We start from the raw sequence: 72,089 nt of genomic DNA, 5'->3' as shown, positions 1-72,089 counted from the left end.
AACCCAGATATTTTTTCTTGGTTGAACAGAAAACCATGCCTGAACCTGGCATATCAAACATGTGACTATCAGACTCACGAACAACTTTCTTCTGCTTGTGGAGAGAGGTGCGCTTGCCATGGTCGAAGCCATCGACTTGGAACCCATCTCACTCCGCTATCTGTAAGAATACAAGCATAGCCTCGACCAGTCATTTTTAACTCTGCAGGTCCTTTCCATTCTCCAGTGACCACATCTTTATACTGTACTAAAATTCTTTCCCCAGTCTGGGACACCCCAGATCGTAGACTTGAAGCATGAATCACCATTGGAGGGTCTTCCCTGTCCCCCGTGAAACGCAAATAATTTAGCACATACACCGCCTTTGCAAGTCGTTCTGTCATGTCCAGCACGCTTTCCCCTTTTTGTTTTTGCAAAAGCGCTTTCAATGTTTGATGCGCCCGCTTCACGATAGCTTGCCCTGTAGGGGAATGAGGAATCCCTGTAATATGTCGAATGCCCCAAAGCTGACAGAAGTGGGAAAATTTTCGAGACACATACGCAGGCCCATTATCCGTTTTTAACTGTAAAGGAACTCCTAAGGCCATAATAGCAGCATGCATATGCTTGATAACATGTCGCGCTGTTTCTCCGCCTTGTGCGGTAGCCCAAATGGCATGCGAAAAAGTGTCTATTGAGACATGGACATATTTCATTCTCCCAAATTCTGGAACATGTGTCACATCCATCTGCCATAACTGTAACGATTGGAGCCCTCTGGGATTGACCCCTATACCAATGCCCATCCCTGCTTTCTGGCAGCTGGGACAAGACTGAACAGTGCCCCTAGCATCAGTTACGGGAATATGGAACTGTTTTGCCAACGCCTTTGCTGACTGATGAAAAAAGTCATGTGACAGCCTAGCTTGTTCAAATGTTTTTACCGCAGGTGCGGTCCAGGCTGGAGCTACGAGGTGATCAGCGCGGGCATTTCCTATGGCTAAGCCCCCACACTGCTGATGGCTACGAACGTGCGTAATAAAATATGGTTGCTGTCGTTGGTTTAAATATCTCAACAGCTGCAGCAATAAGGAATATAATACCGGATTTTTGACTGCTTTAACCATGCCATGTTCAAGTCGCTGTACCGTGCCCACCACATATTGAGAATCCGAGACAACATTAACAGCCTCTTGAGATCATTTTTCCAATACCCAAAGGACTGCCCAAAGTTCCAGAGTTTGTAAAGAATCTCCACACAGCCCAGGTAACAGTTGATGTTTCCATTCGTCATTTTCCTGCCAAGTGACAGCGTCCTGCGTCGGTAAAGACTGTCATCCCATTCACTGGGGTCTCCGATCGCATAGGCATTTCTTCAAACTGTTGATTAGCCAACAGTGACAATAATCTATCAGACGGATAGCTATTTGTAACGCGTTTTAAAAAATCAGAGATTGCGATCTGAAACTCCAGAGAACTGGCCAACAACCAATCTAAGTACTTTTGAGATACAGAAACATAAATTATTACAGGTTCTAACCCAGATATTTCTACAATCCTTTGTCTTCCCTTAATAATGAGTTGTGCAAATAATTCATATCTGGTGACCACTGTTTTTCTGGGTTGATAGGAGAGAAAAACCCATTCCAATACTTTCAAACTGTTTGCCGTATTTCCTAACTGCACGATCAATCCTAGTGGATATTGCCGTTCCCCTCCTGAATTAACTATCATAAGCGAGATACTCTCAGTAGGTGAACATCTGTGAGCATAGGCTGTTGCTATCTTCTCAGTAATTTTCTGCAAAGCTTGGTGTTGATCCTCGTCCAGTTGACGTCGCTCTGGAACCTCCACCGAAGACCCCAGGAGCGGCATCAATGGCCTCAGATCATCATTAGTAATTCCGCAAATATTGCGAACCCACTGTATATCCCCCATTAATTTTTGGACATCAGAAAGATTTTCTATTTTCGCATTAATCTTTATTTTTTGTGGGCGGACCACTCCCCTGGTAATAATCCAGCCCAAATATTGCCATGGTCCCTTCTTTTGAATTTTTTTCGGTGCTATTTTTAAACCCTGTTTTCCTAAATAGTGCTCTAAGTGCTGTAAAATGTGGTCTGCATTCAATTGTGTCCCTGCTATTAATATATCATCCATATAATGATACATTATTAAATCTGGATACTTTTTCCACACCGGCTCTAGAGCCCATGCCACAAATGTCTGACACATCGTAGGTGAATTTTGCATTCCTTGCGGTAACACTACCCAATGATACCTCTTTGCTGGCTCTCCTTTATTTACCGATGGTACCGTAAAGGCAAACTTCTCTGCATCCTCAGCTGCTAAGGGAATGGTAAAAAAGCAATTGAAATATACTCTTTGATTCCCTGCAAAAGAAATGATACATTTGTGACAATAATTACAATGACATAGAACAAACCCACAACACCGTTTTACAAATATGGCATATTGAAGTTCCTGCTCTTGACCGTCCGGGGAGAGCCGCTGAGACAGTCAACGAGCCATCATTCCGCATACAAAAGAGTGAAAGCATCAGCTGGCGGTACGTCGGAGTTGACTGCGTCCGTGGGACGTGTGACAAGATCTTCAGGTCTTACTGTCGGCCGTACCGACCTGGTCGGTACCTACTTCGCTCCGTCCCCTCCCTCTCTGCCAAAGTCTCTTGTCTCATGCCTCGCCAATGTTGGGCGGGGTCGGATCTTGACTTGGGGGAAGGATCATCCCAGGCAGCCCCCTCCTGTTGCAGCACGGGCGACCAGCGCTCAGGTTCCGGGTCAGGAGGCAGGGGCCAAGGAGGACTCGCCACCTCCGTTGGTTGCGTTACCGGGGGGGGGGGGGGGCGCGGGGGGGTGGGGGGGGGAGGCGGGTGGGGGTTGCTCGTTCTCACCATCCCCAGCTTGGCCTCCCTTCTCTCCCGAGGCTGTGGCAGCGGCAGCTGCTGCTGCTGCTGTCCGCTCTGATTTTATCGCCTTTATAGAGTCTCTGACTAATCGCCAGGTTGTTAACACTTTCATAGCCGTATGATCCTCTTTAGAGGCTGCCTCAAACACCAATTTCCCTGCTTTCTCCCAGGTAGGTAACTCAAAAGCTGTTGCAGAGTCTGCTGCTAGCCCCTGGCTCTTCAAAACAGTCTCCAATAGCAATCGCCACGTTGTTGCTAGCTCCGCTGCTTGCCCATCTCCTTTCGAGACTCACCCCATTGATCTTTCACATGGGCACACAGGGGAACCTTGAGTACATTGTTCCGGGCAACGTTGTCCCGTCTTGCCCTCACATACATCATCGTAGATCTGTTTCTCTGTCTTATCTATGCAGCCCGTTCACTCGGTGCATCTGGCACCTCAGGAGGTGCAGTCAGAGTTGCTGAAGGTCCTGGACCCTCTGACTCAGTTAAAAAGGGATTGGTTGAAGACGGTTTAACAGCCTCCTCCATATCAGCTGCAGCTTTTCTCTCTGCCTTTAAGGCTTTTAATGTGGTTAATATCAACTTCCACGCCGTCACTAACTCTGCGGTGGTTTTATCTCCATTCCCAATATGTTCCTATAACGTTTTTCCTATCTCCTCCCACGTCTCTGCCTTAAACGCCACAGACGCATCGGGGGGGTACCCTTTCTTTCGGCTCCAAATTAGAAGCCTTCTAAGTGTATATTCATCATATTTCAGTCCTCTCTTAGAGAGCATATGCAGCAGGAGTCTGACCATCGCCCCTTCTTCATGCGATGCGTTCTGCCTTTAGTTCTTTTAACGTCTCTAGGATCAACCTCCAGAGCGTCGTAAATTTTATACTGTCTTTGTTGCCTGTGCTGACTTGATTCCTCAGTGCTGCACCAATTCCTTCCCAAATCGGGATCTCAAAAGCCTCATTTACTGAGGGAATTAGTCCTTTTTGCTGCGCCCATACCAATAATCTTTTTAGGCCGGCTTCCTCATACTGTACACCTCTCTTAGAGAGGATTAGTTGGAGGAGCTTAACCACTGCTTCTTCCTCTTTTGTTAGCGTGGACCCCATCTCCTCCCCAGCCGCTCACCTGATCAGGGCGAGATTCCAACAGTTTCTTCAGTTGCGCTAGCGACTTCCAGGCACTGGGGCAGTGCCTGCTACGGCTGGCTTCCGCGCCCCCTTTGCTGTCTCTTCTGCTCCGGGAAGCATCGACGAGAGGGTCCCTGTTCGGGCGCCACCTGACGCAGAAGTCTCGGACACGACGCGTACGACCAATATGATCAGGTCAATGCCGTTTATTGTCTTGTCTGACTCCAATATATATCATAATTTTCGCTTAGTCACTGCGCACACACTCATGATTGGTTACAGCTTGTTATACACATTATTGCAATTGGCTATATACAAGATATCACGTGCTGTCCACGCGCCCCTCACAGAGTCAGGATTGCTGCTTGCAGGTGTCCCTGTTTTTCTTGCTTCTTCTTAGCTGTTTACCACAGCTCCTTCTCCTCAAGGCCGAGCCCTGCAGATGTCCAGCTGTTTACCAGCTTCCCAATGCCACAGCTCCCTCTTCTCAAGGCCGAGCCGTGCAGATATCCAGCTGTTTACCAGCTTCTCAATGCTGCAGCTCCTTCTCCTTAAGGTCGAGCCATGCAGAGTGATCCCAACAAATCCGTTGTCCTCTTAGGCACTGATGGTGTCTGTTTGGTGGTAAGGAATGGGCACACAGGGAATTAGAATGCCTTTCAACCATAACAAAGAAACAGGAGTCTTAAGACAACAAAAGTCTGATGTACCTGAAGCTATTTCCATAGGATGTAGCACTTCACTTTACTGGGACCATTATTTCCACTCTTCCGTTGTCCTCTCTCCTGCTCAGTTGCCATGTTGTGCTGCTGCTTACTCAGAAGTCCTACCTGACTGCACAGAATCACAGAATCATTAAGGTTGGAAAAGACCTTCAAGATCATCAAGGCCAACCATCAACCCAACACCACCATGCCCACTAAACCATGTCCTGAAGTGCCATGTCCACACATTTTTTGAATACTTCCAGAAATGGTGACTCCACCACCTCCCTGGGCAGCCTGTTCCAATGCTTGACCACCCTCTCAGTGAAGAAATTTTTCTTAATATCCAATCTAAACCTCCCCTGGCGCAACTTGAGGCCATTTCCTCTCGTTCTACCGCTGGTTACTTGGGAGAAGAGACCAACACCCGCATCGCCACAACCCCCTTTCAGGTAGGTGTGGAGAGCGATAAGGTGGTGGGGTGGACTTGACCATGGACGCTATTGCACAGGTTATCCATGAATGTGCAACGTGTGCTGTGATCAAACAAGCCAAGCGGTTAAAGCCCCTCTGGTATGAAGGACGATGGTTGAAATATAAATATGGGGAGGCCTGGCAGATTGACTATATCACACTTCCACAAACTCGCCAAGGCAAGCGCTATGTGCTTACCATGGTGGAAGCAACCACCGGATGGCTGGAAACATATTCTGTGCCCCATGCCACCGCCCGGAACACTATCCTGAGCCTTGAAAAGCAAGTCTTATGGCGACATGGCACCCCCGAAAGAATTGAGTCAGACAATGGGACTCATTTCCGAAACAACCTCATAGACACCTGGGCCAAAGAGCACGGCATTGAGTGGGTGTATCATATCCCCTATCATGCACCAGCTTCCGGAAAAATTTAACGATACAATGGACTGTTAAAGACTACACTGAGAGCAATGGGTGATGGGACATTCAAAAATTGGGATAAACATTTAGCCAAAGCCACCTGGTTAGTCAACACTAGGGGATCTACTAATAGAGCCGGCCCTGCCCAATCAAAACTTCTACGTACTGTAGAAGGGGATAAAGTCCCTGTGGTGCATGTGAGAAACATGCTGGGGAAGACAGTCTGGGTTACTCCTGCCTTAGGAAAAGGCAAACCCATTCGTGGGATTGCCTTTGCCCAGGGACCTGGGTGCACTTGGTGGGTAATGCGGAAGGATGGGGAAGTCCGATGTGTACCTCAAGGAGACTTGATTTTGGGTGAAAACAGTCAATGATTTGAATTGTATTATGTTAATTGTTCAGAATGACATTACTACTATGGCTGCTATCTACCATATCAATGGTATTATAGTAAGAATCACCCAGACTGATGAAGAATGAGCTTCACTGAAACCAAGCAACGTGCAGCAGTGATGAAACCAGAACTGGCTTCAGCAGCTTGCGCCCAACAAAACCCTCGAGATCGACATCTTCGACCTGGAGATCGTGGACATGGACCGTGCCAGATGACAATCCAACACCACATACCATCTCCCCTGCCCTGAGAGACTGCTATGATGGATGAAGCCCAGAGTCATGGACTGACTGAACTCCATAGACATTTTAAGTGATGGCCCATGGACTAAGAGAGTGATATCTGTGTGTATATATTAAAGGACAGGAAGAGTAATAATGAATAATTGGAATGTATTGAAAAGTATAGGACCTGGGCATGACATAAATGGTATGGAATAAGGGGTGGATACTGTCCTGGTTTCAGCCAGGATAGAGCTGGTTTTCTTCACAGAAGCCAGTGTGAGACTGTGTTTTGGATTTGGGATGAGAAACTGTTGATAATGTGCTGATGTTTTGGGTTGTTGCTGAGCAGTCAAGGACAGTCCAGCTTCTTGTGCTGGCCTGCCAGCGAGCAGGCTGGGGGTGCACGGGGAGCTGGGAGGGGACACAGCCGGGACAGCTGACCCAGACTGGCCAAAGAGATATTCCCTACCATACGACGTCATGCCCAGTACATAAACTGGAGTTGGCCGGGGGGGTGGAAATCGCTGCTCGGGGACGGGCTGTCGATCACGGGGTGGTGAGCAATTTCTGTATTGGGCATCACTTGTTCTTATACATTCCTTTGTTGGTATTATCATTATTGTTCCCTTCTTTCTTTCTGTCCTATTAAACCGTGTTTATCTCAACCCACGAGGTTTTTCCTAATTCTCTCCCCCGTCCCACTGTGGGAGGGAGAGTGAGCGAGCGGCTGCGTGGTGCTTAGTTGCCAGCTGGGGCTAAACCACGACACCTCAGCCGCTCCTCATAAGACTTGTGCTCCAGACCCCTCACCAGCTTCATTGCCCTTCTTTGGACACGCTCCAGCACCTCAATGTCCTTCTTGTAGTGATGGGCCCAAAACGGAACACAGGATTTAGGTGTGGCCTCACCAGTGCTGAGTACAGGGGTACAATCACTTCCCTACTCCTGCTGGCCACACTATTCCTGATACAGGCCAGGATGCTGTTGGCCTTCTTGGCCACCTGGGCACACTGCTGGCTCATATTCAGCTGGCTGTCAACCAGCACCCCCAGGTCCTTTTCAGCTGGGCAGCTCTCCAGCCACTCCTCCCCAAGCCTGTTGTGACCCAAGTGCAGGACCCTGCACTTGGCCTTCTTGAATCTCACACTACTGGCCGCAGCCCATCGATCCAGCCTGTCCCAATCCCTCTGCAGAGCCTTCCTCCCCTTGAGCAGATCAACACTCCTGCCCAACTTGGTGTCATCTGCAAACTTACTGAGGGAGCACTCAATGCCCTTGTCCAGATCATTGACTAAAGATATTAAACAGAACTGGCCCCAATGCTGAGCCCTGGGGAACACCACTTGTAACCAGCTGCCAACTGGATTTAACTCCATTCACCACAACTCTTTGGGCCCAGCCATCCAGCCAGTTTTTTTACCCAGCAGAGAGTATGCCAGTCCAAGCCATGAGCCGCCAGCTTCTCCAGGAGAATGCTGTGGGAGACGCTGTCAAAGGCTTTACTAAAGTCCAGGTAGACAACATCCACAGCCTTTCCCTCATCCCCTAGGCGGGTCACTGTGTCATAGAAGATCAGGTTGGTCAAGCAGGACTTTCCTTCCATAAACCAGTGATGACTGGGACTGATCACCTGGTTGTCCTGTACATGCTGTGTGATGGCACTCAAGATGATCTGCTCCATAATCTTCCCCAGTACTGAGGTCAGACTGACAAGCCTATATTTCCCCAGATCCTCCTTCTGGCCCTTCTTGTAGATGGGCATCACATTTGCTAACCTCCAGTCAACTGGGACCTCCCATCTTAGCCAGGACTGCTGATAAATGATTGAAAGTGGTTTGGTGAGCTCTTCCATCAGCTCCCTCAGTACCCTTGGGTGGATCCCATCCAGCCTCATAGACTTGTGTATGTCTCAGTTGTGTAGCATTTTCTGTTGGATTATGGGGGCTTCATTCTGCTCCCTGGCCCTGTCTTCTTTGAGAAGAGTCTTTAACAGTAAGACCAGCTAAGACCAAGGCAGCATTAAGTACCTCAGCCTTTGTCACTATGTTTCCCCCTGCATCCACTAAAGGATGGAGATACTCCTTAGCCCTCCTTTTGTTGCTAATGTACTTATAGAAAAAAAATTTTATTGTCTTTTACAGCAGCAGCCAGATTAACTTCTAGATTGACTTTGGCCCTTCTACTTTTCTCCTTGCATAACCTCACAACATGCTTGTAGTCCTTCCGAGTTGCCTGCCCCTTCTTCCAAAGGTCATAAACTCTCCTTCTTTTCCCTTGAGTTCCAGCCAAAGCTCTCTGTTCAACCAGACCCATCTTCTTCCCCAACAGCTCACCTTTCATCTCATGGGGAGAGCCTGCTCCTGCACCTTTTAAGATTTCCTTCTTGAAGAATGTCCAGCCTTCCTGCATGCCTTTGCCCTTCAGGACTGTCTCAACCAGTGACCTGAACAGGCCAAAGTCTGCCCTCTAGAAGTCCAAGGTAGCAGTTCTGCTGACCCCCCTCCTTACTTCTCCAATAATCAAAAACTATTATTTCATGATCACTGTGCCCAAGACAGCCTCCACCCATCACATCACCCACAAGTCCTTCTCTATTCACTAACAACAGGTCCAGCAGGGCACCTTCCCTAGTTGGCTCACTCACCAGCTTGCATCATGAAGTTGTCTTCCACACACTGCAGGGACCTCCTAGACTATTTCCTCTCTACTGTATTGTATTGTATTTCCAGCAGGCATCTGCTAAGTTGAAGTCCTCACGAGAACAAGGGCTAGCTATCTTGATACTTCTCCCAGCTGCTTATAGAATATTTTATGTGTAACATTAAGTAGTGGTAGTGTGCATTTCAGCAGCATCCAGAGTATCTTAAAATGTGTTCAGAGTTATTGCTAAATCTGAAAAGAAAGTAGCAAAGATAATGCAGATGCATGAAAAACTTCACAAGTAAAGAAAGGTCTCCAGACATTTATTTCTGGAATTGTACACCAGGTATTAAAGTACAACAAAGTAATGCTAAAAAAAAAAAAAAAAAAGATATCAGTGTTTATGTAAAATATTAAAACCAATGCAACAATAGCAACTTCTTCTTGAAGATGTTGTTAAAGAGGAAAACATGTTAAAAACATGTTCCGATTGTCACTAAATTTGTTATGCACAGGGTACGTACTTTGAATAACTGGAATCTGTTTTATTAAGAGGACTATAACCATACCTACTGTATTTTACAATTGATAGTATTTGCCTTCTTCCAATGAAAAATAGGAATAAAAAAATAGTAACCTTGTAATTATTTTTAGTTACTGTATTTAGTTCCCCCATCTGTAGACAATGTGCTTGTAGTGCTTGGCAAATAGTGTCCCTGTTGGTCAGTTTATCCATTAGTTTACATTCAAAGTTGAAATATTCACTTTGGTTAAATTAAGTAGTATCACTATGTTCTACTTAATCTGAAGTTTTCATACATTTTTGACCCTTCGTTTTAAAAATTAAAAACAGGAAACAATCACACAATTCATTGACCTAATAGTACAAAATTTAGTATCCTTCAAGTAAATTCAGCAGTTTGACCATGACAAGAAGAAAACTAAACATTTAAAAACCTAGCATGAGAAGATGACATACGAGTAACTAAAGTAAAAGTATTGCTATAATCACAGCACCAAGTTACACATCTAAGTGAATCAGCTATCCTCTTCAGATTCCCTGTACATAAAAAGGATACATTTAAAACACTGCAATTGCCCATTATGGATTTTTGGTTGGTTTGTCTGAAGAAAAAGTATGGCAGAAGACAAAGAATTTATCACAGTTTGTTATAAGAATTGTGCTTATAGGCAATATAATTTCTTCATATGGTTGCAATTCAGTTATCTTCATGCTGACTTTCAAAACGCAATTCTTTTAATAAACAGTAACAAGTTCTCCATTTAAATGTTTAAACTAAAAAAAAAATAATTAAGTCCAGCTTCTAAAAGAAAAATTCAATAAATAGCTATTTTACATGGATAAAGTCAATAGTGGTACAAATTTATGAATGTCACATCAAGCATGCACAAAAATGTTACTATACACAGAAGTAGTCAGAAAATATTGAAATAGAGATCTAAAAAGATATGAAGAATTTACATATTTACAAAATCTTGCAAATTATTGCCTCATTTTAACAAGGAATTGAAAGTCAACAATACCAGCTAGCTAGCCAACAGGCTAAATAAGATCAGCATTTAAAAGTCTATTAGACTAGCTGGAATTCATTCTTCTATCATCATTTTCTGAATTTTGGTCAAAAGTCTTTATTTAATAACTAAAGTGTCCATTCAACTTGCTGACAACCCAAACCTTAGACAAGTCTCTGTCTACATTAAGAGCCCAGCAATGCATAGATAAATTGAATATATTACTGCATCAGCTAATGAGAATGGGCATGTTCATTTAAGTGCAACTGGTATAAGCATTCAGTCATTTTTGTATAATAATTTTTATACAGACCAGCCACTCACTGTAAACCCATAAAACTTGAATGTATAACAATGAAGGATGATGGGCCAGTATTTTACTATATTACATAAAATGTGCTGATTCATAAACAAAAGAAACAAGGTACACAGTTCAGCACAAAACACAGCAACAAGAAGCTGACAACTTGGCTAAAAACGTCAGAGACCAAGGCTACCCATTATTTACTGTGTACTTACTAGAATTACATATTTCAGATGTATAAGTTAAGAACTGATTACAAAATTATCTTTATTTTTGTCCACTGTGCTAAACTAATTTGTTTTATTATGGTAAATGTGCTACTGCATAAATGCTTCAAAGCAATCTTCATTACAATGCTGTAAAGAAAACTCCATACATTGCATCCAAAACTCAGGATATCAATGCAGTTCACAGTATGCATAATACCCTCTTCCCTTTCAAATGTTAAAGTCACTACTTTCTAATTGCTCAGCATAACCTTGAAGCAACTATTACAAATATCAACAATGCAAGCTTAATCACTTCAATAATGAAAACAAGTTAGTGGCAATTACATTTCTAATACAAACAGTGCAAAGAAAAAGTATGGAGGGAAAGGGGTAGTTCTCCCACAAGAATTAGAACAAACATTTGCAAGACAAACTTCATGGATGGCTAAATTGCACTCAATGTTCAAAATAAAAATTTACTGAAGTTAAATAGTTACTTTTATGGGAAACATTTTTGGTCCTTTCCTATTTGACCAAAGTAGTGAAGTGCCATTTTTGAGCCAATGACTTGCCAAAACAAATAAATGCAATCCACACTGAAGAAAAACTTTCAAATACATACTTTGAGGTTCTACTACTTCTATATAAATTAGGTAGTCCCTTAAAACTGTAACACTTTGAACTGCAATGCTCCAAACAATTTATGATGTCTTCCAAAATGCAGACTGTTTAGCAGTAAATCCTAAGCTGTGCAGACTGTAGCTTTATACATCAGCTGCCTTAGGAAAGTTGTTAGTTACACAGGTGCATTAATCTTCAAAGTTGTGGACAAAACTCATCTGAATACAATAGCCTAAAATGCATCTGTTTAAGCCAGTAAGTTTAAAGTACACAGATACGTCTGGCAGCATAATTACTTCTGTGTAAGGTAGCCATGGCCTATAATTTTGCAACAGCATCTAAGTGTAGGTCTTCATACTTTACTTGTGTTAAGTCCCTTGTGCTAGCTTCCACCAAGATGAACTTGCTGTTTTTTAAACTGAAGTGCTCTAGTTTAGTATCACATGAGAGAAGGTTCCATTTAGAAAACATCCTTGTATGTTTGTGCAGTTTAAGTTAAACCCATCCCTGACTTCATAAGAAAGAAAAAAAAAAAGCTACAATGAGCAAGGATCAGGATTGGTACCTGTAAACATTGTTATTACACTGCATCCGTTATGGCAAAAAGTAACTTAGACTAAAAAGCCACTCCAATCAGTTCAGAACTTCTGTGCTGGTCTTGAAATGGTGGCCTCTGTCTACAGGCTTTAAAAAAAAGAAATTGAAGCAGAGCTTAAAGCTGCACCACAGAGTTCTCTTAGTCACAAACTCTGCTGAACATTTCCACATTTATGGACTGGAAAAAAAAAGAGATTACTCTTGATAAATCAAGATATAGTTCTATACATAAAGACATCACTGATGTCAAAGTTCAAACTTCCAGTGAAAGACTAAGCAAACTTGATAGCTCCCATCAAGTTTACTACTACTGCATAAAGTACCCACTGTTTGTTTAGTTTTACACAGTCATTCTGAGTGAAGGGCAGTATGTTGGTGAAGAGCATGGGTGTTGATAAAATCATTTGTCTCATTTGCAGATAGACTGCTGAAGTCAGCCACTGAAACAGCCATTTTGGCACTGGTAATATGGTGTGTGTGGTTCTCAAAGTCCACACCAAGGTTATTTACAGAGACATCATTCATGAAAGATTCTGGGACAGCAATTCCCATTTTCAATCTCTTCACAGGTCTTTCTGTCTCCTCACTGCACATGTTCATTTGGTTTAGCTCTGAATGATAAAAGCCAGTCTCAAATAAATTAAAACAATCACTTTCACCATTGCTAGGCAAATTAAGCAATTCTTCTGTTCCAACAGGCACATGATTAACTGGTGCTCGGGGTAAACTGTCCATAGGAGGAAAGGCATCATCCAGGCAGTTCACATCTGAATTGTGGCAGACTGTAGCTACACTGTTTGTCAATGCTGGAAAAAAAGATGAACACAAAATGTAAATGAAATAGTTGTTTATATAGTTACAAAGTTCTTTTCTGTTTTGTTTTTGGTTGGTTTTGTGTTGTTTTTTTTTTCCCCTTGATTTACCTGTCAACTCATTAGCAGTGATAGAGTTCAGAATGCTTAGCTGTTGATCAGGATTGGTTTCTGTTCGAGTATTAGATGTTAAGGCTGAAGAATGCACTGCTCCACCAAGGGCTTCTGCTTCATCTACCAAACGATCCATGTAGTCCCTTAAAGAATATGGCATTCATAATGGGTTATTTAACAGGAAAACAATGCCTAAAAACGATGGATTTAATTTCAGTTGCCATAGCCACTGCAACATTACACTGCAATGATGGGAAGAAAAAAATAATCTTCTACATTTACAATTTGCAACAGAAAACATATTCCAAGAACATTTTACTTACGTAACACCTGGATGATGGTTATATCTCTTCTTTCCAAATCTTGTTTGCTGAGCAAAGTAATCATAACGTTCTGACTTTTTCCACATGTAATAGAAAGCCACACACTCAGCAACTGTTCTGGTTCTTACCTAAAAGAAGGTAAGAATTGACAAGATTAATGCAAAGAATTATGTTTTGTCATCTCCCCAGTCCCCATATTCCTGCAATATTGTTAGTTTTACTGTTCTAGTATCTGGAACAAACCAATTAAATCGGGAGACTTGAAGAGAGATATACAGTTTCAAATTTCTTTACAGAGAGGGTGGTCAAACACTGGAACAGGCTTCCTAGAGAGGTGGTTGATGCCCCAAGTCTGTCAGTGTTTGAGGCATTTGGACAATGCCCTGACATGCTCTAACTTTTGGTCAGCCCTGAAGTGGTCAGGCAGTTGGACTAGATGATCGTTGTAGGTCCCTTCCAACTGAAATATTCTATTTATTCTAAATAAGTATTAGATCTGTTGTATTGTATGCATTATTGATGTTGGTTTGTTGGTGTTTTTTTTTGTGGTGGTTTTTTTGTTGGTGTTTGTTTTTTTTTTTTTAAACTAGATTGAAACTGTACCTACATCTGAAACATTTCAGTTCAGAACCTATATAATGATTTTTTTAAACTATAAGACAGTCTCTCTCTTAAGATGGAAAAAGCTGAGCAAATCAGTGACCTAAGAGAAGTGAAGCAGAAAAGAGTTTGGGTACTTAGACAAATTCCAGTTCATAGTGACAGATCAATCAACTCACATGCTTTGCTACATGTTGGAAAAAAATATTTTAAAAATTATTTCTTTGTATCTCTGGTGAATTACTGTTTATTGGTAAGGTCCATTTAAAATTTGAACCACCCAAATATTTCTCATAGGACAGGTTAAACTAAGTGTTGAGCAGGACTATCTGACTGTTGTTGAACAGCAACCACAACCCTATAAAGTTTAGCTGAAATACAACAAAAACACCAGTCTCCTAAAGAAAAAACTTGTTGTGGTTTTAACCCTGGCCAGCAACTAAGCACCACACAGCTGCTTGCTCACTCCCCCTCAGTGGGATGGGGGGAGAATTGGAAAAGCAAAAGTGAGAAAACTCATGGGTTGAGATAAAGAGAATTTAATAATTAAAAAAACCCAAACCAACTGAATTGTTAAAAAAAGGGGGGGGGGAATAAAACCCAAGGAAAAACAAGCCATGCAAAAGAAAACAATTGCTCACCACCAACCGATACCCAACTACTCCCTGAGCAACAGCAGCCCCCACCAACCTTCACCACCCAGCTTTTATTGCTGAGCACACCACCATATGGTATGGAATATCCCTTTGGTCAGCTGGGGTCAGCTGTCCCAGCAGTGTCCCCCTCCCAATTTCTCATGCACCCCCCCAGTCTACTTGCTGGCAGGGCAGTCCAAGGAGCAGAAAAGGCCTTGGTTCTGTGGAAGGACTGCTCAGCAGTAACTAAAACATCAGCATGTTATCAACACTATTTTCAGCACAAATCCAAAACATAGCCCCATACGAGTTACTATTAAGAAATTTAACTCTATCCCAGCCAAAACCAGTACCAAACCTCAAGGTGGTATCAAAACATACAGGAGATGTGCAGAAAGTTTGGAAACATCCATATTGTCAACTGTACCAAACGATACATGTATTTGATTTAAAAAAAATAAATCAAATTCCTATTCTTCAGGCACAGAGTCGTCAATCAGAAGCAATCCAGATCAAGATTAGATCTCCTTTGTTGGCCAGAAACCAGAGTACTGATGGAGGACTACACTTTCTGAAAACACAAAGAGCTAAGCCTGTTTCTGTAGAATTATACCTTACTGGTGACAAAAAAAAATTAAAGATGCATTTTCCCCTCCCACAGCCATAGTATGGAAATACTATACTTCTAGGAGAGGCAGACATTTAAACTAAATTATAATATGAATGTATAAATGGAAGTAATGTCAACATAAGTCAATTTCAGAGATAATATATTGACTCATCTTGCAACACCTAGCTTTTCCAATGATATTGGAGGCAAAATTAGCACAAAAACACCAAGCTGGTTTCAATATGTTGGTTCCTATTTCACTCTTCTGCTTGGCTTCTGAAAAATGCATTGCTTTTACAAATTTTCAGCATCGTATCATCTACCAATTCTTCCATTTAACTATAAATTACTAACCTTGTTTTTCTGTATGAGATGAAAGTCTTTTCCATAAATCAGAAGTGCATGTTCAAAGCTTCTGCATTCTTCTTCTGTCCATGCTGTCATCTCTTCTAGACAATTGCAAAAGTAGCATGATAAACTTATTTTCACTCACTAACCTTTTACAGAGAATAAAATATTTGTGTTGCTAATGTATAAATATCCAAACGCACTCTAAAAAAACCCAGTAGTTCAGTTATTTAGACCCATGTTCTTTCCTCTACTGTACAGATATCCTACCTGAAATCTAACATTCTTGTTTATAAAGACTCATAAAAGTCTTATTTCTGAAATCTTTTATCCCAGAAGGCAAAGGACATTCAAAAGATTAGTTTTATTATTTCTTAAGAAGTTTGTAATCAAAAAAATCAAGATTTGATAACATCACTGAGATATCAGTGAGATTGTTTTTCTGAATATTTCTTCTTGCATCAGATACAAAGAACAGTGGCTGGTGAAAAAAGAGTGAAGGAACAACCTCTTTTTTTCTTCTTAAGATAAAACTGAATTTTAGTTTTACAAATTAAACAAAACAAACAAAAACATCACTAAAAAAGAAGATTTTTAAAACAAAGTAGCTCAAACTATTTGAGTAGGTCAGTTTTGTCTCAAGTATTGTTGCTTCCCTATCTTGATTATGGCTTTGTGTCTATATATAATAAAGGAGGGATATTTCAGGTATCTTACATTCATAATGGTGATCTGTTCAGCTGTCATTTAAAGTCGGGGGAGGGGTGAAGAAAAAGCAACCAACACATTTCAAAACATTTCTGGAAGCAGACACTGGAACCAAGACCCTTCTGCTCCCAGATGGTGATAATCATTCCACTACAAGGCCATTTTCTTTCTTTCTCACCCCATTAATTTTACACTCCTTACTACAGAGTTCTCAAGCTTCAAAGAGATGATCTCCATGTAAAGACGTGGATTTTTAACTCTCATCTTGAGAATAGCAGTGAACTTCAATGGGTAGAGTAGATCATAGCACAATGGTTACTCTAAAAGACAGGCACTATCAGTATTATCATCCTTTACCATTTTTTAATGCGGGTATAAAGTCCCATCTGACTGGGGGGGAATACTAGTCCTTAGGACAGAATTTGGGGCTCTAACTCACAAATCTAAATCCTAGAGAGGTGTTGGGTTTAGGATACAAGCCTGCAACTGATACTTCCTTATTGTTTAGCTCTACCCAATCTCTTCTTGTATGAGAGCTTTCTGAAGCACTGCTCCGATATACCTTATTGTTCCCTTCAGCTTTACTTTAGATACGTAGCTTTCACAGCACCTAACTTGTAAACACTCAAATTCCCTTTGTATCCAGTTCTGAATAGGGAATATCTGCCAGAATACCTACTTATACCAGGGCTCATAGTCCATTTGTGCTTTATGTAACACATATGTCAAAATACAGGACAAAGAACCGTCTTTTCTAAATGATAAACTCTGATTTTTATTTAAGGGAGTAATAAAGTTAGGGACAAACAAGATGGAAGCTCATTTTCCACTGTAAACTCAAGCAAATCTCTCCACACTCTACCAAAGACCTATAGAACTAGATGGTAGAACCAGTTTAGGGTTGACATAGCACAATGTTAGTGCAGTGATGAAGAGAGTGGGGCTCACTTACATACGTTCTCCTGATTCTGGTATAAATGTCATCAGATTATAATTGAACGTGATCTCAAAAAGGTACTGTAATGTGGGTGAGAACTGCCTTATGGGAGCAAAATTATGACTTCCCCCATCCTCCTCCTCAGTCTGTGCCGTTCTTAAAATGGCAGTAGAGGAAAGAAGGGAAGAAAAGGTGTAAAAGCTGATCCTGCAACCTTTATATACAAATTGCAAACTTCTCTAGCAGAAATTTCCATCTGGCCAACAGTCAAATTATACCTAATCTGTGCTAAAGACATCATGGAAAGGGATGTGCTCATCAATCCGAATCTTACTCAAGGTTTTTCTACACAACTTTCCCACCCCCCCTCCAAACACATATTTCTTAAAAAGCGGGTACTCACTCTTACCCTGAGATGCCTTTCCATTTGAGCAGTATCTCTCAATTGCTTCTTTAACATTATGGCTACTTTTGAGAAGTTCATATAGCGCCTATAAAATAGAAGTCGTCTTTAGAAAGAGTCAAAGTTTGCAAATATCCAATCTAAAAACTTCTGAAACTAGCCTTTCAGTGAGCATATCTAATGTAAAAAAGATTTATCTTTATACAAGATGAAAATTTTCAATAACAACCAAAAGCAAAACCATCCAAAAGTTGAGGCAAGGTTTCATTAAGCAAATGTAAAGCATTATATGCATTTATTAGAAAAGCTGGATTTGTCAACAGCATGGCAATCAGAAACATCACAGATCACAACACTGCCTACATTCAAATACTCGTAATTTTAAGTACATGCTTAAAATTACAAATGAGATCCTGACCCCAATAACATCTAATTAAAAAAATACATTAACATTACTGCCTTCATAATACAAGGCAGAGAAAGAGAACACATGAATTACAAAGCAATGTGTCACAAATGGAACAGGATATAAAACATACTTGTTCATTGTCCCGTGTATGTAGTCCTTCAGGAATTCTGCCAATCATGTTTTCATTTCCTGTTCTTAAGGAGGTTTCAAAAAGGTATTCTTTAACTTTACTTTCTGAGATCACCTCAGGTTTCCAAAGTAAACGGTCTTCATTTTCATAGGCTGTTAAAACAGAAATCCATTAAAGCCAGGTGTGACATTTTTAAGGCTATAACATAAAAAGCTATTTCATAGAGACAAAGAACAGGAATACAGAAGTACTCAAATCAAGCACCATCATGTCACTTTTAAATTGCAGCTCACTTTTTCCCCAAAAGTCTCAGTTAAGAGACAGACTCTGCAGTGTGGTATGGTGAAGAGATTCAGGTTCCATGAGGATGAGATAAGGGATTGAACTCTTGAGAGAGTCTTTACAGAGGAGCAGCTTGTTGACAGCTAGGTAATTCAAGTCAAATTATGCATATGTATTCATCATCTTCATATAAACAAACTAGCAAAACCACTCAGTTTTATTCAGCTGTTTTCAACAAATAAGCTATAGTTTACAGTAAAAGACTGCAGGATATTACTTTAATATTTCAAATATTACATGTAAAAAAAAAAAAAAAGGCAGCAGATAAATGGTCATTTTCAACTAAAATTTGCCAAAACTTACTTGACAGTATGGAAATCTAGGTCTCAATGAGGTAATTTCTTTTTCCATTCACTAACAACTGAATGCTGTTAACAACTTGTACGTTCCATATTTTACAAGCAATCAGAATATATAGTCCTCCTTCATAGTATACTGAAATCATGTATGCACCTCAAGTAGCTTATTTGAAAGACAATATATTGGAAATATTCAAGAGTTGGCCTGAACCTTTATCTGTGCGCATATTTAAATTCTAGATTAAAGTATAAATCCTTTACTCTGATCAAAAGATGTGATTAACATTACACATAATGCTTAATGTACTCTCTTGGCAATACAAAATTAAGTTCAAACACAAGAAGTCAAGATGTATAAATAGTAAAAGGACTATCCAGATAAATCTGGTTCTTACTCCTCCATTTCTTACAACCGGTAAGCATCATGCTTGAATCTTAGAAAACAGGAAACTTCCCTGGGTCTCTTAAGCAACTCAAGAGATGTTCACTTGCTAATGCTTCCAGCTCCATCCATACTAAACATTCTTCTTCTCTACTGCTGTTGAAGGCATGCAAGGAATGAAGCTGGGGGTATTGTTTAGTCTCTGTGAGCAGTTAACAAGGTGCAACCTTGAGGGAAGGAACAAGATAATCCCAAAAGAAACACAGCTACTGAACCTTGAGTGAACTATCCTAATTAACATCTAATTAACATGTAATATGCATAATAGAAACCTGCCCCTGGGTGGGGAAAGCCCCCTCCTCACAAAAGCCCCTTCCTCACTGAGCATGCCTGGGAAAAAAGGAGGACGCTGTGACTTCAAGTGGAGACGAGGCTTGTGAGAACCAATGGGAACAAGGGTGACGGAGCCAACTTTTAAAAAATACTGATAACTGTTGCTCGAAGTGTATAAATATTTTCTGTGTGTTAACTGAGGCATGCTAGCTTTGTGGGCCTACCACCTAGCACCCAACTCTGCGCAGATTTGGAATAAAAGCAAATATCTCGGCTCTGTGTGGTTTTCGGCTCTCTGCACACCGGGTGGAAGAACCCATATTTGGGACAACACTGCAAAGGATCGTTCTTCAAAAAGCAGTTGGTAATGGTGAAAAGACTTGATATACTTCACTAGAATGATATTCCAATGAAATGTTACAGTTCGAACACAAGTAACTTACTGTAGAAAAACACATAATCCCCTTCATTTATTAACATATCTCCCAAACTGTTCCTTAATTTCACAGCTGTTCCACCCATGAGCAAATTTCTTTCAGTATTTGCTTTTTGAATTCCACAGTTCTGTGTGCTATACTTTTCTCATAGTGAAGGTTTCTAAAGATATCAAATAAAACTCTATTAAATGTTATTTTTTCTACTCTAGCACAATTGCAGTTTTTAACCTAAATTTACACAGAAATAACATCATACTTAAAACATCATATTTTTTAAAAGACAAGATGTATCAGGACCTACATCTTCTACTCATGCGATGGAAATTTAAAATAGTTTATTACTTTTTCGTATCCATTTTGTAATCCACACTGTTGTGCTTGCCAAAAAAAAAAAAAGCAAAGAAAAATACTGTTTTGAAGGTCTTCAATGTAAACTAAGTTACATGCTCACAGCCCAATTATGATACTATGATGAAAATATTTCCTTCTTGACCCACAGTTTGTTACCTCCTAATATTACTAGATACTTCAGAATTAACACTGTAATCCACCCTCTTATGTCTTCTTGAGAATCTCCTCTCAAAGTTGTAGAATCATACTTCTGAGATATAATTATGTGGTTGTGTTACTTCAGTTGACTAGGATTGTTTTGTTTTTTGGTTTTTGTGGGTTTTTTCTTTTTATAAGGTCTCTGAGACTAACTAAGTCATTGAATTTATCTTATAAATTTAAATAACATTTTTCCATCAACTGGTATGTATAAACATAAGATAAAAAGTAAAACAGTCAGAAGAACTTACCCTTTTCATTATCACTGTATCTGCCAAGGTAAGGTGGAATTTCAGCCTGATACTGTGAACCAACCATTATTTCCTGAAGATGTAACAAAAATCACAAAAGAAAGGTATTAGCTTAATATTTTGTGCATGAAAGTATGGCATTTTGCAGAGTTCCAGAATTAAGGTACTATTTTAGATATGTACTATAAATCTTAATACATTTTTCTTAATAGTAAAGTTTTTCTTAACTTTTTTTTTTTTAAGATATAGTTATTACCTTTCTCAAATCTTCAGATGAATTACCATTGTCTGCCTCTATGTCTTCACCATCTGATTCCTTATCTCCATCACACATAGTGTTTGCTTCAGACACAAAGAAGTTTGGTTTTAGCTAGGAAGAATTTTCAGTTCAAACAGAACTACAAGATATCCTTTACTTTTGAAAGGAGCCCCTGCTTTTATTCTGGGAGACACTCATCATGAGTCTGCTGATCTACATTTCTATCAAACTAGCATGAAGTCAGAAAGCACTGGTACTTGTATATTGCAGAACAGAAACATTTATCATCACTGCAACTGAGACAATCTACTATATTTCTAACAGTCAAAAGGAAACAAGATAATTTTTCTTCATCAGTTTTCTTCAATAAAGGCTTATACCTTATAGAAAAGGTATGAGAAAAACAGAAAACTTCCAGGGCTATGACTAAGCCCCAGGTTAATGACAAAGGAAGTAAAGTTGAAGGCAAGTCTTTATTACCTACTAAAGCCTTTCATCAGAAGTTTTAATGGGCATTCAAAACATTCCTTTAAACAAGGCTGCCTCAACATGGAGTGAAGATATAGTAGATATACACAAAATAGAATAAGCAAAAGACTGCTTAAACCTCTTCAATATTTTTTTTCCTTAGGAAAAAATACAGCAAAGCACTCCAAGTAATTCCAATACAGTACTCCACAGGATAACTCATATTTCAGAATCTGGAATGCTGTGGTACCGGGTTCTGAAGTAATTCTATTTTTTATTTTATCCCTGGCAGAATGGAATACAGTTCTGATAAGATTAAAGCTATTTTGCATTCTCAGTTTTCAGTAACAACATGCTCGTAAATAGGGTTGCAATTTTAGCTTCATCACAACTAAATAGAATCGTCAACATCAAAAACAATATCCAAGACTGTATGGACCGAGGCTCCTCTTCCATAGTCATTACTACAATAACCAGTCTACCTCTTTTTGCTGTTCAAAGTAGCAGGCAAGAAACTAACACAAATGCATGAAACAACAATATGTCTGGATAATAAAATGCAATTATTTTTTCCAACTAATCCAAATTTAATAAGATAGCCTATGTGTTAGATAGGTTTATCTTAAAATTGAATGTTATCTTAGAGAAATGGACAGGGATCAGAAAAAAAAAGATGAAACTGTCAGCAACACAGAAAACTGACATTTCCCTCCCTGAAATGGTGGATATTCAATTTTAAAATGGCCAAAAGTTCTAATAGAGAAAGAGTAACAGTCCAATAGAAAATCATGATAGCTGAAAGCAAAGATGACTGTTTTCTTAATCCTGAGTAAGATGACTGGCTAATATTTTTTTCCATAAAGCTGCCACACTTTCAGTGTCATATTCATTAACGATTCACAAGCAATGTTTAAGTGCCAGCAAAATTGGGATTTGCTTAACTAAAAAAGGACATTATATTTTTTAAGGTTTTTGTATCTCTCAATACAGATGTCTTACGTTACACAATCAGCAGCATGCAAAGGGCTACAACTGCTGATGACTGAGACAGCACATCCCTTTTATCATCCTCTTTCTCTAGAGGGATGAAATCCCCCAGAAACAGCTCAAGATACTTGCCAAATTAAAACTGTGATAAAAATCCTCCACATTGCTCCAACTCTAGTACACCAGCGAACAAATGAACTGCAATAGGCAATGAGGAATATCTTGCCCAGGTTGGATAACTGAACCACTGGTTCTCAGATCTTTCCCATAATAGCTCCATGGGTAGTGAAATTTTGGGTGGTCATGGGTTCATAGGCCCCTTCCCATATAAACCCACTTTGCCTCATGAAGTCCTATGGAAAACTGTTGAATGTGTGAAGGGAAATAATCACAAAGAAAACACGTCCCAGTTCACATCCACAGGCTGAATGGAGTCGTCACTGGCTTAAAAGCAGCAGCAAAAATTTTAGTAGAGAAACACTAATTTAAAAGAATGGTTTACATATTCATGTCATTCACGAAGAGTGTTCCTCAACACGTTAACTATTAATTATGAAAAGTTACTGTGTTTGTAGAAAAATTAATTGTACTTGTGCTTTGAGCACAGTACTAAATACAGGTCTTTTAGGTAATCAATAATACCAACCAAAGACAACATTCATGTACAACATCCTGCAAAGCACTGTTTCTCAATTCCCGGTTAAGTCAGCACTACTCTGCAATTTTGATATTTTAAACTAGGAAGCCATATATAATGCTAAGACTTTTTGAGTACTATTATAAAATTAGGTTTCCTACATCTTAATGGCCGAGGAAAGAAGTCAGTAGCCTCATGTGAAGTAACTGATGGTGTCAAGTCATCAGCAGAGGACTGTGTTTCTTCATCATCACCTGACAAGAGATCTTTAGCTATTTCCTCCTGTATCATTAAAATAAAAAATAAAAAAAACCACCTCAGACTGACTATTAAGTATAGACTGGTGAGCATTTAGATTCAGCAAATTTTAAGTCCCATTAATTAAAATTATTTTACCATAAGTAATAATTTTAACAGACTGTCCTCTCAATTAAAAAGCTAGTTCACTCCTAAATCTCAGAACAAATATAACTATTCATTTCAGATTTGAACATGGGGCTTCATTTCCCCCTTGTCTTCTATTAAAATAAATGCACAAGTAGTAACCTCTGCAAGCATCAAATCTCAGATGTTCCTCCAACTGCTTCCAATGAAAAATGCCAGTTGAAATCTTTAGAATTCTGTCATTCTTTGCATCACAGATATACTAAAGCTTTAACAGGCTGTTACCCCTTAAACTCTGGGGAAAAAACCAAAACAAACAAAACAAACCCAAAACACCCACAGCCAGGCACTTTTGTAGACTTTTTGCCAAGTTACAGATAATAGACAACCCATTATCTTCCCAAATCACACACAAAAAATGATGTTTCTGTAGGTTAAAAAAAGAAAAAAGGAAGAAAGAAAGAAAAAGCATACTTTCTCCACTAGCAGACATATTTGAACCCCTCTGTATAGAGATTAGGGAGGGAAAGAACTGTATCAGACAAGCCAACTACATTTCTGTAGCCTCAACACAATCATGACTCCTAATGAGAATCAGATGTGCAGTCATCATTATACCCTACTTTCTGTGGGGTTTATCATTTCATCATACTTACAGAAAGTAAAAGACATACTTACTACCTACAGATTTTATAATACAAACTACTAGCTGCATATGCCTTAGAGCCAAAAATCAGACTAAAGTCTCAGAATTCAAAGTTAGCCTGCAAATCACAAAAACTTAAGTTTCATGTTTTTATATTCAACAGTGCAACACATATAGTCATTGCACATAAAACAATCTCTCTCACCCCCCCCAAAGTTGAGACCTTTCCAAATTATATGCATTTGAAAGGAACATTCCAAAGCATTCAGAAGTGCATTTTCAAGTTATCCACAAAGGTTTGATACATAACATGTATGTTGGAAGCCAGAATTATTATTTCTGGACATTGCATACATTAAAATAAAATACAGATCTTTTCAGAAAAATCCCACTTCTATTAAAAAAAAAGGAAATATATTTAAAATTCTCTGGATGCATTTTAGAAGAACCGTTAACTTATTCATTTCTCATTTGTAGTAATATAGTGCCACTGAAGTTGCTATGCATGTGTAAGCGTGATAATTATAATTAGATTCAGATCCTCAATATCCTTGAAAAGGAATGAATTCAGAGCAGAATCACAGAATCATAGAATCATTTAAGTTAGAAAAGACCTTTAATATCATCGAGTCCAACCGCAAACCTAACACTGCCAATTCCACCACTAGTACAGTAACTTTTAATTGTATATTGAAATTGACAGAAATATGTATTTTGTAACATCAAAAGATAATGAAATATAATTTAAGGTCACCTGGATTTCTGCTTTTAAACAGTAATACAGGGGAAAATAGTTCTGACTTACTTTATCTAGAGTCATATCTGGAAGTTCACCTGCAAGTTCACTTGGAGAGCTATCCACACTGGAACCAACCATAACTGGAATCGCAGGTCCATAGCCATAGAATGCCAGTAAGTCTTCCAATGGCATGTTTCCTTCCTAATACAAGAAGATTTACAAACATTTCAACATACTGTCAAATACTTGTAAACAGTTCAGATCTAAAAGGATAAGACATATTTTGAAAAACAAAAGTAAACAAACAAACAAACAAACTTAACTGAAAGCAGGAATCTTGATTAAAGATCTAAAATATTTTCAGGCACAAGACTTAAATAATTCATAACCATGTCTCTTGGCGTATAATGAAGTCCCATCAAGCTACTGGAGAAAACCATTTACTGGTCGAAACTAAGGAATAATTATTAAAAATTTGCTCCTTATCTGATTCATACTGTAGATCATGATTTGCCTATATTTCTTCAAGGCAGAAGATATACTAGAAACACTAACAATCCCCTTACAAGAAAGAAAAGCAGAAAAACTTGAAGACTTTAGTTCTATATGGTTACAACTGCAAGTATGCAAAACACCACAAAAGCAAAACAATATAGCAGCTTTTTATCCCTCCTTTCCATCTTCTGCACAATATATTTTATGACTGTTGAGAAGGTGCTGGGGTTTAACCCTGGCCAACAACTAAATACCACACAGCTGCTCCCTGAGCAACAGCAGCCCCCACCAACCTTCACCACCCAGCTTTTATTGCTGAGCACAACACCATATGGTATGGAATATCCCTTTGGTCAGCTGGGGTCAGCTGTCCCAGCAGTGTCCCCCTCCCAATTTCTTGTGCACCCCCCCAGTCTACTTGCTGGCAGGGCAGTCCATATTTGGTCTATGACTTTGGGCTTTATCTGTTATGGTGGTCATTCAGAACAGGAGAGGTGGTGTGTTGCATGGAGGCTTGGAGCTGAGCCAGCTCAGTTTGGGTCACTGCTGCACTTGCACTTCTTGTGATATTCATCCTTCATTCATTCAGGTGGTTCCTGCTATAGTAATTTCCATGCAACTCAAATCATGGGTTACAACAATTTAAAGGTATATCCATTACATTCTCCACCCCTGGTTCTTTTGGACTAGGCCATAAGTTTAACATTGCAATTAATTCCTCCTCTTGCCTCTAGCTTGGCTAGCAGCGAGAGGCTCCTGCTATAATACCTTTAACATGGCAGCCACAGCAGTGGTGACATATCATGCAATACTGCCATCATACAACTCAAATCATGGACTATTTTCACCCAGGATTAAATCACCTTGAGGTACTCATTGGACTTCCCCATCCTTCTGCATTACCAACCAAGCACACCCAGGTCCTTGAGCAAAAGCAATCCCACAAATGGGTTTGCTCTTTCTTGAGGATTAATCCAGACTGTTTTTCTCAGCCAGTTCTTTATATGTACTACAGGGATCTTATCTCCTTCCACAGTGCACAGGGGTTTTGATGGGACAGGACCAGGTCAACCTAGGTTATCTCTGGCTGAGGTGTAAAGCACATTTTTAACATCTTTTCTTGCCTGGATTAGCCCAATGGCTACTGCATGAACTATTTCATGTTTAATTTGTTCAAAGGCTTGTCATTGCTCAGGGCACCATTTAAAATCGTTCTTCTTCCGGCTCACTTGATAAAGAGGGCTTACAATCAGACTGTAATTTGGAATATGCATTCTCCAGAAACCCACAACACCTAAGAAAGCTTGTTTCTTTTTTGCTAGTTGGTGGAGACATAGCTGTTATTTTGTTGCTCACATCCATTGGGATCTGAAGACATCCATCTTGCCATTTTATTCCTACGAACTGGATCTGTGCAGGTCCCTTGACCTTACTTTGTTTTATTGCAAAAACAGCTTTCAAGAGGATTTAGATTATTTTCTTCCCTTTATCAAACACTTCCTCTGCAGTGTTGCCCCATACGATGATGTCATCAATGTATTGCAGGTGCTCTGGAGCTTCCCCCTGTTCCAGTGCAGTCTGGATCAGTCCATGGCAAATGGTAGGGCTGTGTTTCCACCCCTGGGGCAGTCAATTCCAGGTATATTGGACACCCCTCCGTGTGAAAGTAAACTGTGGCCTGCATTCTGCCGCCAAAGGGATTGGGAAAAACATGTTAGCGATATCTATTGTCACATAACATTTGGCAACCTTTGACTCCAGTTCATATGGGAATTCTAGCATGTCTGGTACGGCAGCACTCAGCAGCGGTGTGACTTTGTTCAGGTCTCGCTAGTCCACTGTTTGACTCCACCCTCCATCAGACTTTTGCACAGGCCATATGGGACTATTAAAGGGTGAGTGAGCCTTACTGATCACTGTTTGACTCTCCAATAGCCAGATCAGCTTATGGATGGGAACGAGGGAGTCTCGATTGGTGTGATATTGCCGCCAGTGCACTGTCCTGGTAGCAACTGGCACCTGCTGTTCTTTAACTCACAGCAGCCCCACCATAGAAGGAACCTCTGAGAGACCAGGCAAGCTAGACAGCTGCTTAGTTTTCTCCATACTCAAGGCAGCTACACCAAAAGCCCACCGGTACCCCTTTGGGTCCTTGAAGTACCCTCTCCTGAGGTAGTCTATGCCCAGGATACATAGAGCCTCCAGGCCAGTCACAATAGGATGCTTTTGCTGCTCATTCCCAGTTAAGGCTTACCTCAGTCTCTGACACAGACAGTTCTTGGGATTCTCCCGTCACTCCAGAAATATAGATTGGTTCTGCCCCTTTGTAATCTGATGGTATTAGATTACACAGTACACCAGTGTCCACCACAGCTTTATACTCCTGTGGGGCTGATGTGCCAGGCCAAACCCACACAATCCAGTAAACCCGGTTGTCCCTTTCCTCCACCCTTTTTCCAATCCCTTTGTCAATGGCCTTCCCAGCTGCCAGGCTTCCTTCCCCTCTAGTTCCTGAACTACCAGCCCCAATATCCTAGCATTGGAGTAACCAGCTGAGAATTAGCTCACCTGGTTGACAGATGAAACCTTTTCTCATATCTTGCAGCTCACTTAGGGATAGGGATCAGGTGGTTTATGTTACATTTATGATTTCAGTCCCTTCCTCCTCCTGTTCTTGTGACTGCTCTGCTGCAGAACAGGCTGCCTCTTCTGATTCTATCTTCTGCTCCCTCTTAGGAGAAGCTTCTTCATCCCTTACTAAATGAGTTGACTTCCACTTTCATTGTTTCTTTTTTGTTATAAAGGTGACTGATATAGTTGAAGGCTGGGTCTCTGGTTTAGCCATAGTGTCTGTTGGTATGTTTTCAGATCCAGAGACCCTCTCTTTTCCTTGAGGGTGCTGAATACTATTGAGCAGTGTTTGGTAGGTATGGGCCAGGCCCCAGCACAGCACAATAAGCTGTGCCTCTTTGGAATAGCCAGGGCATTTATTATTTTTCTTCTTCTTCCTCTCTCTCTCCAAACATTCTATCACTTCATCAGGATTCCACACTTTTTTGGGAGTGAAGTTCCAGACCATCAGAGGTGAGAAGCTTTCTAGATATCTTCCCATATTCTTCCACATGCCTTGCCACCCATAACCACACTGCCACAGGGCCTGGGTCATATTCCCAAATAGCTTGTTAACTTTAGAAAAAGCCAAAACGATATTCCTAAGAAATACCAATAGAAGTATTTTGACTGACTTTGACTAGCCAAGATACTTAAGAGTTATTATAACAAGGGAAAAAACATCACAGGAGGTGGTAAAGGTGCCATTCTGTATTTCCTCCACAAAAAACCTCTCAGAGGAAGAAGTATAATTGTTAATTGTCTCCATGCGATGGTACCTGAAGTACAGTAATTGCTTCGGTACAGAGCCCAAATACGAGATTAAGCTCAAAGTCAGTGTTTTAATAATAAATCTCCCAGGCAAAACATCACTAAGCACTACAGAGCACAGCAAACTACAAAAGCCAAAACCAGTCTTTAACATGTACAGCAAAAAAAAGGAGCATGGCACAGATCAGATAAACTAATAATGAGAACAGATGAATCAATATTGTGACCAGCAACTGTTAACAGATATAAATCCCTTCTAATACACTCTGGTCAAATCTGTTATCTCAAACCCTTCATGCCCCATGTTTGGTGCCAAAAAGGACTGTTGTGGCTTAACCATGGCTGGCAACTAAACACCACACAGCGGCTTGCTCACTCCCCCTCCCTCAGTGGGATTGGGGGGGGAGAATCAGAAGGGTAAAAGTGAAAAAGAAACTTGTGGGTTGAGATAAAAACAGTTTAATAATTAAAAAGAAATAATAATAATAAATTGTAAAGAAAAGAAAGAAAAAAACCTAGAGAGGGGAAAATAAAACCAAAGACAGACAAACAATGCAAATGAAAACAATTGCTCACCACCAAACAAACGATGCCCAGCCAGTCCCCAAGCAGTGGGGCACTATGAGAAGCAGAAAAGGCCTTGATGCTATGGAAGCACTGTTCAGCAGTAACTAAAACATCAGTGTCTTATCAACACTATTTTCAGCACAAATCTAAAACGTAGCCCCATACAAGCTACTAAGAAGAAATTTAACTCTGTCCCAGCCAAAACCAGTACAGAAGGTAATAGGCAAAAGACAGCTAATGATACAGAAGCAAAAATCAAGAGAAGGGCTTGGTTTATAACTTGTTTTTTCCAACAGCTTTTGATCAAATGATTTTACTAAATATCATACTTGCATCTTAACACAATTAATAAAACAACTGTGGAGATTTTTTTTTTAGTTACCCAATTCAAGTCAAAGAATTATAAATATTGGAAAAATATTTCTATCTTTAAAAGTTATATTACCTTAAAAAATTTCTTGTTGAACTCATACACTAATTAACTTGTTTTCTTTAGTCAGCTAAGGTCTTAGTCCTGCAAAGACTTTTCACAATGGGTAAACATAAACTCACGTCCAAGTCTTTCCAGGATCGGGACATAAAGTAATAAAGCGTTTAAGATGAGCAGCTCTCAGTTCTTTTTCCTTCTATTATAGAAGCAAGAAGATAATTTTGTGGATTAGCAACTCCATTTTAACCATCTGACTTGGCAAGCTGTTTTGGTATTGTAATTGCAAGTTCATCATTGGCAAAAACTGTAATTGTAAAGGTAGCAGGCAAAAAAAAAAAAAAAAAATCAGGAGTCACACTGTCAACTCTACATTTAGAAAGTTTGGGTTTTTTACATGGACTACAAAATCACAGCTTCATATTTAATGCTAAAAATTACACTTTCCTGGAACTCTGTTGACCAAAATCTGCAGTTATGCTGAATGGTTTAAGTGGGTCACTGAATGGTAACGTAAGCAGCATCAGTTTGTGAATGTTCAGCATTCAGCAGGCATTTAAAATGGGTGATGCACTGCCACAGATGAACAAGAGATGTAATTAGGAAAAACATGCAATTAAAGAGTGTAAAAAGGAATAGGAAAAGCCAAGGAGCACGCTGATCATTTTGTATACCCACCAAATGCCAAACATGAAACTGAGACACAGAACTACAATTTATGTAATAAATTAATGTGATCCATCATGTCTAAAACAAGACTGTGTTTCCAGATTGGAAAAAACAAAATCTGACCAACAGAATGAAACACAGCTAGCTGTCACTTAATAGTATGCAAAATGTACAATTTCAACTTATTTCCAACTTAGAAGTGATAAGTGATATTAGATGACAGGACTCTCAAACCTGCTTGAGTAATTTCTCTTCCAAAGTTAAAGGATTATTAAGTAAAAAAGAATCTGAACTTAGCTTCTCAAATATATTAGTGTTAAGTTCAGCCTTTTTGTGAGGATGCACTGCTATATCCTAACCAAACATGTTTTTGATTTTTTTATTTTTTTTTTAACAAACTGCAAAGGCATTTTAGGAAACTGCATTATACAATACAAACTAAAGAACAGGTCGAGTGTTCTTTTCACTAAAAAAAGGTACAACATATATGGGCATTTAGGAGAGAGCAAGTCACTCTTACCTTTTCCAAATCTTCAATTTCAGAGCTGAAATTTTTGTTTTCTTCCATCATTTCCTCCTCTTCAAGAGTTCGCTCATCATCATAATCATGTACCAGCATTTCAGCAGAAGGGTCAAAGTCATGATCCTCAGACGATAAAGAGCCAACTATCAAAAAACCCCAATTTGAGTAAATTTTTTTCTATACCAACTACATCACAGAAGAAAAAAAAAAAAGGTTGTGTGAATTTTTACATACAGGGTCAGAACTCTCAATGGAATAACTGGAACAAATTCCTAACTACCTGACAAATTCAGCTATTTTAGTTGGCCTTCCCTTTCCATACTTGTAAGTAATAGGTACAGTATTCTCTCTTGCAGTATAGAGTACTTGGGAGAAGTATCTAAACTACTGAAACAAAGTTTCAGAAAGTACAATCCCAAATTAATATTTTACCGAATATTGTTCAAAACACCCTTGAAATCATCATTAAGGTATAAAGTCCACGTCACAAGATTCCAGATGCTGCAAGACACTGATTTATAGACTCTGATTCTATTTATATGATTTATATGGTAACTAACATAGTTTTTCACTGGTAAACAGCTAACAAGTTGTGAATCAGCTTCCTACTAACATCAAAATAAGCAGCGAGACTGGCTTCAAATTAGTTTAGCCTCACAGATGAGATCTTTTATTAAAACTAATTTAATTCTTAGCACTTGATCTAAAAAGGAAGAACAAACATAGCAGAGTTTCAAAAAATAGAGGAAAATATACCAGAAATAACAAAACATTTCTAATGGATCACATTAATTAACAAGTCATTGTGACAGCTCTGTGGTCCAACAGACACTTTTTCATTACTCAAGATACTCATAAGTCATTAAAAAAAGTACTGTTATTATTTTAAGTGCATTTTGTTAGAAAGTTTATCATTAGATTCAACAAGTTTTAAAGATTCAAATATTCTGCACCACAAAGTCAATGTTCTACAATGAATATTACTGAAATACAGGGTGGTTTTGTTCTTTAATGTTCACTTTCTTAAGGCTTTCAGGATGGAGAAAAGAAACAGATTAGGATATCTCTCTTTCACTTATGGTTTCCCCTTCTAGTTCTTACATACTAGTGCTCTGTTGCAATTCTTGGCTTACAAGCAGCAAAGAAAAAATTTATTAAGAATTATTTCCACATAAGAACTTAGTTAGAAGTTTTGAAGGAAATAGCTACAAATTTTCAATGCTTTTCTTCAAAAAAAATAAAGCAGTATCTCTCTGCACCACTTCTAGCCTTCAAGGAGACAGTTGTATATACTAACACTTCTGAGCCTTAAAGCATCTAATTAATTTTTCAGCAATTATGCTAAATGTTCATTCCTTACATGCAGGTAATTAAAGTAAACTTTGTCCATTTAGCTCACTTAAGACAATACCATGAAAGTTCATAACACCGTACCGCAAGGAAACATTCAGGCCAAAAATGCTTTTTATTCACATTCTATTCATATTATGGTCTCATAGAACTATAAGTATAGCTGATAATACTACTCCAATTACAACATTACGTGTTGAATTTTTCTACTGTTGGCCATCACATTCTGATCTTATGGCTTTTAAAGAACTGTCAACTGCCTTATATATTATTTTATTTATATATACATATGCTCAAAAATATTCATTTTATGTTTGAGTAACTCAAGTGGAAGTTCTATTCCACTCACAGACTTTAGACAGAAAAGTCCCACTTCTTTAGTAGCACTGAACACTCAATATCTCATTTAAAATATTTAAAACCATATTTAAATAATATAAACTCAATAAACTTAATAAGAATAGTTAAAAAAAGGGTTAAAAACAGCCAATGTTGAAAGGAGTTACACAGAAGCAAATGCATTCCCCAAATACTTCTTCATGGGTAGCCCTGCTGATGTTAAACATGCTTGCTTGTTTAAAGTATTCAAAAGAATTTTAACAGCAGTTAAAGCCTTAACAATTGCATATCATTATGATTTTAAACGTTTTCTGATATTATCAACAAGTCAAAAATTTACACAAGCCTGTAGTTATGAGCAACAAGAGAAGCAGTCTCTCTCCAAGCTATATGGCTTTACTGAGATGCTGACTTAAAAGTGCTACAAAACTTTTTCATTTTGGGATCCAAGCAGCCAATTACTAACTGTGACTAGAGTTAAGGGAAGACCTCCACAGCGCACATCTCCTCCTCTTAAAAATCAGGCAGGCGGTTAGTTACATGAACATGAAGCATTAGGAAAGCTACGAGGCAACAGGGAGCAACTTTGGGAAGGAGCAGGAAGGAGCGCGCGGCGTGCAGGCAGCAGGCTAGGTGCCGGGGCAAGAGGTGGGCGAGGACGAACCTGGGCTCGAACTCCCAAAGGAAGCCTGCGAGGAGAGGAGAGCGATGTGAGACGCGGACTCCCTCCAGCCCAGCAGCAGGTAAGGGGTCTCCATTTCTCCATTTCAAGCCCCCCTCCACCCCCGGAGCTGCCCCCTTCCCCCCCTTTCCGCCGCTCCGCGTCGGCCTCGCCCCCGGCCCCCGCCCTGCTCGCTCCTCCATCCCGTTCACCCTCTCCCATCCCTCCTTTCCTCGTTCCCCTTTCCTCCTCGCCTGGTAGAAGCCCCCCAGGAGCTGCGCCCGGCCCGGCGCTCTCACCCCCTCCGGCCCCGGCGGGACGTGACAGGGACAGGCAGCGGCAGAGGGAGCCGGACCAGCCGCCTCTTCTCCACTCCCAGCCCAGGGCTCGCTCTTCCTCCCTCCCGCCGGGCATTTCTCCATCGCCCGCGCTGCCGCCGGCCCGTCCCGCGTCCTCCTCCACGCCCGGCCGCGGCTTGTCGGCCGCCCGCGGGCTGCGAACCCGGCACCCGCGCTGTGCGGCCTAGTCGCGCAGGCTACCACTGCCCCAGCGCTGCCAGCCCCATCACCGGTCACCCCGCGCCACCGAGCCGCCCCAGAAGCGCCTTACGGGGATGGCGAGGCAGGCGCATTTGGTCTGCCGGCGGTGGGGCCCCACAGGGAGCCGACCGAACCCTAACACCCCATCCCACTTTCCCCGCTCACCTCCGCCATATTGGGACGATTGGGCTGAGCAACAGCGCTGCGCCGAGTGCCCGGATGGGGCCGCTAAGCCAATGGCAGCCGCCGAGCTCCAGCCGAAGCGGAGCGGAGGGGCCAGCGGGACCCGGCTGGGGCGGAGGAGGCAGTATCGGGACCCCGCCTCCAGCGACACCACGACCTCCCACCCCAGCTACCGAGAGTGCTCTGCCTGTCCCGCCCGGAGAGGGCGCTCGGCGCCCGCGGCGGTGACCAGGCCTGAGGGTCGTGGCCCCGGCCACCACCCTCTCCCCGCCCCGCCGCCTGGGGAAGACTCGGCCAGCAAAGGCTGCTTGTCCTGGGGCGAGGCGAGCGGGAGTCGCCTCTTGCTATGCTGCCTCAGGGGTCCTGAGGCTGGCTAGCGCCTAGGTAACTAGGATACCCCTTGGCTTCGGCGCCACGCCGCGCCCTTCTGGATCAGCTTGTCTGTGACTGCCGCGACTTGCAGTCCTGTTTCGGGGCCGAGATTACCGTGCGGAAACGTTACCCCATGACCGAGTGGTACCTGGTTGTGTGACCTGCTCTTCACTCCGTATTGAGTCTTCCTAGGTGCTGATGGGTGTGGAGGAGGGCTAGCAGTTATGTTATCACCTTACATCCTAAGTGTTTGAAGCAGAAAACAAAATGTCAAAGCCTTCAAACCTTGCTGTTGTTGATTGCCTGCTGTGGGTTAGACAAAGTGAAATTTACTTTGCAGTGGATATTGTACTTAAAAGTTGAGGCATTTTATGTACAATATCTATTTATCTATTTTATATCTGCTTTATGCACATAATATCTATTCCATTTTTTAAGTGGTATTTTTTGTCCTGGTACACAGTGTTATAAATGATTTAGTCCCAAACAGGATTCCAATTCAAATTTACAATTTATTAAGCGAATAGAGGCAAGCAAACAGCGCTGGGTGCGCCGGGAGTCTCTGCTCCACCAAGACGCACGTGGTTCAGTTCCTGTTCCTGGTTTATATCCTGTCCGTTAATACATATTCATGAATAGGCGTGTCTTCTTCGGCGCATGCCCTCTTCTCCTTCTAGAATCTTCTCGACTCGTCCTCAGCGTGATCCTGTTCGCTAATACATATTCATGAATAGGCGTGTCTTCTAATACATATTAATGAACAGGCGTGTCTTCTTCAGCGCACGCCCTCTTCTCCTGCTAGAGTCTTCTCGAATCTTCCTCGGCGTGCCCCCAGGATGACCCCAAACCTTATGCATGCACTTTCTTTACACAATACTATGCGGTCAGTGGTCAAACTGGTTTGAGCTGATATACCAGCAAAGTAGTTTAACTTTCTCCTGTAAAATACCCCTTTTTATGGTGCAGGAGAAATCCATGAAAGTACAGAAGATTACACTTCATCACACGAATCAGATAAACATATTTCACAATCCCCCATCTTTTTCTTTATAGTATTGATTCATGTTTTCATTTCCAATTGAGTATAACCGAGTAGATTAATCTAGTAACAATCCCCCACATATCCTCAATACAACTATCCCCATTTTAGTAAGGCGATCACCACCCATAAAATCTCCCCCAAATCCTATTCCATTCCAAGTTTGTCTCTCAGGAGGCCATTCGTTCTCCCTAATTTAGGGGTAACAGGAAAAAACTAGGTTTTATTATTGATTACAGGTATGCGCTGTACAATTAGAAAAGGTCCTCAGTTTTTCCATTTTTCTGGGGTAAACCCCAGCTGGACTTGTTCCAATATTGACTACAGTTATTTGCCATAGTCAGAGTCCAAGGAACTCACCCCAAGTAGAACTAGAAGAGGTCCGGTCAGGGCCATAGTGATCGGCGGTCACAGCCCGAAGGGGTTGCAGCCCTTGGCAGACCCTTTTTAAGCCGCAACACCAGTTCCCCTCCGGTCTTGCCCTCTTCTTTCCTTTAAGGGGGTGCTTTCTTAGTACCCAAATTAATTGAGCATTGCTTGTGAAGGCCAGAGCTTTGCTAGATCAGTGGTTTGTCCAGACCTGAGCAGTTGCCCGAGCCTGGTGATCCTCTTTATTTGCAAGGCTTTATGGCTACAGAAAACTGCCAGTTAGCCTGCAACACTAATCTTACAAATACACACCACCTTCTACACAAAGGACAAATTCTAGTTCCAGCTCCTTTTTCCTGTTCTTCTTTTGCCAACAACTCCTTCCAATTATACTCGTTTGGAGTACCCATTGTTGTTTCCTATTACCCTTTCCCATTGTTTTCCAAACTTGGGGATTACTTATATTTCTCTCCATAGCTTCCCATGGCCATCGTTCACCTTGATTTGTTCCACCACAAACGTAACAATTAGTTATATTCAATGACTTTACAAATAGATTTTTAGCAACTGTGGGAATTTCATGTTTCACTCCTGTTTCATTACAGGAGTAGCCGCAATAAAATTCCCACAGCAATTTAGTCAGATGTGACCTTCCACTCCTTCACTGGACCTTTCACTCGTGACACATGTGTCCATCCTTTTTCAGCAGTTCTCACAGCTGTTTCTGTAGTTAATAAAACAAGGAAAGGTCCTTCCCAGAGGGGAGATAAGTTTCCTTCTTTCCATGTTTTTATCAGAATTTTATCTCCTGGTTCTAACTGATGAATTGCAAATCCTAAAGGTGGTGTTTGGGCCACCATCCCAATCTCTCTTAATTCTTTTAATCTTTTTCCAATGGTAATTATATATTGTTGGATACTATGATCCTCAATTACATTGTTCCCCAGAGGCATTCCTTGAAAATAAGGCATGCCATATAACATTTCATATGGCGATAATCCAGTCTCACTGTATGGTTTCGTTCTTATGTTTAGAAGTGCCAATGGTAAACATTTCGTCCAGGGCATTTGCGTCTCAATCATTAATTTAGCCAATTGTTGTTGTATTGTTTGATTCATTCTTTCTACCTTCCCCGAGCTTTGTGGGTGCCACGGAGTGTGGTATTCCCACTGTATACCTAATAGTTTTATTATTTTAGGAGTAAAATGTGTGCCCTGGTCAGAATCAATGTACTGGATTATCCCATATCTAGGTATCAAATGTTCCAATAAAATTTTTACCACCATCTGTGCCGTAGCTCGTGCTACAGGGTACGCTTCTACCCACTGTGTTAAATGATCTACTATTACCAATAAATATTTTATCCTCCCTACCTTAGGCAATTCAGTGAAATTGACTTGTACTTTCTCAAAAGGTCTGTAAGCTGTTTTTCTCCCTCCCGTGGCTGTTTGTCGAAACACTGTCTTATTTACCTTTTGACAGGTTAAGCAACCTTGTGTAATTTGCTTTGCTATTTCAAAAATTCCAATACCACCAAATTGTTTAAGAAAATGATCACTTAACGCTTTTGTACCCCAATGTGTTTGCGCATGCAAACGTTCTAATATTCGCCTGGTGTAGGCTTTTGGCAACATTTCTCGCCCATCGGGCAGTGTCCATTTTCCTTGTTCTAATTTAGCTCCTATTTTCTCCAATTTTGTTTGTTCTTCTGGGGTAAACTTCTTCTCTCTTTCCTCTCGTCCTTCTTTGCTGGTGTCCTCCTTTGTTTGTATGACATTAATTTTGGCAACTTTAGTCCTCAAGGCTGCTTCCTGGGCCTCTTTATCTGCTAAGTTATTTCCTCTAGTTCAGTAATCTAATCCCTTTTGGTGTCCCCTCACATGTACCACTGCTATCTCCTTTGGTTCTCTTAATGCCTTCAAAATCTTTACTATTAATTCTTGATGTATTAAATTCCTCCCTTGAGTATTAATCAAACCTCTTTCTTCCCAAATTTTTCCAAAAGTGTGGACCACCCCATATGCGTATTTAGAATCTGTAAATATAGTCCCACTTCTTCCTTTTAATAATTCCAGGGCCCTACATAGGGCATACAGCTCACAAGCCTGAGCTGACCATGATGGACTCAGAGGTCCTGATTCCACAAGTTCCAAGTCCTTATTAATTACTGCATAACCCGATTTTCTCTTCCCTTCTACCACTCTGGAGGAGCCATCTATAAACAGCGCTTCTCCATTTTTCAACTCAGCATCTCTTAAATCTGGTCTCACCTTTGTCTGGGTCTCAATTACCTCTAAACAGTTATGTTGTAATACCTCTGATGGTTCTCCAAACAAAAATTGTGCTGGACTCTGAGCAGAAGTCACCCTCAGTTCTAAGTCAGGGGAGTCTATTAGTATTGCTTCATACTTCAGGATTCGGCTGTCCGTTAACCATTTTTCCGCTTTTTGTTGTAAAACAGTTCTGACATTGTGTGGGGTATACACTTTTAAAGGAGCACTAAAGGCAATCTTCCTAACTTCTTCTATTAATAATGCTGTAGCAACCAAAGCTTGGAGACAAGCAGGCCATCCTCTGCTTACTGGATCAAGTAACTTAGAACAATACCCCACGGGTTTTTTGATTCCTGCCCAGTCTTGAGTAAGAACTCCATATGCTGTCTGGCTTGATGTATTCACAAAGAGATAGAAAGGTTTTTCTAGATCTGGGAGGACTTTATCACTATAATTTTCAAGCCATGGTCTACAATATCCTAATAATCCCAGTATTTGCCTAATTTCCGTTTTAGTTTGTGGGGGTCTTAAGGATAGAATCCCAGATACCCTATCAGGATCTAACTTCTTCCTTCCCTTACTCAGCCAATGTCCTAAGTATTTTACTTCTTGTTCTGCAAACTGTAGCTTTGATCGGGACACCTTTAATCCCTTTTCCCCTAGAAAATTTAACAATTTAATGGTGGCTTTTCGGATCCCCTCTTCAGTTTCTCCTGCTACTAATAAATCGTCCACATATTGCAATAATTTTACCTCCTTAGGTATTGTGAAATCTTGTAGAATTTTTTCTAAAGTTTGTCCAAATAGATTTGGTGACTCTGTAAACCCTTGTGGTAACACAGTCCATCTTAATTGTTGTTTTCGTCCTGTTTCGGGGTCCTCCCACTCAAAGGCAAAATAATCTCTGGATCCCTCATCCAGAGGACAGACCCAAAAAGCATCTTTCAAATCTATTACACTATACCAAGTATGTTTGGGAGATATATGACTCAATAAAGTATAAGGATTTGCCACCACAGGGAATTTAGTGATTGTTCGCTGATTTACAGCTCTTAAGTCCTGCACCATCCTGTATGACCCATCCGGTTTCTTTACGGGAAGAATGGGCGTGTTATGAGGTGCCTTTTTATAGGGTATTGCTTGATTCTAATTGGGCGGTGCGGTTCTATTATTTGAACCCTTATGGGGTCCATTTTTATCTTTCCAGTTTCCCCTTCCTTATACCACACTGAGGGGTTAATAGCTTCTTCATCCTCTTGTGTTAAAGTGTATAATTTAATCTGCAATTTGTCCCCTTGACTCTGAATGCTCAAGTTTAACTTCAAAATCAAATCCCGTCCTAATAAATTGTATTCCGCTTCAGGGAGCAAAAGTAAATCATTAAGACAAATTTTCTTTTCTGTTTCTACTTCTACATCTTTCAATATATTTACTTTAAAAGGCTCTCCTTTTGCTCCTACTACTGACATGTAACTCTTCCCTTTTTCTATTCCTTTTGGAAGTTTTTGAATGGTTGACTTTTCGGCCCCTGTATCCACTAAAAATAAAACTTCCTCTTTATGGGGACCAATTAATAATTTTATCAAGGGCTCTGTTGATGTTGAAGTCCCCAGAAGATAGAGTCCCTGACACCCCTAGTCTTCTTTGAACATCTTCTCATCTTGTTCCCGCTTACGGCAGTTCTTCTGAACATGTCCCCTCTTGTTACAGTAGTAACAGACGGGAATTGTAAATCTTTCTCGATAAGGCTGTCCCCGGGGTGTCTGCTCTATTCTTTTTTCCCTTTTCTCTCCAGGAGTCGTCTTATTTTTCTGACTTTCCCTTACTGCTGCTACAAAAATTTTTGCTTTTGCTTTTTGTTTTTCTTCGTCCCTCCTAACATAGACTTTCTGGGCTTCTCTAAGTAACTCCTCTAATCCTCTTTCTTGCCAATCTTCCAATTTTTCTAATTTCCTCCTTATATCCCCTTCCAGGATTTAGCTACAAATTGTGTTTTAAGGAGTGCGGTCCCAGCCACTGTATTCGGATCAATTCCAGAATACATTTGTAGGTTTTTCCTCAACCTCTCCAACCATTCTGTTGGAGATTCGTCTTTCCCTTGTTGTTCATTAAATGCTTTCTTCCTTGGGGTTGTTGATGATCCCAGTGGGGATCCACATTTGGCCATTTCTGATCTCCCGGGGGTCCTGCCTGATTCTGTCTTTCCCAAATTCTCATTCCAGCTTGTCTAATCATTCCCCTTTCCTCAACAGTGAATAGGATCCCTAAAATGGACAGTATTTCTTCCCAGGTATAAGTATTGGGGCCTAGGAATTGGTCCAGTTTTTCAGCTACTCCGAGGGGATCATCTAATAGGGTCCCCATTTCTTTCTTGAAATTTCTTACATCTGTGGTATTTAATGGGACTGCCACAAACCCGATGCCTCCCTGATTGCCTCCGAGGGGTACTTCTCGTAAGGGATATAGAGAAGCTCCCTCAGATACAGCAGTCCTACTTCTCGTACATGCAGCCGGAGGTCGATCTAATTCCGGTGCTGTTGGTGGTGGAGATACTATGGCCACCGGAGGGGGAGCCGCTGCCGAAGATGGATTATGAGAATATGGAGGCAGTAGGTTATCCAGTGGCTCCCATTTATCATCTTTTTCCTTTTCACTTTTCCCCTCTTCTTCTTCCTCAAACTTTTCATCTGTTTTTAATGTAAGTATTGAGGCTGGAAAAGAACGTAAAGTTCTGTCCCATAATCCTGCATAATCACTTTCCTCCTGACTAAAAGGTTCCTTTGAATTAACATATATATTTAAGGCCTGGCAGACCCAGTCTTCAAAAGATCCAAAAACAGGCCAAAAGACATGTGGTCTCAAAGGTTCTTTTGGCCATTCTACCATACAATATTGAACTAATTTTAATTTACTTTTTCCTTTTCTGGGGCCCCTATCATTCCAATTTTCAATCATTATTCCTAATGGACTCTCCGGAGGTATTTCTAGTAATTTGCTCCCTTTCTTCTGGTCCTGGGTTCTCGATTTCGTCTGACCCATCTAGGAATTTTTACTGTGGCAATTCCTACAGCCCTTGGCTACCAGTAAGAGTGTCTTGCAGGGGGTTTAGGACCTATCACCCACCCACGAATCCTCTAAGAATCGCTTCGGTCCTTCACCGGCCAAGTCCCTCGCGGGAGATTGGAACCGCGGTTAGAAGACCTCCACAATCGCTTCGGAACTAGGTTCCGTCTCAGTCACACTCTTACACACACAGGCAACCGAATCCTACCCAACCAAACGGTATACACCTTAAATACTTACGACTCCGTCGTCTTCGTTCGGATCTTCGCGCGCAGAATTACGGGCAAAATAAACTGCTGCAGCCGGCAAGGGAGCTCATAAAAAATCAAATTCTTTGCTTGCCCCTATTCAGGTTCAGGATGGCGTTAGTCCCGACCCGACCCGATCAGGAGCCACCAAAAGGTGGGGCGCCCCTCCTAGATCAAGTCAGAATTCAGGAACCAAGACCATCCCGGACGAGCCCCCAATTGTTATAAATGATTTAGTCCCAAACAGGATTCCATTTCAAATTTACAATTTATTAAGCGAATAGAGGCAAGCAAACAGCGCTGGGTGCGCCGGGAGTCTCTGCTCCACCAAGACGCACGCGGTACAGTTCCTGTTCCTGGTTTATATCCTGTCCGTTAATACATATTCATGAATAGGCGTGTCTTCTTTGGCACATGCCCTCTTCTCCTTCTAGAATCTTCTTGACTTGTCCTCAGCATGATCCTGTTCGCTAATGCATATTCATGAATAGGCGTGTCTTCTAATACATATTAATGAACAGGCGTGTCTTCTTCAGCGCACGCCCTCTTCTCCTGCTAGAGTCTTCTCGAATCTTCCTCGGCGTGCCCCCAGGATGACCCCAAACCTTATGCATGCACTTTCTTTACACAATACTATGCGGTCAGTGGTCAAACTGGTTTGAGCTGATATACCAGCAAAGTAGTTTAACTTTCTCCTGTAAAATACCCCTTTTTATGGTGCAGGAGAAATCCATGAAAGTACAGAAGATTACACTTCATCACACGAATCAGATAAACATATTTCACAACAGGAAGTGGGAATCTGGCCATTTTCAGCTTGATCCCAGGCTATAAAGACTCATGCTTTTAACTTTGGAACTAGATGTTTCTGCTTCTGGCCAAAATAGTGTCTGCCATACTTGCTATATCGAATATTGATCTGCTGGACGGGTGGTGTGTGTCACAGTGACACTCAGTTGCAATAGTGCCCCAGACTGCGTCCCATCTTGAGAATTCAGAAAGCTAAAGGCTGTATCCCAAAGTGAACAGTTTCTTTGGATGCGTCCCAAATTGGGTTTGCAGACAGTGCAGAGATCCCAAACTAGTTTAGGTATAGTTTAGCTCTATACTGTTGTCCTGGTTTCAGCCAGGATAGAGTTGGTTTTCTTCACAGAAGCTAGTGTGAGGCTGTGCTTTGGATTTGGAATGAGAAACTGTTGATAAGGTGCTGATGTTTTGGGTTGTTGCTAAGTAGTCAAGGACAGTCCAGCTTCTCATGCTGGCCTGCTAGCAAGGAGGCTGGGGGTGCACAGGAAGCTGGGAGGGGACACAGCCAGGACAGCTGACCCAGGCTGGCCAAAGAGATATTCCCTACCATACGACGTCATGCCCAGTACATAAACTGGAGTTAGCTGGTGGGGGCAGGAATCGCTGCTTGGGGATGGGCTATCGATCTCCAGGTGGTGAGCAATTGCTGTATTGGGAATCACTTGTTCTTGTACATTCCTTTGTCGATATTATTATTGTTGTTATCATTGTTGTTTCCTTCTCTCTTGCTGTCCTATTAAACTGTTTTTATCTCAACCCACGAGGTTTTTTTCCCAATTCTCTCCCCCGTCCCACTGGGAGTGAGCGAGCGGCTGCGTGGTGCTTAGTTGCCAGCTGGGGCTAAACCACGACAACTGTTTAATTTATTCTGCTGTTGCTTAGAGTAAATTAGAGTAAAACAGAGTGAATTAACTTGTGTCACATGCTGCACTGCTGAGCCTAGTCTACTTCCAATATATAAACTGTTTGTGTACCTCCAAACTACGCAGCAGCCTAAGATGTAGACATACTGGCTTTTGATTACCTAGGAGTAAGATGTTCACAACATAAAAATCCCAAGACTTTGCAGAAACACATTTTTTAGGAAAGTTCTCACAGTCACAAGCAGCTCTAGCAGTACCTCATCCTCTGATCCCTGATCCATCTTTGACTTTTTCCAAAGTTGTATACACAGATTAGGGAGTTATCGAGTAGAAATGATCAGCGACAGACAGGCTATGTCAGAGCACACTGCATGTACTCAGAAATTAAGGAAGATTTAATACTTTCTGCCTTTGACTGGTTTGGGATGCCATTATAACCTCCTAATGCTCCTTCGCTTTTTTCAGTTTTGTTCCTTCCAGATAGAGCAAATCCAGTTTCTATCCCAGTTCCCTTGAAGCTTCAGCTCTGGTAAGGCAAAATAGCTTCCCATGAACACGGAATGTGTAACACATACACAGACCTGTTCATCTAATCAACATAATAGCACAGAAAGTGCAGCAGAAAGAATCTCCAATTCAGGGAAGTATATATTTGCTACTATACAAATTTTCTCAAGAAGAATTCTCCCAGATTTGAATGCAATTAGCTATTTCCTAACTACTGAAGTTCTTTTCTTCACAGTCTTTCAACTGTTTAACATGATTAAGTTTTATCAGTTGCGTGCAATTTTACAGAGAAATCTTCTGCTGTTAATTTGCCACTTAAAAGTTTTTATCAGATTTAGACCAAAGGGAAGTTTTTTAATTATAATTCAGACCATGTTGATAAAATAATATGAACTCATAGCTCTACCACAGCAGGTCATTAGGTGTGTTCCAGAGCTGTCGTATAAGTTGCAGCAAGGATTCTGGAAGAACTACAGTGCTCAGAGTTGCAGTGGACGGGGGGCTACAAGACAGGAAAAAAGTAAAACTTACCTGGTTCCAAAGCATATCAGTGATAAAAATGAGCATTTTCTTTTCTTGTCTTTTCCTGAGTATCCTGGTTTCAGGTGGGCTAGAGTTAATTTTCTTCACAGAAGCTAGTGTGAGACTGTGTTTTGGATTTGGGATGAGAAACTGTTGATAACGTGCTGATGTTTTCAGTTGTTGCTAAGCAGTCAAGGACTGTCCGGCTTTTCATGCTGGCCTGTCAGTGAGAAGGCTGGGGGTGCACGGGAAGCTGGGAGGGGACACAGCCAGGACAGCTGACCCAGGCTGGCCAAAGAGATATTCCATACCATATGACATCATGCTCAATATATAAAGCTGGGGCGAAGAAGAAGGAAGGTGTGGAAGGACATTCAGAGTTATGGCGTCTGTCTTCCCAAGAAACCATTACGCATGATGGAGCCCTGCTTCCCTGGAGATGGCTGAACACCTGCCTGCCCATGGGGAGTGGTGAATGAATTGCTTGTTTTCCTCTGCTTGACGTGCAGAATCAAACTTCACAACTCAAAAGAGTTATAAAGCAGGTATGTTTATTATGGCGCCGGGTGCAAGGGGGATCGCTCCTCCTAACTTGCACACCGTTTCGGCAAGCAGGCAAATATTTATTACACAAAGCATACATATTCATATGATGACATAACATAAAACATACATATGCATAAGTGAGGCGGAGTAGTTCAAAAGGCTCACGTTAGCAGTTTGTTATCAATGTGCAGGCTCAGATCTGTCTCTGGTGGTCGTTTACTTCTTCAGGGGTCTTATCTTCCTCTTCCTCTTCTGTCCTTTAGATGAACTTTAGTCCTTTATACATGCTCTCTTCTTACTTGTTGATTTCAACAGCTTTTAACAAGCTCTAGCCAGTTCTGTGATAAGGTTAACCTTGCAGTTCCAATTATCACTTTCTTTGTTTTAGTAAGTCTGTTCTTGACAAATACCAGTCCCTGATAAACTTAACCCTTAACAGACATCACAAGCGCCAACCTTGGTAAGTGAGTTTTTAAAGAATAAACAAAAGACAGTATCTAAGTGGTTTAAAAGATAGTTATGTCTCTGTATCAATTCCCCCCTTTTCTTTCCCCTAAGCAAATTCTTTTGCTTTTGAAAGTGGTTCATTATATTTAGGGCCCATATTTGTTCAGTAAGTTCCTTTAGTTTACACCAAAGGATAAGATTTAGTAGGGTCATTATGTTTAAGATTTTAGTCGCTGACGGGGAATAACCCCTAAACACATCCCACCAATTGTGTTCTCCGTCTGACTTCACTCGTTCCACTATTTGGTGTATTTCCTCCGCATCATGATGGATGATAATCAAAGTCTTTCATCCACCTTCTTGAACTTGTTTTAACAACCTTTTTAAATTTTTATGATGCAGTAGTTTTCTTATTAGAGTGAGATTCACTCTAATAGGGGTGGACTGTTTATCCTGAATCAACTCATAATTAAATTGTAGCAATTGATAAATAGTACCAGGAGTCATATAGTTAAAATCACATCCTCTAAGATTAACAAAATTACAAATGCAAATATTTGAATGGTTGCTTGTGTCCACCATTTGATCATCTGCTTGTACAAAATCACACTGAGTTCTCAAACACACACACCCCATACCCCTGTAAATTATGATGGTTCTTAGGGTCTCGTTGGGATGCACCTTAAAGTGACAAACATTTTGTTCAGTGTCAAGACAGATATCTTGCCCTTTGATGGTGTTTCCTTCACAAATAAATCCTCGCTGGTCTCTCATGACACAGGCCTCGACATCAATAGTTTGCCACTGTCGTGGTTTAGCCCCAGCTGGCAACTAAGCACCACGCAGCCGCTCGCTCACTCTCCCTCCCACAGTAGGGTGGGGGAGAGAATTAGGAAAAACCTCGTGGGTTGAGATAAACACGGTTTAATAGGACAGAAAGAAAGAAGGGAACAATAATGATAATACCAACAAAGGAATGTACAAGAACAAGTGAGGCCCAATACAGAAATTGCTCACCACCCAGTGATCGACAGCCCGTCCCCGAGCAGCGATTTCCGCCCCCCGGCCAACTCCAGTTTATGTACTGGGCATGACGTCGGATGGTAGGGAATATCTCTTTGGCCAGTCTGGGTCAGCTGTCCTGGCTGTGTCCCCTCCCAGCTCCCCGTGCACCCCCAGCCTGCTTGCTGGCAGGCCAGCACAAGAAGCTGGACTGTCCTTGACGGCTCAGCAACAACCCAAAACATCAGCACATTATCAATAGTTCCTCATCCCAAATCCAAAACACAGTCTCACACTAGCTTCTGTGAAGAAAACCAGCTCTATCCTGGCTGAAACCAGGACAGCCACTTATTCCTATTTTTCATAGTCCATACTCTATGTTCTAGGGGATAAAGTACAGTTCCATGGTAATTCAATCCTAGCGCAACAATCGGGTATATGTTATATACTAGAGCTTTATATATTGTTAGTACAAAAGCTGTAGCTGTGTTGTTAGTAGGGTCAAAGGTAAAATTAACCAAATGCTACCACGATTGGAATCTCCTTTCAAATTCTGTTACATTATTCCAAATCACCTTTCGGATTTCTTTTGGTAGGATTCCATCCTCACCTTCTCTGATGGTTGCAGCTGTTATTGTCTGTATCCATAATTGAGCTTGGATACAACTAAGTGCTATGGAAACATTATTCTGAGCCATGCCTAATGCATTTATAATTAGTTCACTATCCTTTTCATTAAGTTCTTCCCACTGTGATAATACATTTGCTGTACGCCATTGACTGTTTCCTAAGGTTAGAAGGGAGGATCTTAAAGGGTTCTGTATTTTGTTCAGATCCTTGGTCGTCATGGCAAGTTTGTTCCTTATTATCTCAGCATCTATACTATTTAAAACTCCCAATCCTGCTCCCATTGTACCAAACACATCTCTCTTTTTTCTCATTCGGGAAGAAAGGGTCTTTTTATGTAACCATGATGTTCACCCTGTATGTAAGGGCTTTATGAATGACAAACAAGCTGGTTGAACGGTGGAAATATCATTCTGTATTAATAATTCCACTCATTTAAGAGACCATATTAGATTAGACATTACCTGTTGCTGGCCGACATATTTAATTACATATAGTCCTGTCGGATACACATATGGTCCCATATGCTTAAGCTCTGTGGGACTTGATTCAGTAGCCTGAGTCGGGGTAGTGTAGGCAGGGGGAGTGGTGGTTTTGGTGGTTTCCTCTGGTGTCTGTAACTGAAATTTAAAAGTTAGAGCTTGGGCCCCCTTTTGAGTTGCCCCCAAACATACAATGGACACCGTTTGAGTTATATTAAAGGAATACCAACAAACCTCTTTTTCTCTACATACCATGCTGCCTGTTATACTGTGGGAATTATTGCTCTGGACAGTAATTTGGATCTGGAGAGGAGGCGGGTTACTTACATTAAGGAGTCTACAACCTATCTGAACCTCCTTTCCTTTCTCAATCATCCAGGTATGGGCTGAGCCTATTTTTTTTCCCATCCAGTTGGTTGTAATGTCATGTTGTTATTATACTTTATCACAGTTGCTAAATTCAACCCTTTTAGATCCTTTCCCAAGCTTCCCGTATACCCAAAATAAGCATCTGTCCAAGGTCAATCCCAAGCACTTATTAAGTTACAGTTTAGCAGAGTCATAAAAATCCATATCATCGCTTTTGAATGCGAAGTTTCAATGGTCCCATAGGTGTCAATTCCCATTGTGGCTTAGGGGCTTTCTTCACTCTGGTGTGATGCACCCACAAGGTCTGTTCTTTAATCTTGATCACTGTATGGGATGTCAGCAGCACCTGGAAGGGACCTTCCCACTTCGGTTTCAGAGGTGGATCTGTAAAGGACTTTACATACACAAAATCACCAGGCTTAATATCATGCACCAGCCCATCAAGACCTCGGGCTCTGGTTCCTAAGACCAGTTTCTCTATCTCCTGAAGTTGTTTTTGAAGGCTTATCACATAATCAGACAATGTTTCATCTCCAATCTGTGTTGATATTCCTGCCTGTACAATATAGGGTCTCCCGTACAATATTTCAAAAGGGTTTAACCCTTCTTTAGTTCTGGGCTTAGTTCTAATTCTCAGGAGTGCCAGAGATAATGATTGTGGCCAAGATAATCCAGCCTCCTGCCCTAATTTTACAATCTGTAATTTAATTAAGTGGTTCATCTTTTCCACTTGACCACTTGCTTGTGGCCTATATGAGGTATGTAACTGCCAATCTATTCCCAAGAGTTTACTAACTTGTTGAACAATTTCTGCAATAAAATGTGATCCTCTATCCGAGGAGATTATTATTGCAGGAATCCTGAATCTCGGTATTATTTCATGTAATAGTGCTTTGGTTACTTCCCTAGCCTTATTAGTTCGGCAAGGGAATGCTTCTGGCCAGCCTGAAAAGGTGTCTGTTAGAACCAACAAATATTGGAAACCCCCTTTTCTTGGAAGTTCTGAGAAGTCAATTTGCCACTGCTGCCCTGGATAGTTTCCTTTCCCTATTTGTCCGGGTTGGACTTTAGGGCTTACCTTAGGATTATTTTGCAAACATATTTCACACTGCTGTGTCACTTGTCTAACAGTGGTGTAGAGGTTCCGGGCAACTATACATTGACTCAAATGTTTATACAATGCCTCAGCTCCCCAATGAGATTTCCTGTGTTCTGCTATAACTATGGCCCACAATAACGCGAATGGGATTATTATTTTGCCCTGCAGTGTCCACCTATCTTTCTCTATTTCTCCACCTAAGTCTTCAACTAATTTCTGATCCTCTTTGGAATACTTGGGTACACAATCAATTTGTATTTTACCGTCTGGTACCAAAGACTGCACCTCTAATTCACCTTTCTCAGCTGCTCTTTCGGCTTCACGATCCGCCATAGCATTGCCCAACTCCTGGGCGGTATTTCCTTTCTGATGAGCCTTGCAATGCATGATAGCTACTTTTTCAGGCAGCTGCACTGCTTCCAGGAGCCTAAGAATTTCTTCAGCATGTTTTATATGTTTTCCTTGAATGGATAGGAGTCCCCTTTCTTTCCATATAGCTCCATGGGCATGGACTACCCCAAAAGCGTAATTGGAGTCCGTCCAGATATTAATCTTCTTGCCCTTGGCTAGCTCCAACGCTCGGGTTAAGGCTATTATTTCTGCCTTTTGTGCTGAGGTATTTGGGGCAAGGGCTTTGGATTCTATTACCTAATCCATAGTGGTTACCGCATACCCTGCTTTGTGGATGCCTCGTTGAACAAAGCTACTTCTGTCTGTGTACCAGGAGTCTTCAGCATCTTCCAGCGGCTTCTCTTTTAGGTCGGGTCAGCTGGAATAGACAGCTTCAATTGTTTCCAGGCAGTCATGGGATATCGGTTCTCCCGTGGTTCCACTGAGGAAAGCTGCTGGATTGACAATGTTAGTAACCACTATTTCCACATCATCCTGTTCTACTAGAACAGCCTGATATTTAAGGAATCTCTGTGGTGAGAGCCAGTGCCCCCCTTTTACCTCTAATACTGTAGATACAGTATGAGATATCAGTACTGTAATCTTTTGGCCCAATGTAAATTTATGTGCTTCTTGAATATTTAGCACCAATGCTGCTACCGCCCTTAAGCAGCTAGGCCATCCTTTACTTACTTCATCAAGTTGTTTGGAGAAATACGCCACTGCTCTTCTATATGGTCCCAAGTTTTGGGCTAGAATCTCCAGAGCTATTCCCTGCTTCTCATGGGAGAACAGCCAGAATGTCTTAGTAATATCTGGTAACTCCAAGGCAGGGATGTCCATTAGTTTCCTTTTCAGTTGCTGGAATGCTCTCTTTGCTTCCCCATTCCAGGTGAGGTCTCTTGGATTAAGGTTCAACAGTTCATAGAGCGGCCTTACCAAGAGTCTGTAGTTATATATCCATAGGTGACACCATCCCGTCATCCCTAAAAACGTACGGAGTTCTTTAGCCATCTGTGGTCGAGGAGTTTGGCAGATGGCCTCCTTTCTTGCTGTTCCTAGGGTCCTCTGGCCAGCAGTTATCTCGTATCCGAGGTAAGTTACCTGCCGCTGAGCCATTTGGGCTTTCTGTGGAGAGACTCGATAGCCATTAAGTCCAAGGACATTTAGCAGACTGACTGTCCATATTATACATAGTTCTTTTGTTTTAGTGGCTATCAATAGATCATCTACATATTGTAATATTATTCCATCTCCATGTGGTCGCTCCCACTGCTCCAAGTCCTTGGCTAGTTGGTTTCCAAAAAGAGTGGGGCTATTTTTAAACCCTTGTGGTAACACAGTCCATGTTAGTTGTGTCTTTCTCCCAGAGTTGGGGTTTTCCCATTCAAATGCAAACAGCAACTGGCTCTCTGGACTCAAAGGTAGGCAAAAGAAGGCGTCTTTCAGGTCCAGTACGGTAAACCAGGCCAATTCAAGTGTCAATTTAGTTAATAATGTATATGGGTTTGCTACGACAGGATGCAGATCTTCAACAATTCTATTAATGGCTCTGAGATCCTGTACTATTCGATAATTACCATCCGGCTTTTTGACGGGTAAGATGGGAGTGTTATATTCCAATTCACATTCTATTAGTAGCCCATATTTGATAAACCGATTGATTATTGATCGGATTCCTTCCCTATCCTCCGTTCTGAGGGGATATTGCTTAATTCTTACAGGCCATGGCCCTGATTTGAGTCTGACCATTATTGGGGAGGCATTTTTCGCTTTTCCTGGTATTTCTGAGGCCCATACCCCTGGATATACTTGGTTCTGGATTTCCTCAGGTACTTCTGAGCTAACAGGAGTATCTATGAGGGCCAGACTCAGAAGTTCAATTAGCTGGTCATCCCCCACTCGAAGTTCTACTTTCCCCTTTTCAAATTTTATTTCTGTTTTTAATTGTTCCAGTAAGTCTCGCCTCAATAGAGGTTTTGGTGAGTTAGGCATGTATAAGAATTTGTGCATTCCCAATTGTTTTCCCAATCTAAATTTAAGAGGTTTTAAAAAATACACCTTTTCACTTTGGCCAGTAGCTCCCTTTACCATTACAAAATCATCATCCGTAGGTATTAAAGCTTGATTTAAAACCGAAAATACTGTCTCAGTATCAACTAAAAATTCTATACTCTGTTGTTGTTTCCCTAGCTTCAGTATAACCAGTGGATCTGCTAGGGTAGATTCCCCAGGTCCCCGTCAATCTTCTTTGACATGGGCCTGTATTCCCCTTTTCCCTTTCCGTCTCTCTGGACATTCATTTCTCCAATGTCCCCTTTGTTTACACCACACACACTGGTCCTTTTCTAAAAGTCTCGGTCTCCCAGGTCCCATACCTCTAAATCCCTTACTCTCTTGCAGCCCTGCTACTAGTGCCCGTTTGTTCTTCCTCCGATCCTCCTCTTCTCTATTGCTAAACGCTCTCCAAGCTTCATCTAATAGTCTCCAAATTTCTACTTTCTGTCTGTCTCAATTTCTGCAGCTTTCTCCGGATATCACTTGCTGACTGCCCTATGAATAGAGACACTAACTGCTGTATCCCTATTTCTGATCCTGGGTCCAGAGGAGTGTGCCGCCTCATAGTGTCTCGTAGCTTATCCAAGAATTCTGAGGGCATCTCCTTCGGGCCCTGCCAAACGGCATATAAAGCTGACCAGTTAATTGTTTTTGGGATGGCTCGTTCCATACCTCTTGTGACCCAATCTCTGTATCTATTCAATAATTCCACATGGGCACTTCTGTTAGGGTCCCAATGTGGGTCTTGTAGGGGAAAGTGATTCTTTATATCTTCTCCCATATTTTTAAGTTGGTCACTAGCTAAATCATGGGCCGTTTTTAGTATCAGTTGTTTTTCAGTTTCCGTCATGTGTGGAGTAACAGGGCACGGACTCTGGCGGGGATTCAGGCCAAAGACCTTTATTGCTACAAGTGTCCGCTTTTTATGCAGTTACAGCTCTTTCACGCGCCACAAAATACGTCCTGGTTGGTTACCACACACAGTCCACGCGCTTCTCCACAGTCAGGATTCGCTGCCTACAGGTGTCCACGCGCTCCTTTACTTCCTCTTAGTTGTTTACCACAGCTCCTTCTCCTCAAGGCTGAGCCCTGCAGGTGTCCAGCCGTTTACCAGCTTCTCAATGCCACAGCTCCTTCTCCTCAAGGCCGAGCCGTGCAGATCAATGCCACAGCTCCTTCTCCTTAAGGTCAAGCCCTTGCAGGGTGATCCCAACAGTCATGTGGTCCAATAACAATTGAATATCATTCCAATTGGGGTTATGTTGCTTTATTTGAAATTGGAAATGTTTAGTGACCCCTACAGAATCACTTCGGTAACTTTTTGCTACCGCTTTCCATGTTTCAAGATCAAATGAGGAGAAGGGGACCTTTATTATGACAGGGCCTCCCTCTGGTCCCACCGCCTCCCTGAGGGGTGCTTGCACCACTGTCTGTCTTTCCTACTTTGGGTGCGAGAGGATATTGGACTATCTAAAGAGGCTTCCGAATCTGAACTTTCACTTTTTCCTTGTTGTACTCCTACCGGTGATTTATAATGCTCGGGCAGATCTCCCATGCCGGGGTCCCTTATTTTCCCTAACTTTGTACATCTCTGCCCTATGCTGCAAGCCAAACAACACCTCCTCACCTTTCCTTTTCCCTCTCTCTTATTTTCCTTCTCAAAGCCATTACCATTGGGTCCTGTGGGGGTATCAATCCACAGTCTTTTTGATATTCGAGATGATTTCAGAGAGTGAAAAACATGTCTGCGTATAAGACCTCATTCCATTTCCCTTCTCTCCTCAAAAACAACATCAATTGCAGCAAGGTATTATAATTCAAGGTTCCATTGAAGGGCCATTTCTCCCCATCATCCAACTTATACAAGGGCCACCATTGATTACAATATTTTATTAAAGTCTTTCTGTTCACGCTTCCTCCTGGCGGCTCTCCTATCTCCTTCCAGTGAGCTAAAATGCAGCCCAGAGGGCTCTCTTTCAATATTCCGCCACTTTGTTTACCTCCCATAATGAACACCCTGCCCGCAGGGGTTTATTCCTCAGCCTAGGAATACAACCTGATTGAATTGACAACAGTAATACCTTATCCAAGGCAAAAGATGCCAGGGCATACTCGCCCCACAGCGAATGCACCTAAATTCAAGACAATTGTCGAGATGAAACTCCTGTCTCCTGTTAAAAGAAATAATGTACTTATGACACTCCAAACACTTAGCGTGAACAGACAAGCAACACCAATGGCAAAGCGGACAGGCACTCGCCCGTGCTCCGCGCCAAATAAACCTTTCATCACTACTCTGTTCTACATTTCCCTCAATATACCAGCGGCATTCTTTACTGATTCCTTACACCTTCTAAGTCTCCACAAAATACTTACTTAAGCTGGCCTGAACCTATCCTGGTCAGACCAGTTTAATTCACCACACTGAAAATTCACCACACCCAAACGTTCTGTTTACAACCAGAGCATTAAGGGTTAACACAATGAAGCGCTTTCATAGAATATACGGTACCAGGCACAAAACTTCCAAACGATAGCTATCCCATCCCATACTCCCGCAATTTCAGCGAAGAGCACCCATCGCATACTTCCCTTTATCAGGGATTCCCGCGTTCGCGTACTTCCCTAGTCAGGGATTCCCGCGCCACTACTGGATTCGAATCCTAACCACCCAGGGGGAGCGCCAATGCTCTTTACCTCGCGTAGGATGTCTCCTCACGACTTACAGGTTCCCCTCCCAAATTAACATACCTGGTCTGCTGCTGGTCCTTGTCTGTCCCTGCAGTGATCGGGCAAGCGAGGGAGGTCCTCTGAGAAATCTGGGGGCGCGCCAAGGACATCCCACTCTCAGCCAGTCCTGCAGCCGGGCAGAGAGGGTCCCATCTGGGGTGCCAAATTGACATGCGGAAACAAACTTCACAACTCAAAAGAGTTATAAAGCAGGTATCCAGTTATCACTTTGTTTTAGTAAGTCTGTTCTTGACAAATACCAGTCCCTGATAAGCTTAACCCTTAACAGACATTACAAGCGCCAACCTTGGTAAGTGAGTTTTTAAAGAATAAGCAAAAGACAGTATCTAAGTGGTTTAAAAGATAGTTATGTCTCTGTATCAGCTTGCGTGCGTGGCTTTTGCTTTACCTAATAAACTGTCTTTATCTCAAACCATGAGTTTTCTCACTTTTACTCTTCCGATTCTCATCCCTGTCCCACCATGGGGGAGTGAGTGGCTGCGTGGTGCTTAGTTGCTGGCTGGGGTTAAACCACAACAATGAGATTCTGTTTTGCACTTGGAAATTGCAGCTATACAGAAAAACTTAAAAATATTTGCAGACTCCAATACCTCCAAAAAAAAGATCGGTGAAAAACTGGATCCTGAAGATTTGAAAAGGACTTCTATGATCCTGTGTCTGAGTTGGGGCTGGAGTTTGATAGCAATATTTATAGTGCAATTATGTTCTATGCTGTTGCAGTGCGTTTTACCTCCCAGTGGTTTTCACTGTGTACAGATCAAGATAAAGAGTGAGGAGAGCAGAATAAACTCCCCATAATCCAGGAGGAAGCAGTTGAGGACATATTAAACCACCTGGACACCCACAAGTCTATGGGGCCCGATGGGATCCACCCAAGAGTGCTGAGGGAGCTGGCGGAGGAGCTTGCCAAGCCACTCTCCATCATTTATCAGCAGTTCTGGTTAACAGGGGAGGTCCCAGACGACTGGAGGCTTGCCAATGTGACACCCATCTACAAGAAAGGTTGGAAGGAGGATCCCAGGAACTACAGGCCTGTCAGCCTGACCTCGGTACTGGGGAAGATTATGGAGCGGTTCATCCTGAGGGTGCTCATAAGGCATCTGCAGGACAACCAAGGGCTCAGGCCCAGCCAGCATGGCTTCATGAAAGGCAGGTCCTGCTTGACCAACCTGATCTCCTTCTATGACCAGGTGACCTGCCTAGTGGATGGGGAAAGGCTGTGGATGTTGTCTACCTGGACTTCAGTAAAGCCTTTGACGCTGTCTCCCACAGCATTCTCCTAGAGAAGCTGGCGGCTCATGGCTTAAGATGGGTGTACTCTTTGCTGGGTGAAAAACTGGCTTTTCAGAGAGTTGTGGTGAAAGGAGTTAAATCCAATTGGCGTCTGGTCACAAGCGGTGTTCTCCAGGGCTCAGTTTTGGGGCCGGTCTTGTTTAATATCTTTATTGATGATCTGGATGAGGGGATCAAGTGTTCCCTCAGTAAGTTTGCAGATGACACCAAGTTGGGTGGGAGTGTTGATCTGCTGGAGTGTAGGAAGGCTCTGCAGAGGGATCTGGACAGGCTGGATCGATGGTCTGAGGTCAACTGTATGAAGTTTAATAAGGCCAAGTGCCAGGTCCTGCACTTGGGTCACAACAACCCTATGCAACGCTACAGGCTTGGGGAGGAGTGGCTGGAGAGCAGCCCGGTAGAAAAGGACCTGGGGGTGCTGGTTGACAGCCGGCTGAACATGAGCTGGCAGTGTGCCCAGGTGGCCAAGAAGGCCAACAGCATCCTGGCCTGTATCAGAAATAGTGTGGCCAGCAGGACTAGGGAAGTGATTGTACCCCTGTACTCAGCACTGGTGAGGCTGCACCTTGTTCAGTTTTGGGCCCCTCACTACAAGAAGGACGTTGAGGTGCTGGAGCGCATCCAAAGAAGGGCAACGAAGCTGGTGAGGGGTCTGGAGCACAAGTCTTAGGAAAAATTTCTTTACTGAGAGAGTGGTCAAGCATTGGAACAGACTGCCCAGGGAGGTGGTGGAGTTACCATCACTGGAAGTATTCAAAAAATGTGTGGATGTGGTGCTTAGGGACATGGTTTAGTGGGCATGGTGGTGTCGGGTTGATGGTTGGACTTGTTGATATTAAAGGTCTTTTCCAGCCTTAATGATTCTATGGTTCTAAGTTACTGCAATAAGCTTGTTTGAAGGGGATGGAAAGAAACAAGGATGTGATTGCACCACCTCTTTCTCAATTAGCATTTTTCTTCAGAAACAGGGGTGAGAGTGTGATGTGCTCTTAAAGTGTAGCTTGGACACCAAACTACCTTGTGCTTTTCTGGAGTCTGGTATGGCACTGCATCATCGGGAGCTTCCACCGGAGCCCAGTGCTTTCACGGGTGTGCTTCTGCTCTGAGCAGAAGGGCAATATGAGATTGCACTTTCAGTTTTACAGGGACTCTGAATTAGAGATGGCTGACCAAAATATGCGTATGCATATATAGTGTCGTCAAATGCTACATCAATGCAAATGCAGTTTCCATAGCTGCTGGGCGTACAAGAATGTATGAAGTTCTATATTTCAAGGTGTCTTTTCTCCTGAATTGGAATCAAGAAGATAGGACAAAAATCTGCCTAAACTGTTCCTTCTGAAGTAATGGAGTAAGATACATTTTGTGTCCATATTTTTAATATATTTTATCATCCAAGTTAATCTCAGATCAAAAAAAGGAAAAAAATATTTTGAAACAATCAAAAAAGGAAAGAATTAAAATGAATTAAAAGAGAAGAATCTAATCTTTAAAAAAACCACAAAACAAACCAATAATGCAATGAAGCTGAACTGTTCTAGATGAGAAAACAAGCCTACACAAAGCCCATCTTGGAAGATGTCCTGAAGTGCTAATATCTCAAGAGACAGGTTGTTGTTTAAGTCTTGTGTTGACATTTAAACCAGGAAAGGAGTCTTAATCCCACTGGAATCTGATTAAAATCGAGCTGAAGACTGAAGCTATGGTTCAGCACTATTAGGTTGGGCTTTCAAAGAGACAACATTGATATAGAGTAGATGTATGCAATGACTCAAACTGAGTAGTGAAGGGGATGCACTATAGCCAGAAGACAACAGTTAGGCAGTGCTTGCTAGTGCACACTGCATTTTCATAGAATCATAGAATCTTTGGGTTGGAAGGGACCATTAAAGGTCATCTAGTCCAACCCCCCTGCAATGAGCAGGGACATCTTCAACTAGATCAGGTTGCTCAGAGCCCCGTCCAACCTGACCTGGAATGTTTCCAGGGATGGGGCATCTACCACCTCTCTGGGCAACCTGTGACACTGTTTCACCACCCTCACTGTGAAAAATTTCTTCCTATAAGGAAGGTCTAAATCTAGGTCTAAATCCTCTTTTAGTTTAAGACCATTACCCCTTGTCCTATCGCAACAGGCCCTGCTAAAAAGTCTGTCCCCATCTTTCTTATAGGCCCCCTTTAAGTACTGGAAGGCTGCAATAAGGTCTCCCTGGAGCCTTCTCTTCTCCAGGCTGAACAACCCCAACTCTCTCAGCCTTTCTTCAGAGGAGAGGTGTTCCATCCCTCTGATCATTTTGGTGTCCCTCCTCTGGACCCTCTCCAACAGGTCCATGTCTTTCCTGTGCTGAGAGCTCCAGAGCTGGACGCAGTACTCCATGTGGGGTCTCACCAGAGTGGAGTAGAGGGGCAGAATCACCTCCCTCGACCTGCTGGCCACGCTGCTTTGGATGCAGCCCAGGATACGGTTGGCCTTCTGGGCTGTGAGTGCACGTTGCCAGCTCATGTCCAGCTTTTCATCCCCCAGTACCCCCAAGTCCTTCTTGGAAGGGCTGCTCTCAATCCCTTCATCCCCCAGCCTGTATTGATACTGGGGGTTGCCCCAACCCAGATGCAGGACCCTGCACTTGGCCTTGTTGAACCTCATGAGGTTCACACGGGCACATTCCTCGAGCTTGTCCATGTCCCTCTGGATGGCATCCCGTCCCTCCAGTGTGTCAGCTGCACCACACAGAGCTTGGTGTTGTCTGCAAACTTGCTGAGGGTGCACTCGATCCCAGTATGTCATTGATGAAGATATTAAAGAGTACTGGTCCCAATATGGACCCCTGAGGGACACCACTTGTCACTGATCTCCATCTGGACATTGAGCTGTTGACCACTACCCTCTGGATGCGACCATCCAGCCAATTTCTCGTCCACCCATCAAATCCATCTCTCTCCAATTTAGAGAGGAGGATGTTGTGGGGGACCGTGTCAAAGGCCTTACAGAAGTCCAGATAGACAACATCTGTAGCTCTTTCCTTGTCCACTGATGTAGTCACTCCATCATAGAAAGCTACTGGGTTGGTCAGGCAGGACTTGCCCTTGGTGAGAGAAATGAAATGGTCAATTAATTTCAATAATATAGGTCAAATTGATACTTGTGTATCATTCAAAATTAATACCTAGATATTGCTTAAAAAAATGAACTATTATCTACAGCTTTATTGAAGTTTTTGCCCAGAATGCTGTTCCCATCAAAGTCAGTGGTAATTTTAATATTACAGTTCTTCAGAAAAGAATGAGTCAACAAACACTTGTGTTTTAATTTTCAGAGCTGTTTAGTGCTTGTCAGTTGTATTAAATTATAGTGGATACCGAGACGCTCGGAACTCTTGAAAAATCAAATAATTAGCGTTTATACATCCTATGATGCAAATTATAATGGTCATTTCTTTAATGCAGTCAAATCCCATTGTCTTATTTGTGTAGATAGACATACTGAAATCCTGAAGCAATTGAAAAAGTCATCTTACCTTCCTTTCCTAGAAGGGATAATAGATATAAATAGACAAGCACAGATACTTTATACTAGAGTTCATCGTGTTATTGGAAATGATAATGACTAGATGTTGCTATGTACTTTTGTATAATGCCTACATTCTTTTAATTTTGTTACTTAAAATGTTTCATATTGTGAACATGCAGCTGAAAGATATTTAAAACTTTGCATCAAGGACTGTTTATTTGAACTGTGTTTGTACTGAGGAATTCTCACTGTGTTTGGGATCTGATTGTACAAATACTTCTCTGTTGTGAAGAATATACATTAGAATTGCGTTTTTATTATTAATATTAGGTGGCCATTTTCTTTCTAGTTTTTAAATATTGGGCATCTGCATCTGAAGCTTTCTGGATCAAATCTGAATTAATCAAATTTTAAACCTGTTATATGAAAATTTTGATTATTTTTTGTCCTTCTGCCTGATTCTTTGGTTCAGATTGATTGTATATTTGGCACACTGGGTTTTTAGTACAAGGTTAAGTATTTTGTACATCTTCATGAAGTGGCACAAAAATGTGTAATAGTAAGGAATTAAATGTTTCAATATTTTTCTTTAATATTTGCTTAATTAATGATCTGAGTGTATAATATACTCACATAAATATCTTGTATTCTACTCCTAGAACAAATGAAAGTCAAAGACATTTCAAGTGCCTGCCAAAATACATTTTTAACTTTTGGTCTCATACTTCATCCTGTCATCCAAGTTTGTGCAATAAATAATTTAATTTTAAATTCATTATACATTTTTCATATTTAAATGAATTCTAAGACTTGTATTTAAATATTGACGGTTAATATTTGGTGGGATTAAAATGTTTTTGGTTTTATTTCTTATACCTCAGCATTTCCCATACATTTTTGTTTCACTGTATTTATTCATATATGCTTTCATATACTGATATAGACAGTCCTTGAATATGGAATGAGGTATATCTCTCTACTTATCTCACAGTCTGTAATCTGATCTACACCAAACTGAACCTTAAATTACATATAGTATTCAGAATACTAAATTTGGATGAAAGTGCTAAATGAGTTTTTCTTCTCTCTGTCAAACTACCCAGAGGTACATCAGTCATTCAAAACCAGTAATTCTTAGCTTTGTTGTTAAATCTCAACTGTTGTCTGAATTCTGTGTGAGTTACCCTTTGCTTATATCACGGTTCACTGAAAGGACTTTTAAAAGCATGTGTGAGCATCTGTGGCAAAAATCTTGGCTTACTCTTCCAAGTTTGCTTAACAAAAGCGGACTGTTCATATGGAGATATCTTTTTTTTTCTTTTCTATATTAATTTCCAACTTAAATGTCATCATAACCTCCTATAGTACTTTTCCACAACAGACATGTTCTGCTCAGCCTACCTAGTTTCAGAAGCTGTTTCTGTTAAATTTAGATCGCTTTAATGCTTTAATGCTCTCATCCTCTTCTATGCTCTACATACTTCTGAAGACCCAGGTACAGTTTGGGTTCAGAAGACCAAATAACATGGTTTACAACAAAAATTGCTATAAATATTGCTTCATGAATTTACCAGTCTGGATATCTTCTGTCTTTCCTTTTGTTCCTCATGACAGACAATGATTATGTTTATGCTAGGATTTCTTAATCAGTAAAGGAAGACATATGGTTTTATCAGTGTAGTTTAATGATTCCCCACACAAGCAAAACGACCTGTATTAGTAGAAGCATTATTTTGCTGGTATAAACTCTGTGTATACCAGGAGAACCAGCTGGTATAGTTGTCCTGTGCATGGCAGGAACCTCTTCACAAATCAAGTTCACATGCCAGCAGGCTTAAAAAGTAATTCCTTTAAACTAATCTTCACACACTACTGGTCCTGTTGACTTTGTTGGAACTGCTTGAATGCTCGTGACATGTAACTAAAGTGCACTAAAAGAGGAGACCTCTTGATTTGAATTCAGTGTCAAGTTTGCCACTGATCTCAGTAAGGTAAGGACATCACCTCAGCTGTTTGCAAGGTCAAAGCCTTGCTTTCCATGAAGTGGAAATGGCATTATATCTTCTTTTATGAAAAAATTAGAGAGAGATAAATCAAACCCATTTCCCATTACTAATTTCCCCAATGAGTACCACAGCTTTTCCTGTGGTTATTAATATTGATGTGGTTATTGTCACAAGAAGGAAACAGAAGGATCATATATGAGGTAACACAAACAGAAACCTATTAGGAGGATTGATATGGATGAATTTATAATCTCCTGCTATTTATTGTGTCTCTCTTGATACCTGCAATATAACATCATACTGGGTGCTACTGAAAGGCATTTAAAGAACAATGCAATCATCAGGCACAGTCAACATGGGTTCACAAAGGGAAAGTCCTGTCTAACTAATTTGATCTCCTTCTATGATAAGGTCACCTGCCTAGTGGATGGAGGGAAGGCGGTGGATGTGTTTTTTCTGGATTTTAGTAAGGCTTTTGATACTGACCCTCGCAGCATCCTTCTTGGAGAAGTTGTCCAACTGTGAGATGAGCAGGTACATGGTGCACTGGCTGAAGAACTGGCTGAAGGGGAGAGCTCAAAGAGCTGTAGTGAATGGGGCTACATCTGGCTGGTGACTGGTCACCAGTGGTGTTCCTCAGGGCTCAGTTCTAGGGCCAGTTCTGTTCAACATTTTTATCAATAATCTGGATGCAGGAGTTGAATGCAGCAGTAGTAAGCTTGCCGACGATACCAAACTGGGAGGTGCTGTTGATTCTCTCGAGGGACAAGGGGCCTTGCAGAGGGATCTAGATAGATTGGAGCATTTGGCAATTATCAATGGCATGAAATTTAACAAGTCCAAATGCCAGATTCTGCTTCTGTGATGGAGTAATGCTAGGCACAAGTATAAATTGGGAGAGGAGTGGCTGGAGAGCACCCCTGCAGAAAGGGATCTGGGGGTGCTGGTTGACAGCAGGCTCAATATGAGTCAGCAGTGTGCCCTGGCAGCCAAAAGGGCAAACCGCATCCTGGGGTGCATCATATACGGTATAACCAGCTGGTCAAGAGAGGTGATTATCCCTCTGTATTCAGTGTTGGTGTGGCCTCACCTTGAGTATTGTGTGCAGTTCTGGGCCCCACAATTTAAGAAGGATGTGAAGGTACTCGAATGCATCCAGAGGAGGGCAACAAAGCTGGTGAAAGGACTGGAAGGAATGTCCTAAGGACTCTGGGTTTGTCTAGTTTGGAGAAAAGGAGGCTTAGGGGCAACCTCATTGCTCTCTGCAGTTTCCTGAGGAGGGGAAGTAGAGAGGCAGGTGCCGATCTCTTCTCCCTGGTGTGACAGAACGTGTGGGAATGGTTCAAAGCTGCATGAGGGGAGGTTCAGGCTGGACATTAGGAAGCATTTCTTTACTGAGAGGGTAGTCAAACACTGGAACAGGCTTCCTGGAGAGGTGGTCGATGCCTCATGCCTGTCTGTTTAAGAGGCATTTGGACAATGCCCTTACTAATACGCTGTAACTTTTGGTCAGCCCTGAAGTGGCCAGGCAGTTGGACTAGATGATCGTTGTAGGTTCCTTCCAACTGAACTATTCTATATAATGTATTGCAAAGCCAGAAGGTGCTCAGAATAGTTGTGCAGAGTGGAGGCTTTAGCCATAACTGACTCAAATGAGTTGAAAGATCATTAATATAGCCTTAAGTGTGTGTTGTCAGAGTGGCCTGGAGATGCTTTATTGACTCTATACACTTAGATTTCATGTTGCTTTGGGTTCACCTCTTATCTTATTTTCCCAAATATTATTACCCATCATATTTTAGGATTGTATATGTCACTTTGGGACTTGTATATGATCCCTTTGGTCAGAGCTTTCTTGGTATTACATGTGTTTGAAACACTCAGCATGGAGATTCCTAGAGTCTTGAGATGTTTTTGGTGACTTTTCCTGGTTGAAGAAACCTGTTAGCTTCTAGCTACTACTGCAACATATGTCTGATATGAGTTAAATTCATCAATGTGTAGGTTATAAATTACTATTTTGAAAAAGATTTTAATAAAGAAACTTGAGAGTGTGGACAGTTTTGGTACTATGGTCCTAGTGACCATAGACACATCAGACTTGGCTTCATGGCTGGCACTATGGTTCACAGTCAGGCCAGGTGGCAGAGCACTGCTCTCCCTTTCCTGTTTGTGGTTTCAGGCTTGGCGATAGACTGTGAAAATAACTGAGTGGCATGGGGTATGGCTCCATCACCCTACCTGGAAAGCTTCACTTTTGCAGCACATGTCAAAGTAAATAAAAGGACAAACAATTTCAAGGATGAGGTAGAGAAAGGAGATCACAACGCAATCAAGATTGCGATACGCACCTAAAAAAATACCATTGTTGTTAGAAATTGGAATTGGGGTTGACTAATCAGAATTGAGCTGAAGGCAAATGAGGCTATAGCACTTTCTGACATTTTATCAATTTTTAAAGATTAAAATCTCATGTATTTTTCTACTATTTTTCTCAGTTGTTAATTTTTGATTTCTAGTAATTTTATCAAATGCTGAAAACGGGTTATTTTAAGAGCATATATATGTCTGCAAAATACATTTAAAAATACTATTTGTCAGGACACAGATTTTTTTTGTAAAAAATCAGCACATAATTTCAGCTCCTACAATACTTTAAATCTCATAGAGGAAACTGCCAATGGAAGAAAATACGGAATCAAATGCAGGCTCTAAAAACATTTCCCATTACCCTTTCTAATGATATTTAAACATATGTTCTGGTTTCAGCTGGGATAGAGTTAATTTTCTTCATAGAAGCTAGCATGAGGCTGTGTTTTGGATTTGGGATGAAAAAATGTTGATAACGTGCTGATGTATTCAGTTGTTGCTAAGCAGTCAAGGACTGTCCGGCTTTTCATGCTGGCCTGCCAGTGAGAAGGCTGGGGGTGCACGGGAACCTGGGAGGGGACACAGCCAGGACAGCTGACCCAGGCTGGCCAAAGTACCATATAACATCATGCTCAGTATATAAAGCTGGGATGAAGAAGGAGGAAGGGGTGAGGGGCCATTTGGGGTTATGGTGTCTGTCTTCCCAAGTAATCGTTATGCGTGATGGAGCCCTGCTTCCCTGGAGATGGCTGAACACCTGCCTGCTGGTGGGAAGTAGTGAATGAATTCCTTGTTTCGCTCTGCTTGCCTGCGCGGCTTTTGCTTTGCCTATTAAACTGTCTTTATCTCAACCCATGAGTTTCCTCACTTTTACTCTCCCCTGTCCCACCGTGGGGGAGTGAGCAAGAGGCTGCATGGTGCTTAGTTGCTGGCTGGGGTTAAACCACGACAGTCCTTTTTGGTGCCCAACGTGGGGCTTGAAGTGTTTGAGATAATGACAGATTCGATTGGAATGTGCTAGTTTGAATTTATAGCTGTTATTGCTGTTTAGCTATTAATTGGCAGGCTCCTGTTCTTGCCATGGGTTTGCTTTCTGTACTGTATATTAGAGTGTAGTGCTTATTAGTGGCTGCTTTTTGCTTTCGCTGCTGCCGTGCTGCTGTACTGCTGATTGTCTGGCTCTGCTGCGCCTGGGAACATTTTGTTAACAGCAATGGCCTTGTGCCTGGGCTGGCAGATGGCCAGGGCATCGCTGCTGTTTCTGTGCTGCTGTACTGGACAGGCTGGAAGTCCAGTGTGAACTCGAGTCCAAGGGACTGTGACCTGTGGGTGAGTCCACGTGGGAGCAGGACATTCCCAAAGTGTCTGTGGCCATGGATAAGCCCATGCCAGAGCAGGTATATCTCGAAGCATCTGTGGCCATGGTTATGTCTGTGCCGCAGCAGGTATACCTCTGATGGGATTGTGGCCCAAGGATCAGTCCACGCTGGAGAAGGTACATCTCGAAGCGTCTGTGGCTGTGGATAAATCCATGTTGCAGCAGATACACCTTGAAGCATGAGTGCCTGTGCATGAGGTCATGCTGGTGCACCTCAAAGTGTGTGGCCATGGAGAAGCCCTCGACAGTGCAGGTACATTCCTGGAGGGACTGGAACTATGGGTAAGGCCATGCTGGAGCAGTTTTATTTCTGAAGGGACTGTGGCTGTGGATGAGGCCACACTGGAGCAGATTTATCTCTGGAGGCATTGTGGCCTATGGAGGAGGCCATTTTGGAGCAAGTGCACCTCGAAGGGACTGTGACTGCAGATAAGTCTATGCTGCAGCAGATATACCCCTGGAGAGGCTGTGGCTCATAGAAGGGACTGCAGTCTGTGGATAAATCCAAGCCAGAGCAGGGGCAAGGGGAGTTGTTCATTGCAATGTTAAACCCGATGGTCCAGTCCAAAGGGCCCAGGGGTGGAGATTGTAATGGAAATACCTTTAAATTGTTGTAACCCATGATTTGAGTTGCATGCTATAGGAATTACTATAGCAGGAACCACCTGAACCAATGGAGGACCCTATGCCGGAGCAGGTGGATGCCCAAAGGAGGCTGTGACCCCGTGGGAGGCCCATGCTGGAGCAAGCTCCTGGCAGGAGCTGTGGACCCATAGAGAGAGGAGCCCATGCTGGAGCAGGTTTTCTGGCAGGACTTGTGACCCCGTGGGGGACCTACGCTGGAGCAGCCTGTTCCTGAAGGACTGCACCCCATGGAAGGGACCCAGGCTGGAGTAGTTCATGAAGAACTGCAGCCTGTGGGAAGGACTCACTTTGGAGAAGTTCATGAAGGACTGTCTCCTGTGGGAGGGACCCCATGCTGGAGCAGGGCAGAGTGTGAGGAGTCCTCCCCCTGAGGAGGAGGGAGAGGCAGAAAACAATGTGTGATGAACTGACCACAACCCCCATTCCCTGTCCCCCTGTGCCACTCGGGGGGGGAGGAGGTAGAGAAATGGGGAGCAAAGTTGAGCTTGGGAAGAAGGGAGGAGTGGGGGGAAGGTGTTTTAAGATTTTGTTTTATTTCTCATTATCCTGCTCTGATTTTGATTGGCAGTAAATTAAACTAATTTCCCCAAGTTGAGTCTCTTTTGCCTGTGATGATAACTGCTGAATGATCTCTCCCTGTCCTTATCTCAACCCACAAGCATCTTGTTATATATTCTCTCCCCTGTCCAGCTGAGGAAGGGGAGTGATAGAGCGGCTCTGGTAGGCACCTGGCATCTAGCCAAGGTCAACCCACCACAACAGAATTTTGTATATTTAATTTTTCACATAATTAACTGCAAAATCATTTGACTTGCAATGGAAATGAGATTTCAAAATTGCAAAATGTTAATTCAGACTTTTAGCTCCCAGGCTGCAAGAATCCATCATATTTCTTTCAAAAAGGCACACGTTGAATGACTGCACATACATTAAACATATTTCCACTCTTAAGTTTGTAAGTTGAAGCTATTTTTATAAATTCAATGAAGATGCGCTTTTTTTTCCTGTTTAAATAGTGGGTATAGACTCTTACTCGCTTCAGACCCTGCTGGCACTATGATTTAATTCTGTTAGATTTGCAAGCTTGGCTCAGCGGCGCTGAGATGTAGATGACCTTCGGTCTCTGCTCTGTCTGCAGCTGCAGGCCTGCTGTACCGCTACCGTTCACGTGCTTTGCTCACGGGGGCAGCGGGACTCTCCCTACCACCGTCCAGGTTGTTCTCGAGGCCAGTGGGGTTGCGCTCATCAGCCGTTCCCACCCACGCCTGCAGTCGGCGGCCCACAGGGGGGCTGGCACCTGGCTGTACACCGCGCACGGACCTTCCAGCGGCCAGCTAAGGCCTTGTTACACCTGCCCAGGCTGGTTCGTACGACCGCGCCCTGGGCCCGCATCTCGCTTTTGGTGACCCGTTTCGGCACTACAGTGCTCAGCCCTGCTCAACCCCAGCAGCTCGTACCGCCAGCTGGGGCTACTGCTACCTCCCGCGTGCCTGCCTTCTCCTCAGGCCGCTCTCCTGAGCGGCTCCTGGTAAGAATGACACTGTAAAGCTGTGCCGCCGCACGGTTAATTACGGCGGCACTGGGGGACTCCCGCGGGCGGTGCGCATGCTAGGGATTTCCCCACCGCCCCGCGCGGAACGTTCGGGATTGTTCCCGTGACGTCACGGCAGAGGGGCTCCCACCAGCAGGGCGGGGTCGCACCCTCGGTGGCGGCCGGGAAGCTCCGCCCCGGACGCTCGCGGGGTTGCGCGAACGATCTTGTGAGGCTTAGGCGTACAGAGGATTGCGGCTCAAGAGAAGCGCCATTTTGGGAGTGAGGCAAGCGTGGGGGGTGGTGGGGGGGGGGGATGGGGGTGTGTGTGTGTGTGTGTGTGTGTGTGTGTGTGTGTGTGTGTGTGTGCGCGTGCGTGCGTGCGCCGCTCGCGTCCGGGTCTTCCACGGTTCTTGAGGGGGCGGGAGAGGGCAGCCCTTGCTAGGGGTGGCCTGGTGGTAGCGGGCCGGGGGCGCCGGGGCTGGGGGAGGAGGTGCGGAGGGGCCGCCCCGTTCCTTCCCCCGCCGCGAGGTGAAGTTAGGCTCGCCCTCGGTGAGGGCAAGAGGAGTTGTCCCCGGCGTGGTGGTGGTGGTGGTGGTGGTGGCGGCGGCGGCGGCGGCGGCGGCGGCTGCTGCTGCTGCATGGGAGTGGCGCGGTCGGCGAGTACCTGAACGCGCTCCGCGGCTCCCCCGGAAGTCAGGGCGAGCGCTCAGCGCGGGCCGGCGGAGCCCTTCCCAGGGCCCGCCGCGGTGTCGCAATAAAAAGGCCAGTTGGGGCTTTGGGCTTTGCTTGCGTACTTCACAGGCAGGCGACTCCGAAGTGGTGAGGCTCCCCCTGGGGCCGCGCTGGGGGATTCCTTAGGCGGCTCCTGCCGCTCCTCCTAGGGCCGCGCTGGGGGCTTCCTTAGGCGGCTCCTACTGCTCCCCTGGGCTTGTTTTGTGCTTAAGCTCGGAGTCCCTTGTCTCAGGTCAGCGCCTTTCTTCTTAGGTGCCTCCTGCAGATCTATTTATCTTTCCCAATAAAACGAGAAATGCCCCTTTCCGGTTGTTTTTTTAATTCTCAGAAATTAGACAGGAAAACGTTTTTCACTGATAGGCTGCGTTCTCCGATAAATATGCCTGCTATTTTCTCCAGGATGTTTAACTGAGGCTTCAGTACTCGGGTTTGGCTGCATGATTGTATGTGTGTTTGTTTTGGGGTTTTTTTTTTTTTTTAAGAACCAGATTTGTGTACTTGTCTAACGCAAATTCAGATTTCAAAATGGAAAACTGATTGTTTCTGGTTCTTTTTTCCATAGGCAATTTGGGTTACAAAGAGAGTCCTGGATATTTGGAGCCTTTTGCTTCAGCTGGTAGGGAGGAAAAAAGGGGGAAACCGTCCTGCCCCAGTTGTTCCTTGTGAAAGGGGGGAAATATCGGACACTGATCTGGGATTATTTGTCCAAGTGCTTCCTTCTGAAAAGGCTTCTGAAACAATCATTAGGCATCTGAGAAGTGAATTGGAAGTTTGAAGTAATTAACTTTTTCTTTTTAGAAGTGCAGAGCACCTTGCCTTTGGACGCTTTTGTCCACGTGGCATGGATACACGGCTAAATTTATCAAGTTCTGAATGCTTCAGCTGCCAAAATAAAGTGCTGTTTTGCTTTCAGTTACTTTCTTCCAAGCAACGTTCTGAGTCGTAGGCATAACCAGTTTTGTTAACTGGCTCTAGGTTAAATGTAGTCTGAGTCACTGTGTAGACGTTGCTGAAAAGTTTCATGGCAGATATTTTTACCCTTATTTTATTTTTTAGTTTTTTTGATATAGCCTTCTGTCATTTTTGCAATGAGACTTATTTTCTAAATGAAGTGTCTAATATAAATTTGTTTATCATTTTTCTTTTATATTTTATTTAATGTTTTGTTGAAAAATGTTGTTACCAATAAACAATATGGTGGTATCCAGATAGCTGTTGTTTACAAATGTCTCTGTTATCCGAAGATAGGAAATGTTCCTCAGTTCAGATGTGAAATTTGGGGTTTTGGCTTCGCAGTTTGTGGTGTAAAGTGTATTTATTTCACCTGTAGCTGATGCTTCTTATAGTGAAATGTATATGGAATAGACAAGAGAAGAAGCTGTCAGAGGGGGAAAAAAAAAAAAGCTGCTTAAGGCAGAGACGTGGCGAATTTTGGAAATAGCCTTGCAGAATCTGTAACCAAGAAGGATGGGTAGCTGATTTCTGTGAGGTCAAATCTATGTCAAACAGATACAAATGTAGTGTTGTTAAGAACTCTGGCTATTATCTCAAGGAAAACAAACTGGAAAAGTAGAAGTCACGCAGTACTAACACCTTGTGCAGTCCTCTTGGATTAGGTAAGTGTTGTAGTGTTCATAAATGAATTTACACTTGAATAAACATTTTATCAGTAGAATGGTTAAGCCAGGAACATTTACTGCCTAGAGGATGCTGGTTTTTTTTTTTGGAGAACGTTGAAATGAGCTTGCAGAATCTAATTTTTACTTGCCATTTTTAATTATTAATAGAATATTTTTAAGAATTTGAAGAATACATGTATTACTACAAAGATAGATTTGTAAGTATGAGTGTGATTTTTCTGTGAGATTAAAAAATATGTACATCTAGACTGAATCCATAGGTAATTTATCCTTCATGTTAATATTGTAATCTCAACAATGAGCTGTTATACTTATTGAACAAGTCTGCTGGATGGCTTGCACATCTCAGTCTTTCCATTTGCATTAGATGTTTTTGCAGCATGAAGGTACTGATAATGTAGCAATACCTTTTTTTTTATTTCCTTCCACTGTTCTTTGTCATTTATGGAAGTCAGATGTTTATTACCAAAATTAATTTACTGCCTATGCAAACTGGCTTTTTAATGTGTTGATATTTTAATGTTGGGTTCACAGTAATTTCCTATTCTGTAATGGGAATGAATGAGTCTGGTTTGAAAATATACCATAACACCTCCCCCCCCATCTTTTTGGAAGGATTCAAAACAAAATATGGTGGTGAACTAACCAATTTTACATGTTATTTTTAGACGTATTGCTGCCCCCTTCCCCCCTGTAGTGGTTAAATGTTTCTGAAGATAGGTATCGTTTAAGTGTTATGATTAATATATTTATAATATTTTTTGTAGGTTTGCTTTCAGCTGAATTACTACAGCCTCAAAGAAAATAAAGATGGACAGAACAACTTAATTCAAAAGTCAGTGGTAATTTTACTAAGTTTTCTTCCCCCTATCCCACCTTGATTATTCATAAAGTTTTAAATAATTAAAGCATTATTGAGTAGACTGTAAACTGAGTGTCTGGTAAAGGTGACACGTTTACTTTAGTCACAGCCTTTTCCAAAATTTTTCAGAGCTTCTGCAATACTGAAGTATTAGTAATAGTGAGCTAATAAAAAAAATGGTTTTCTCTAAGGGCACTGCAAAGATGTTTGGGAAGATGGCTTATGTTAAAGCCTTGTAGAAAAGTAATTTTAAGCATGTGAAACTGTATCTAAAGATTACTACAGTGTTTCCCCCCCCTTGTTATTTTGACCATAAATGAAAGACTTGTACCTACGTAAGTATTTTAAATTCTTAGGCTTACTGAAGTAGTTCTGTTCTGTGTGTTGTCTTATCAGTATCTAAAAGTTGATCTAGCTTCAATATTTTGCTTTCTTTGAATGGCTTTGCTGTTTTGTTATTTTAACTTCTATTTCAATTCTGCTGTTTTGAAAACATGGAAACTGTTGAACATGAATAAGAGTTTGTTTCTGTAATCTCTCCTGGCTGTGTCTCTTCTACATAGAGTCTCAGTGTGGCTGGGACTGACTGAACTGAGCCACATGTAAAGGAACCAAACTATATATAGAATAGAATTATCTTCCTTGTTCTTTTTGTTGCGTTAGTCCGTGTTTTGCTTTAAAACACTTGACAAATGGGAAGAATTCAGGTGTGAGTGGCCATTAAATTAGATTTTGTCTATTATATGGCCATAAACATAGTAATAAAAGTACTTGCTGCTTAAATCACAGAAAAAGTGACGTCTATCTTTTTTTCAAGCTATTAACTTTCAGTGCTATGAGACACTTACCTCTTGACAAGAGGTTCTCACTGAAATCAAGGAACTGCATTCCTTCCACTTACTATTTCGGGTGACATCTTTATCTGGACTCTTTCTCTTCTGGATGTTTTGAAGAGTTTGCTTTTTAGCTGTATTAAATTAACTCTTTCTTTACATCTTTCTGGTTGCTGGTAGGATAATTCTTTTTTTTTCCTTTCACTGTGTTTGCACTTGGGAAGTGCAATTGTTCTTATTTGTATGCATATGTATTTGACACAGATTCAGGCATGTTTTACAGCCGTGCCCTTGTACCCTAAGCAAAATTCATACTTGGGTGAGGACCACTGAGGAGAAAATGCCTAGAATGCTGGTCCACTTTAATTCCTTCTTTAGGTTTTCATTTGCATAATGCTGACAGTCTTAAGTGGTTTGCAGACAACTATGAAGATAAGGTCCTTGCCCTTATCTTCATAGTTAGTTGTCTGCAAACCACTTAAAGCTTATACTTTAAGCCTTGATGTAAACATAGCTTTTGTACTGGAATAACTGTCAGTAGCTTGGCTCATTTACTGATGTGTTTATTCTGGTAGAATCCTAAAATAGGTACACTTGTATTGAGAAATTGTTTTGAATGGTGTAGGCTGTGTGGAGAGAAACAACCAAACCAACAAACACCTGCTGGTGGAAGCCTTTAAGAGTAAGCAGAGTTTAAACTTGCAGCAAAGCTTAAGTGGCATTAAATCTGTAAAATGAGATAGGGAAATTGTGTGGATATTTAGCTTTGTTAGTACTTCACAAGCTAATGTACTTTAAGCTCTTTTTTTTTTTTTCTCCATTCTAGTGAGATTTTTCTGTTTAAAATGTATGGATAAAACAGTTTGACAGTGATAGTTTGTCAGTAACTTCTGGGGAAGTTGATCTTAGTTCTTTATTTTTTAGTACTAGGAGTAAATTCTGTCCTGCAAGGAGACCTTATTATAAATGAAGTTGAATGAGACTTGGCATGTTTTTGTTTTTTATTACTGTGTGGTTTTGATCAGTAGTATTACACAGTGACTGATGACAATGTCCTATGTGGTGCTATCAACTCTTCCACAATCATCTTTCATATTTTGGGTAAGCATAGTCTGGGAAACAGCTGAAATTCTATATAATTGTTTTTCTGCTTTATATGTCAGGATATTTTCATGCTGCCACCTTTTCCAACTGTTTTTTCTTCAGATCCTTGTGAGGACTCCAAAGTGCAAAAGTATTCCTAGTGATTTTGTTAAATAATGTATGCTGAACTGGGTGGTGATGTTAGTGCACTAATGCTTCAGCTTTTGGACTTTGAACCTTGCAGAGGACAAGAGATAAGTGTTTATCCAGCTTTCCGCTAAATGGTACTGCAAGCATAGGATTTCAAGCAGAAGGAACCTGGTTGTAGTTTATCTT

At 41.9% G+C, this 72,089-nt stretch overlaps 1 protein-coding gene across 1 annotated transcript; it reads right to left on the bottom strand.

Annotated features, from left to right (window-relative positions):
* Positions 1–12,507: 12,507 nt before the first annotated feature.
* On the bottom strand, positions 12,508–33,335 carry LOC309415184 (mesoderm induction early response protein 3-like; the record flags this gene model as incomplete). Its single annotated transcript, XM_082012625.1, has 12 exons — positions 33,317–33,335; positions 30,961–31,106; positions 24,968–25,102; positions 23,294–23,414; positions 21,038–21,123; positions 20,782–20,854; positions 18,189–18,340; positions 17,656–17,737; positions 15,608–15,699; positions 13,409–13,536; positions 13,083–13,228; positions 12,508–12,965 (listed from the first exon to the last, which is right to left on the bottom strand). The coding sequence occupies exons 2-12, from the start codon at positions 31,057–31,059 to the stop codon at positions 12,508–12,510; spliced, it is 1,572 nt and encodes a 523-aa protein (XP_081868751.1). The 5' UTR covers positions 31,060–31,106; positions 33,317–33,335.
* Positions 33,336–72,089: the final 38,754 nt, after the last annotated feature.

The sequence above is a fragment of the Phaethon aethereus genome, assembly GCF_964289735.1.
Source record: "Phaethon aethereus genome assembly, chromosome: W".
NCBI lineage: Eukaryota > Metazoa > Chordata > Aves > Phaethontiformes > Phaethontidae > Phaethon > Phaethon aethereus.
Note: the sequence above shows the minus strand (reverse complement) of the source record. Positions and strands in the feature narration are given on the sequence as shown.